Source organism: Cynocephalus volans, chromosome 7 (assembly GCF_027409185.1).
Source record: "Cynocephalus volans isolate mCynVol1 chromosome 7, mCynVol1.pri, whole genome shotgun sequence".
NCBI lineage: Eukaryota > Metazoa > Chordata > Mammalia > Dermoptera > Cynocephalidae > Cynocephalus > Cynocephalus volans.
The window spans coordinates 151961915-152032802 of NC_084466.1; the positions used below are offsets into that span (position 1 = coordinate 151961915).

The 70888-nt window shown below is 49.9% G+C and overlaps 1 protein-coding gene across 1 annotated transcript; it reads left to right on the forward strand.

The window, feature by feature from the left end:
• The first annotated feature begins 526 nt into the window (after positions 1-526).
• HTRA1 (HtrA serine peptidase 1) lies at positions 527-50518 on the forward strand. Its single transcript, XM_063102794.1, has 9 exons — positions 527-995; positions 25065-25164; positions 25569-25773; positions 43128-43322; positions 44214-44246; positions 45462-45576; positions 46861-46918; positions 48349-48444; positions 49732-50518. The coding sequence occupies exons 1-9, from the start codon at positions 527-529 to the stop codon at positions 49898-49900; spliced, it is 1440 nt and encodes a 479-aa protein (XP_062958864.1). The 3' UTR covers positions 49901-50518.
• The last annotated feature ends 20370 nt before the right edge of the window (positions 50519-70888 follow it).

Below are 70888 nucleotides of genomic sequence, written 5' to 3' on the forward strand. Positions count from 1 at the left end.
ACAGGGGTCAGTTCCAGAGCGTGACGGGGGCCAGCGGTGTCGCCGCCGCTGCCGCAGCCCGGAGTCTGGGCAGCGGCCCCTCCCGCCCGAGGCCGGCTCAGCCCGCGCTGCCGGGGCGGGTCCCCAGCTCGGCCATTTGCGGGAACTTTCCCGCAAGTTCCCCCTTTAGTTTTCAGGTCGCGACTGGTGGCGAGAGAACCCGCAGAAGTGGGGCGCGTGGGCGGGGAAACCGAGCCCCGCGAAAGGGCGGGCCCACGCGGCCCCGCGCCCCGCCCGCGCCCCACGAGGCCCGCCGTGCCCGGGCGCGCCCGCCCTGCCCCCGCTGCGGGCGGTCCCGGGTCCAGCCGCCCTCCCGCCCCCCTCCCGGGCGCCGTGCCCGTCCCCAAGGCGGCTCGTCACCGCGGCGAGGCCAATGGGCAGGGCCGCGCGGCCGCGCGCACTCGCAGCCGCTGTCCCCGAGGCCCTACCGCGCTCTCCCCGGCGCAGCTCTCCAGCCCTCGCCCAGCCCGCCGCCGTCGGAGCCGCCATGCAGTCCCCGCGCGCCGCGCTCCTGCCGCTGCTGCTGCTGCTGGCGGCGCCCGCCTCGGGGCAGCCGTCCCGGGCCGGCCGCTCGGCGCTTGCCCCCGCCGGGTGTCCCGAGCGCTGCGAGCCGGCGCGCTGCGCCCCGCCGCCGGCGCACTGCGAGGGCGGCCGGGTCCGCGACGCGTGCGGCTGCTGCGAGGTGTGCGGCGCTCCCGAGGGCGCCGCGTGCGGCCTGCAGGAGGGCCCGTGCGGCGAGGGGCTGCAGTGCGTGGTGCCCTTCGGGGTGCCGGTCTCAGCCACGGTGCGGCGGCGCGCGCAGGCCGGCCTCTGCGTGTGCGCCAGCAGCGAGCCGGTGTGCGGCAGCGACGCCAACACTTACGCCAACCTGTGCCAGCTGCGCGCCGCCAGCCGCCGCTCGGAGAGGCTGCACCAGCCGCCGGTCATCGTCCTGCAGCGCGGCGCCTGTGGCCAAGGTACTCCCTTCGCGTTGCGCTCCCGGCAGCTCTCTCCGCCCCAGCTCTGGCCTGCCTCCGTGGGACGGGCAAGCCGAAGGGCAGCGAAGCACTGTGGGGTGTTCAGGGCGCCCACTCTCTGGCAGAGGCGGGCAGGGCCCGGGGTGGCAGCGATTCGCCGTCTCCCTCGGAATTGAACTTTGCGCCCGGCCTGGGGTCGGGGTGACGGGACCTCCCACCCAGTGGCAGGCCTCTGGGTGCCCCGCGGGGAGCCACACGGCGCCGACGACCCCGGGCAGAAGTGAGACAGGGACGCTGGCACGAAGGGAGGAGAGGAGTTCCAGGCTGGGAACGGTGCCTGGTGCCCGGCGGCTTTGGGACCGCAGGAACTCGTTCCTGTTGCTTCTCCTTCCTTCTTCTCTGCCCTCCCCCGCCTCTTAAACTTAACCAGGCGTTAATTTTTATCGTGAATCCTGTCCGTGAAAACTTTGTTTAGCTTTTTTGGAATGGAACAGTGTTGCCGCCCCGCTCTGCAGTTTCCCCAGATGGTGTCTCCCTGCTGGCACCGGTTTCCTACAGCAGACGTTCCGCCGGCGTCGCTGCCGCTCTAGCTTCTCTAGTTTTGAGCCAACCCTGCAAAAATGAAAGTAGCTGTTTTTGAATAAGCTGAAGTGGGCTTTGGGTCACGAAATCTGCAGACGCAGAGGTGGGCCTGGGTTAGGGTGGGGTTAGTGTCCCCCTTCTCCCTCCTTCCCCCTCTACGCTTATTCTGTGTCAACAAGGCCCGTTCTGGTAGGGGAGGCAGTGGTGATGGGCAGAAGGAGTTGACTGGAGCAATGTCTAAGGCCCTTGCGGGACCTTCGGAGAGATGCTTCTGTCTCCAGGCAGAGAGGCCATGTGGAAAAACAACACAGAGTTCAGTGGCGGCCAGTCCAGCGGTGCAGGGACAGGCCCGCCGTGCTGGGCAGTGCTTGGCCACAGCCACAGCCCAGCCCCACCTGCTCAGCACAGTCAGTGCAGGGAGAGGGGGATAGGAGAGCCCGGTGCAGAGGGGCTGGTCTAGATTTTTCTCTGTAGGAATATGGTCCAGCATGACCAACTAGGGCCTGGCACAGTTTGGCTCACATGGAGAGGAAGGTGCCAGAGTGTTATAGGGAGAGATTGGTACAGAGCCCCGCCTCACTAGTCGGGCAGCGGAGAGTTACCCCAGAGAGAAGTGATCGTGCAGAGTCTCAGGAATGGGCAGGATGATAACGCACAGCTGCTGAGTGCCCAGTCCGTGTGTGTGCACCGTGTGACCTCATTCTGTCTTCACAGCCTCACGAGGAGGGGACTTCTGTTCTCATTCCTGTTTTACAGACTGGGGAACTGAAGCTGAACAGCTTGCCCAAGGTCACTCAGCTGGACTTGAACCCGAGAGTCTTATTCAGAGCCAGCCTGGGGCTTACCCCCAAGCTGTGAGAGAAGGGTCAGGCTCGGTGGAGGAAGTTTCCTGGAGGGCTGGGAAGTGCATCACAGGCCGGGAACAGTATAAGCAAAGCCCGACTGTTTGGGGTTAGTGACTAGATTGGTGTGGCTGGGGGACTTCTGGGGGTGGGGGCAGCAGGAGTGACCCAGGCTGGTGGCACGGAGCCCCAGGGCTGAAGTGGCTGGGCTGTGCCTGTGTATGCAGATGTTCTTGACTGGGGACAAGAAAGCCTGGTGCAGAACCAGCCCAGCGGTGGGGCGCAGAAAGCAACGGGGTGGGGAGTTTAGGCTACTGTCATTATCGGATATGAGGTGATGATGTTAAAAAAAGCTTATTTTTTTGTCATGAACAAGCCAGCTGTTACTGTTTGCAGAATTACTGGCACCATGTGAGCTGCCTCGAGACGAGTCACTTAACGAGCTTTGGAGTTGGCAGAGTGCTTAATAATTGGCTGGCTGAGTCGCTGTGTGTAGAGAAACAGGTCTCTTATTGGCCATCAGGCCCACAGCGGGCCTCTGGGTGCACCAGTGAGGGGACAGCTACACAAGACTGAGCGTGGCAGCCTCGAAAGGAGGGAGAGACAGACAGGGTGCAGCACTGTTTTTACCCTGCCCTTCTTTTTTTGCAAATATTTATTGAGCTCTGCAGTGTGTCTGACACTGTTTGTTTGTTAGTCTGTCTGCCTGGCACATAGGAGGCACCCGATGGATATACGGGTGGATGAGTGACGGAATAAATGAATGAATGAGGAAACGGGAGGTGCCATCCTGTCCTCCCTCAGTAGAGGGCCTTGCTTCATTGCACCCTTCTTGCCCCATCTCACACTCCACCCTTGGCTTCCCGGAGGCATCTCTGAGGAGGGGTGTCCAGGAGCCAGCAGACTTAATTCAGCCCAAGCCTACTCCAGTTCTCAGCAGCTGGGTGCCGGCAGGCAGGACACTTGACATCATTGTTAAATAAGGTGCGTTGGCTGCCTGCTCTGGCTCCAAGGGTTGGTGGGAGAACTCTATTAGCTGGTCTGGACATGGGAGGCCTTTTCGAGGAGGTGCCATTTGACCAGAGGCCTGAAGTTGGAGCAGGCCACGAGACGATGTGGGGAAAGAGCTCCTGAGCTTTGGGATTCAAAGGTTATAAGGAGGGTTTGTCTGCAGCACAGCGTGCCAGGGGAAGAGAAGTAGGAAATGCCATCAGACAAGAGGTCCCCAGGCAGACAACCAGCATTTTGGGGTCATGGTGGATCTTTGGGTGGAGGAACGTGTCATTGTTCAGAAGAAAGCACTTTTATCTGTAAGCTGTTTAATGAAGACTTCAGAGAACATTTCTAATCATGGTTCTGGAAATGAAGGCAAATCATGTATTTTAGAGATCAGTGCTGCTGTCAGGGTTTGGATGGAAAGTATGCAGTTATACTAGAGAACAAAGATCTGTCATCTCCCATTCTACTTGGTCAGGAAGTTACAAAAAAAAAAAAAAAAGAATTGAAATTAATGATAGGGTGATAATAATAATAAGGGCTCACATATATTTTGTACTTATTCTGTGCTAGGCACATATAACTCATTTGCTGCTTCTAACAATCCTGTGGGGCGTGTGCTGCAGTCCTCCGCATGTTACAGCTGGGGACAGAGTCATGGAGCAGAGCCTTGCTCAGGACTCGACCCCATGCATCTGGTTCCAGAGCCTCATCCATAATCACCATGCTGTGCTGTTGATAGAGCAACAGAGATTATAAGCCAACCCCAACTAAGTTGCAGCAGCTAATAGCTGAAATAAACAGTGCTGCAGATGGTCATGGCCTTGAGATGAAACGTAGGACAGATCACAGCTATCACTCAGCAGGCTCAGGCTTCTGAGGACAAGGTTGCTTCTGGCAGCTGTCAGTGCAACCCTTGCTGAAGAAAAGCAAAGGAGCAGAAAGGGCTGTCATAAAGATGTTTCCAAGCTAGAGTCACAGCCCGCAAACTGCTCTCAAGGAGGGAAGGCCCTTCCAGATCCCCAGACTTTCTGAAAGACCAGCCAGGATTGTGCAGTGCTGCAGACCTCTGCTAAAAAATGGACAGGAAGCCAGGAAAGAGACCTGAAACAGATGCCCTAAATAGCAGAAGCCCAGTCCAATTTCTCCTCCTAGTAATACTCCAGGAATTACCCTAATACTCCATCCTACCCTAAACAGCAGCCCAGGCAAGCTTGGAGGTCTCCAAACCACATTGGCAACTCAGGAAGTTCCCACTGGGGATTTTCGGGATCACCTGGTCCTGGTGCCACCCCAGAGCTTCTGGAGATGGGGCAGTGTGTGCATTCCTGATGAGGAACCATGGGCTTACATGGTTGTTTTACTTCTTGGAGGCCTGGACTGTTCGTAAAATCTATTGTACTTAACCATTGTTGGCTAAGTAATAGATACTGTGCTGAGCGCTAGGAAGACAGTGTGGAACAAAACCAAGTTCCTGCCCACAGTGAGCTTATATTTAACACAGTGGAGGAAAATACAATCGCTCTGTACCTGTGGCTGCATTTTCCATTGTTACATTGCAGCGTTTGCTAGAGAGTCATCCCACTATTGGCAATTCACATCACCTTTTGTCCCTTAAAAAATAAGCATGCAAGGTACCTGGACTTCACCTTAGGTAGGGTTGGTGGAAACTGTCATGAGGCTCCAGTTTTTAGTCATTTGAAACTTGGAAACTCTAAGGTCTTTTGAGCATTTTACAAGGCGTTGCTCACTCTGGTTAGAATGGCTCCCTCTCACGTTTATTGCTCTGTTGGTTCTGCTAAAGAGTTAAAATATTCAGGTTTCATAAAATTACTAACAGGATCAAAAGCCAAGCATTTGAATTACTTCATTCCATCCAGGAGAGCTGTAAATAGGTTGCATTAGAGCTTAAAATAACTACATTCAGCAAGTGATTATGGCAGGGACATGAGCTAACTGTGGTTAGACATCTTACAGCCTCGGCTCTGTGCGGCTGGGTTCCGAGTACATTTGGAGCTGTGTGATCCTGCACAAGTTTTGTGCCTTGGATTCAGAAACCAGAATTTCCATGAGCTTATTATCCAAGCGAATAAATAGTTCTAGTCAGGCTTAATTTGATGGAATCACACTTGGCAGTGGCTGACGGTTCCTGGGAAGGCCAGTGGGCTGGAGGGGCCAGAGGGCTGACAACTGGCTCTGGCCCCTCCTGGGCTGTTACCTGACCAGGTGACCGGTCCTCCTAACCTCTCAGAGTCTCAGCAAGGAGGGACTAGACGAGATAATCTGTGGGGTCTCTTCTAGCTAGAATGATTTGTGATTCTTGTAAGAAAACCAGTCCCTGAGGAGTTTGTGGTCATCTCATCCCTATTTTAATGGCTGGGCCGGATTCTTTTAAAAGTTACTTCCTTTTCTTAAATTACTGGTGGTTAAAGCCAAGGTTGGCATTGAATGGATGTGACCTGTCTGGAGCACGGTTGCCTTGTATTTCAGCTTTGTGCTGGCTGCTGAAAGTCCCTGGGAGACACGGGGGGTAACATGCCCACACCTAGGAGGTGAGCTTCAGCCAACCTGGTGTCCTTTGCTGCTTCCCAGAGGCCCTGAGACTGGCTGCCTCTGGGTCTTCTGGAGTGAGATACCCTCTGCCATTTCATCTTTTCCTTTTCTACCTTCTCTGCCATTAAAAAAGAAAGGAAGAAAATAAAAATGCTACTAACAGAGAAATTGAGAAGTATAGCCATTCAGAATGCTTTTCCAAAAGGCTCCCAGAAGTGTCAGGGAAGTAGGTATGATTCAGCACTGCTGGGTGATGTGTGCTTAGAGCCATGGGGGGACATCAGCCAGGACAACGGGACAGAAATAAGTGGCATGCCGATCACTGCTGAAAGGGTGCAGAGTTCAGCTTTTGGAATCAGCGACGTGAGTTCCATTTCTAAATTCATTCAGAGCATTTATTGAACACCTACTATGTACTTGGAAGTGTAGCAGGTATAGGAACTCAGAGGTAAGTAAGACGTGGTGGCCCTTGATCTCAAGGTGCCTGTAATAGGTCTTACGATGTCAGGCTGAAGGGCAGGGCTCTGCAGTCAGATCTCCACTTTCTGGATGTGTGACTTAATCTCTAAATCTCACTTTCCTCATCAGTGAGGTAATCGTATAGATAATAGTACACACCTGCTACCTTTCAGGGTTGTTGCAGGATAGAAGGACCTCATTATATGAAGTGCTCAGCACTGTGCCTGATGCTTTATTAGAACTGTCAGTATTAGCCATAATAACAATTATCATCACCATCAAGGCACTAACAAGGGAGTCAACTCAGTGGGAGGAGTGCTGGAATGATCTTCTTTCCCTAGGGACGAGGTGAGTGGGCAGGTTGGGAAGGCTTCACAGAGAAAGACAGTGATGTGGTACTTGTGTTTTGGAGGCTGACTTGGAATCTGCCAACTAATATGTTGGAAAAGTTGCTCTGGGCAGAGGGGATCAGAAACTGCCTTGCCTGTCTCCCCGTGGTGGTCCAGCTGTTGCTTTTGTCACATGAGAAGTGTGTGACTTCCTTGAATTAAGAGCTGTGTGTCTGGGACACCTGGGACTTTGCAGATGTCATCTTGTTAACCCTGTCTGGAGTTTGACACCCAGGAGATGGCAGTTTACAGAAGCCCTGGGGCCTTCTTGAATGAAGCTTGGTTTCTATGCTCTGGGAATTCCTCACAAGGAAAGATTTGTCATATCTTAAGGGGGGAAAAATGGTTTGGGAGTCCACAGGTACCCTATTATTTTAGATTCCTAGGACAGATTGTTGAGTAAGCATATTTCATAAAAACAGTCCTCCACAGCATCTTGTGACAACAGCTGGTCCTTCCCCGCAGGGTAATTATGTCTCCTTATGCACACAAAGGTCTCTGGAGGCTTATTGTTGTGGCTGGAATTTCTGATAAACTCCAAATTTGAATAGCCCCTGTCATAATGAGTCAGAGCCTTGTGCAATATTTTCAAGTCTCAGGAACATCTTTTTCATTAGTTGTGCAATAAAATCTCAGGATGAAGATGGTAGGCCTGCCTGTGTGATGAGCTGTTTTTTTCTCCAAAGTTGGAGAGATTTGCAGAATTCTCCTTTTGCATAGTCTTGGGCCAGATTTTACCCAATCATCCAACACTTTAGTCGTCTCACACCCTATGACTAAGAAGAGCTCTCTCTCTTTGGTGCCAGTATTCTAAGTGGCAGTCACCACTTGGTGGGGATGGGTGGACACAGAATTCTGCCAGTTGAGGTTGCCCAGGCGGGTGGCTGCCAACTGGATACAGGGGAGAAAGGCTCAGCATTCAGTGGTCACATCTGCTCTTCTCTGGCACACAGAGGTACCCGGGGGCAGAAGACCACATCCTTCAGGACAGGTAGGGTGGTGGGAAACGTCATCAAACAGAACAGTGACCCAAAGAGCTCTCACCGCTGGGTGATTTTTGGGAGCTGGGCAGTGTGCTAATTGTGTATGGGCCTTCCTTGTCCTTCCTTAGAGCTCCCCAGGGAGGCAGGGTCAATATCCCTGCTGCCTCGACAAGGGAGTAGGTGAGGCTCAAGAGGTTAATTATAACTTGTCCAAGGCCAACCAGTAGGAGGAGGCAGAGCCAGGATTTGAACCAAGTCTGTCTCACTCCCAAACTATTGTTGAGACTACTTTGACTTGTGTCATTTAGAAGCATGTTGTTTAATCTCTAAATATTTGGGGTGTTTTCCAGCTATCTTTCTGTTATTAATTTCTAGTTCCCTGTTTCCTTGGAATACTCATCCTCTGAAATATATCATTCTGCTTTCACTTCCCACAACCCATCTTTAGCCACATCAACTCCCCGTTTCCATGTTTTCTTGGATCCTGGGGATGAGGACCCTACCTTCCCCGCAGAGACTGCTGGCTGCCCAGAGCCACCAACGGACTTGTAGAGAGGACAGAATCTCAGAGTGTGAAACCAGAGGGCAGAAGGTCCTCCAGGTTCTACAGCCCAACACTTCACTTTACAGATGGGGAAACTGAGACTCCCAAAGGGAACATGACTGTCACAGCTGCACAGCTCATGGCTGAGGGCTCATGTGGAGTCTGCTGTCCTGAGGTCTGGGGCGGAGCCCATGAGCACTCCCGTCTCAGCTGTTGTCTTCCTGCTGGAGCAGTGAGGTGCGGGGGAGGCAGGTCCACGCACGTGCTTGTCCTGTGCGACCTGGGAAGCAGTGGGTGCTTTTACTTAGTCTCCTGCTTCAAAATGAAGTGGAAGAAAACTCTTCCCCCAGTCCCCACCGAAATAATCTCCTTGGGTTAGAAGACGGCTGAAAGGTTATCTATATGATGAATGATCTCCTCCCTCAAGAGTTATACGTACATGTACATGGCCTAGAACGGTAATTACAGTGCTCTTGATGAAGGGGAAAAAAATCAGGACAAACATTATGGTCTATTATGCTGATGAATCGGGACTGAGACGCTTCAATGTCTTTTAAGCCATGGTTAGATTTTCTTTAGGATGAATACACTAAGTTTTTACTCTCTTAGCATAAAGGCTCTTTTTACTTTCTTTTTCCCATACTGTTTAAACATCATGGAAAATGCATTTATACATTTGATGACACACACTGTATCAGTTTTTTAAAGTTATAAATGTAATTTAATCACCTCAAAAATAAAGAAAAAAGAGTCATCATCACCATCATTTTTATGTCACCATCAGCTTTATCCTTTCTGTCCTAAAAATTACCATCATTTGGTTAACTCTTGCCCTATTCATGTCCATTTGGGCCCTGGTTGCTGTGCAAACAGTACTGAGATGAACATTTTCATGTTCGTGGTTATTTCTGTATCTAGGGTTATTCTCTTAGGATAGATATTAAGAAGTACAGTAGCTGGATAGAAGGATATGGAGCTTTTATGGTCCTTGGTTATATTACCAAATTATTTTCCAGAAGGGTTGTAGCAGTATTTGTTGCCATCTGCTATAGAATTTCTCTCTCAAGTCACTGAAGGTCAAAAAGAAATTTCCCCCAAAGAAATCCTTTGGATAGAGGATGGGTAGCAAGCCAGTCATTCTACTCAGTTGGTAGATTATCTTGCTGGTCTTAAAAGTTACTCTTATTCTCAGGTTGACTGCTGTTAAGAGCTGAGGAGTGGTAGGGATAGAATGTGATTTGGTTTTACCTGGAGATAGGGTGAACTGTGATCGTGAAGGGCTTGTGTGGTTGTCAGGTCATCTGGTCCAAAATTTGCATTTTAGGTGAGGAGTCTGGACCAGTGAGGGGACATGAGGACCTGAGGTCACGAGCCAGGACATGATGGAAAATAGGTCCCTGGATGCCCAGCCTGGGGCTCGCTGCACTGAGCCTCCCAGATGCCAGCTCTGTCCAGGATGTAGGAGGAGGCCAGACTGGTTTTATTTGTTTTGAAAAGTGAAGAACATGTTTATTCCAATGTTCTGTACACATAGACAGAAGTATAGCATGAGCTACATATATAAAATGCAGTTTCCTAGTAGTCACATTAAAAAAGTTAAAAGAAACAAATGACAATATTATTTTTCTTTTTTAAATAGCATTATTGAGATATAATATACATACTATAAAATTTACCCTTTTATTGTGTGTAATTCAGTGTTTTTTTTATATATTCACAGGGTTGTGCACCTGTCACCATTAATTCTAGAACATTTTTGTCACCTCCTCAAAGAAACCTGATACCCATTGGCAGTCACCCAGTCAGTCATTCCAATAATTCCCTCTACTCAACCCTAGGCAACCACAAGTCTACCTTCTGTTTCTATGAATTGGCTTATTTTGGACATTTCCTATAAATGGAATTAAACAATATGTGTCTAGGTTCTGTCACTTAGCAAAATGTTTTCGAGGTTCATCCACATTGTAGCATATGTCAGTACTTCATTCCATTTTATGACGAAAAGCATTTTCATTGTATGGATTAGAAACCCAGACTTTTATTATATCCTCTCTCCCCGATGGGGAGTCCTAATCCCAGCCCCGAAAGCCACGTTGGAAGTCTGAACTGCTGAGGCGCTGCTGATGGGATCTGTCAGAAGAAACTGGAGCACGTGACGTAGGAAGCCAGCATTAAAAATAAGAATATTCTATACGGATGGGAAATACACACTGAAAAGAAAGCATCAGGAAATGCACTTTTGAGATTTATTAGATCATGTAACTTTTTCTGGAGCTGGAAAGGCTGTCGGAAATGGTCTAGCCTACCCCTCATCTTACCAGTGAGGTAACTGAGGCCCAGAAAGGGGAAGTGGCCTGTCATGAGTCCCACAGCCCACTTTTCACTTCTGCCTTGAGCCAGAGTTTCCTTCTGGCGTCTCTTCTTGGCATACTAAGTCCTCCTCCTCCTCTGATGTGGGGGACGCCAGTTTGTCCATCAGGGGGTCCTGGGGAGCCCAGAAAGAACTGGCCTCTTCCTAGGCCCTTGTTCTCTGTCCCTTCTTCCCCTGTCCCCTCCCCTGCCCCGGGCACTGCCTCCCAGCTGCGGCAGGCCGGAGGGTGCAGGAGCCTGAGCTGGCCCGGCAGGTCCAGACATAACAAGCAGAGGAGGCTGAGCAGGGAGAGAACCCCACTGAGGAATCTGCGAAGGTCAGGCCTGGAGCCAGATGCTTATAAAGAGGAAAGTTAATAGTGTTTCTGTGAACTGAGCGGTCAGCTGTTTGCCTGAAGATAATAATAGACATATCATGCTGGGCATTCAGGAGACTTCTGAAAAAACATACTGTGCAGTGGAATTGATTGGAAACTTTTTTCTAATACATAAAATAGGCCAGAAAAAACTATTAAATGCAGCCATCTGATCAAACTCAAGCATTTACCATGGCTGTGTGAAAGCAGGCATTTTTATTTATTTATTTTAATTTTTGCCAGTGAGACTGAAAAGTGATTTTCAATGACAGGCCCCTTTCAACCTAGACACATTGTTCTGGAAAAGGCACTTTTCCCCAGTAAAGCCGAAGCTACAGAACTGGGCTGTGCTTGTGACGAAAGCACAGTTAGGGGTTTGCAGCCAGCTGGCCAGGTGCCCCCTGAAAGCTCCTTCCTCATCCGGTCTGTTGGAGAGAGACTGTCTTAGACTTGTTTGCGTGAGTTTCCCTCCTCCTCCTCACTTGCCCTGAGTCTTTTCCAGGCAGCATCTGCCGCGGCCTTGGCCCAGGCCTTGCAAATAGTCACTGCTCAGAGCACCACGGTCACGGGGGACGGATTTGCAGCCTGAGGTCTGGCGTCGGGTGAGCTTTTCCCACTTGGAGCTGTCTGGGAGACTACCGGAAAGAGAGGGGCTGCCAGCGCTTGGAAGTGCCAGTGTGGCCTGGAAACCAAGACCAGGCTCCCAGCCTGCAGCGCCTCTTCCTCCTTGATTCACTAAAGGGAAAGACAGAGGTCACACGAAACCCTCCTGAACTTCATTTCTTTATCTCTATGCAAAAGACACGAGAGAGTGTTGTCCATCATTCAATTTTTAACCTTAACCCCCCCCCCAAAAAAACAACAAAAAAATTGGTAATTGTGAATTTAGTGTATTTTATCAAGAGTGGGTCAGAGAGCCATGGCAGTGGGGAGGCTGTACCTACTCTATTTTGTTTTTCCTTGGATTTGCAGACAGTGCCCCTGGTGATGCATAGGATTTTCAGGTTTGTTGTAGACCTCAGCTGGCTGCCTTGGACACAGCTAAGCAATGCCTCTGCCCTCCCTGGGCATTTTCTCTGCAGGGTTCAATGAAACCTAGTTGCACGGGCCCCTCTGTGCCCCTGCCCTGGTGCCCTGGAATTTGCAGCAGCAGCACTGATTAGGATGGGGTCTGATTTCCTGGACTGTGCCAGGTCTCGCTTCTGTTTCTGCTGCCCCCATGCCCCAGATCTGTGCTGGGCCAGACTCTAGGTTACAGCCACCACTGATAAATTTCCTCGGAATTTAATGGAGTGGGGCAGACAGAGTGCAGCCACTCACACTGCAGACACAGAGGACATGAATCTTGTGGGCCATTTGTACTGCATTCACTGGGGTTTACTTCTTTTTCTCTCTCCCCCAACTACCCCTCTTGCCAATAGGCAGCCCCACCCCCTTGCGCTTTATGCCTCATTAACCCTTAGGAGCCTGTTGCGATTGGTTTCTCAGGGAGAAAATAGCCAGAGTTCCCTGGAAGGGGAGGAGCGCTCCATGTTTCTGTGCAGTTCATGGCTCCTTTCATGCAGCCCACCTGCCTCTCTTTCTTCCCACCAGGCTAATCTGGGCTTCTCCCCTGTGCTTCTCACGGTCATTCTCAAGTTCAGCGAGAAACCTCACAAAGGGAGCTTTTCTTAGGGGAAAATCATCCCCCTTTCCCCCCTGAATGTGGACCAGCACCTCTCCCTAGCTGCTCGGTGTCAGGTTAGTTAACTGCCTGCCTCCTGGTCCAGTCTCGATGCATCTGCCCACGCCTGGGGCAGGTGTCCTACTTGGGTCTCAGGTGCCTGTGCTCAGCCAGAGTGGTGGAGCCCAAATTCCATGACATCGAAAATCCTGAGGTGGGGACCCAGTGTTCAGTGTAAAGATCAGTATTCCAGAATATCCCATGCCCTCTCTCCCCTCTCCACTAGCAACTGGCCACTTGCAGGCACCTGGTGTCAGCTGACCTGGGCCTGCAGCCCTCGCATTCTCTCTGCTCTGTTTTGTCTCTCTGCTGTCGTTCCCACTCCCCACCCCATCAGAAGCACGGGCAGGGGACCTTTGGCTCAGGGCAGTGGGGATACAGTGCTGGGGACGTAGAGGGAGTGCTAGAGGGACCGGTGAGCTTTGGATCTAGCACTGGACTCTCAATAAAGGTGCTGGGCTGTGAGTGGAACAGGCACCTGCATATGAGATACTTGGAGTGCCATTTCCTCCTGGGAGGCCCCTCTGGATTTGGGCCTGGATTTATTTTTCTAGCAAGCAGCCCTTTGTAGTTATTTTAAATCTAGCCATGCTGGGGACTGAAGGGGATACCAAAGATGTAGGACGTGGCCCTCGGACTGCCTAATGATGAAGAAGAGGATGACCTTCAGCATATACCCCGTGGCAGCAAATTCTGGGGTGTCTCTGGACTTTAGCCCTGCAGAAGGCTGCCGGCACTTGGAGGATGGGGCGCTAGAGCTGGACATCACACGGGGGACTTCAGCTTGGGGTGTCGGGCTGTGGGTAGGTGGCTGATGACAGCTGAGGAGTGTGCCCCAGACTCCTTAATAAAATGAATCGTTTTCAGATATTATCCTACGTTTTCATGGCACCGCACTGGAGGCCTACCATGTGTGCCTGCTTTATTTACAGTTTCTGACTAGCACCCTTGCCAGCAAGAGAGTGACTGTGCACCTGCAGATGGCCAGGGGACATTTCCCCAGGCTTCCGGGCGAGACTGTGAGCCCAGAGCAGCAGGGGCGGGGGCAGGGAGTCTGCTAGTCATTAGGTGATCAGGAGGTGGCTTCCTGGCCCTTAAAGGGAGAACAGGGACATGCTTTCCGTAGGCCTTCATTTCCAGCCTCTGCACAGTGTATTCTGCGTACTTGCCTTTGAAAGACCTTGTGTTGTTTCTGTCACTGATGCCCAGGCCCACGGGGTGGAAAGAAGGGAAGCATGACCTGGGAGCGTTAGGAAGGCTGGAGCAGTGGAGGAGGATGAGCTGTTCCTGATGGACCTGCCTTGTCCCTTAGCTAGTCCCTGCTGAGCAGACCCTGGCCAAATCCAGCCATATTTTTGGCTGAGTTTCTTTTTGCATCTTGGCCTTTCCCCTGAATCCTGGCAACTGTTCTAACTGAGCTGTGCTGTTACTTGTTGTCTTTAAAGTATGAATACCTTTGCCGGTATTTAAAGTTGAAGAAATTAGGTGAAAATTCACAAGTGGTTTGAGAGCCGGAGGGACCTTAAGAGCCACCTGGTTGAGCCCCCTTATTTTGAAATCAAAGTGTCCTCAGCCTGAGGGCTTGCCCGGGGTCACGCAGCCTGCCTCTGTGCACTGTGCTGCAGGCACTGCAGATCCCAAGGCCGGGCGTCTTGCCTCCCGGCAGGTGGGGGACTATGCTTCTCCTGCAGGCTGCCCATAGACTCCTGGGTTTGATCAGATCAAGGCAGAACTGCAGGCAGCACCTGAGCAGCTCTTGAGATGCTTATCATTACTTAATCTGGATTTTGGGTTTTAAATCAAATGAATTTGAAATGCAAGCAGGGCAGGCTCCCTGGGCACGGACCTGTGCAGTCCTCTGGGGCCTTGTGTTCAGAAGGGTCCTGCACCTGTTCTAATGTTCTGTGGTGCTGTCTTGAGATTTTAATAATCGTTGAACAAGGGGGCCCGCATTTTTATTTTGCACTGGGCTCTGTAGATTATGTAGCTGGTCCCGAATGTAGGACAGTGCATTGAAATGCCAGTGATTTGATCAATCTGCTTTTGCAACTGATTTGAATTTTGGGAACATGCTGTTCCTTGTGAATAAAGGAGGATTCATTTCTTTTCCTTCGAATACACTGTGCTCTGTTTTCCGAATTAGCTCTACTGATCAACTCTGCTGAGAAATTGGGAGGCGAGATTGTTCTTGCTGGCAGAGAAGTTTGGGTTGTTAATCCTGCATCCTGGCCCTGAACTCTGAGGCCTGGAAGTGTGAAGCGTGTCCCTACATGTTTTGAGCTGCAGGGGGCTGGAGGCTGGCTGGCTAGAAGGGTGGGGACCAAGAAGGGAGGTCACAGACACAGAGCGAAGAGCTCCAGCTTGGGCCCTCGACAGATGGGGTCGGCCTCCTGCCTCTGCCACTTGCCACATCTGAGGCTTTGAGCAACGTGCTTTCTTTCTCTGGTCCTCTGCTTTTCCATCTTCCTATAGACTACAGATAAGAGCCACCCTGCAGGCTTGCAGGGATAGCTGGAAAAAACACATGTGCCTCGCATTGTGCTTGATACCTAGTAGATGCTCAATAAATAAGCACTATTATTATTCTTATTGGTGTTATTATTTTATGGCCAGTATCGAAGGTTGGGTGGGATTTGACTAGCTATAGGGAAAGAGAATAAAGTATTCTAGCAAGAAGGAAAATAGATATGAATGCAAGGGGATGGGGTGGCGTGTTGTATTTTGGAGGCTGGGGGGAGGTGTTTGCAGGAGTAGAAGTGTGCGCTGAGGAGTTCTGAGAGACAGAGTTGGGGAATCAGAGCCACGTGATGGAGGGCACCACGCACGGGGGTGGCCAGGAGATGGAGATGGTCATGGGAACCCTGCAGTAAGTTCACACACCCCAAGTGGCATTGTGACTCCAGGGAAGACACTGAAAACAGAGGCCTGACCTGCCTGAATTAGAATGAGAAGTGGAATTCTTTGAAGCTTTAGAAGTGTGAAAGGAGCTGCGTGGAGGTGCTGAAATGCACCTGGGGGGGGACATGGAGCCCCGTCCCTGGGCTGAGAGCTGGGAGATGGTTACCCAGGAGACGGCCTCCAGGGTGGGCGTGAGATTTAGTGCTTTATGGGCACCATCTCACTGAGGGCTCCCAACCGCTGTGAAGGAGGTAGCATCATCTCCATGGTACAGAAAGGGAGACTGAGGCTCAAACAGGCATAGCCACTAACTGGGTCACACAGTGGTAAGAGGCAGAATCAGGAATTGAGGCCAGTTCTGGCTCTGAAGCCACTGTGGTGTAAACTGGGAGCTCGTGACCTTTCTTGGCCTGGCTGCCCTCACTGGGACTGTGCAGACACTGGAGTTCAGCTCAGCATTGCTGTCCATCCCCGATGCTCTGAGTTTGTGAACTGCAGTTGCCATGCCAGAGTGAGAGAGGGAAGTTGCCGCTGCAGGGACCAGGGACAGAGCCCAGAACAGGGCAGACCATCCGGGATCTGGTGCTGGGACGACTGGGGGCCAGGTCAGGGATAACTGCTGGCTGGTGTGGGAAGGAGGCTGGCCCAGGGTCTCCTAGGACAGCTGGGGGGAGGGGGCTTTAAGCCCTCCCACACTGGCCATGGAGTGGTGGTGACTAGGGTCCCACTGGCTGGCTAAGACACCTCACACTTCAGTCTCACACTTTGAACCAGCCACGTGCTCTGGAGAGAGTGGGACCTGCCACCTGGGCAGGAATTGGCACCTTCCACCTGGCAGCAGGTCCAGGTTTTACGGGTTCTGAAACTTGTAGAATTCTGGAGACTGTCTTTAAGAAAGAGAACTCAAAATTATGAATGCAGCCTTAGGTAGGAAACGATTATTTGTTTAGGGTGAAAAAAGAAACTTAAAATCACAAGCTTCAAAAAGCAGACCAATGCCACAGACATTGCAAAATCCAGAAAAATATGATTTTAAAAACATTAATGGCCAGATACACCTTCACATGTAAAATAGTTTTTACCCCTATATTTTTTGACTGTGGACTCTTTGGTCACCTTTTCACGTGGCAATGATTTTGTAATATTTCCTGTGGAGAAAATAGAATTTTTCATCGTTATTTTTATTATTACTATCATCATTTTTATTATTAATTCAGTCTTTTCTCTGGCATATTTCTCCACTGCCCCCATGCTCACTGCCCTGCGTACAGCCTCTGGCCTGCCCCTGGGGAGCCGGCAGGATGGGGAGCAGGAGCGTCCCTGGAAACCAGGAGAGACGCAGTAACTTACTAGGCGCAGATGAAAGTCTGTCTTTTGGTTCCTCCTGTCTTCACTGGGATTTTCATTTTCAGTGTACACCTTCAATCGGTTGTCTGTGTATTAGCACAAACAGCTAGAACTGGCTGCCAGCAACAAATTTTCTTAAATGTGATAATGAATGAGGGGTCTTCAGAAGTTTGTGGGAAGATCTGTGTTGTCCTCTAATTCTGCTTTCCGTGAACTTTTTGAATTACCCTTGTGTGTCAAGTAGTTAATGCCTTGCGCTTTTGAGGAAACAGCCTGTAATGAATATTAATTATCAAAACTTATCAGTACGGTGTGCGTCTTCTCCCTCCTCCTAGAAGGAAGTTTTTGAGAGTAGTTAAGACGTGTTGTCTGTAGAACTCCAGGGATGATGAGTTCCAAGGAAGCAACACTTATGAAGTGGTGTCCTTGGCTAATAGTTTATAAAGAGGAAAGATGAGTCATTTATCATCTTGGGATTAAATCCTGGCAATTTTTAAACTCTTGAAGTTATAGGAAATGTTGGCTACTCTTAATAGCCCGTGTGTTGTGTTAAAAATCAGTAATGACAAATACCCTTGGGGTAAGCGGAGCGATCCAGCTCTAAGTTGCTGTATTTTCCTAATCCTCGTTCTGCAGCAATTTTCTGTTTAAAAATGAAATCACATACTATAAGTCATTCAGTTTTTTGTTTTTAGAATTAATTTGGACATTCTAGGTTTTTTGCTTTCCACATAACCTTTAGAACTAGGTTATCAATTTTGACAAAAACTCCTGCTAAGATTTTTCATTGGGAGTATGTTTAATCTATAGATCGATTTGGGGAGAATTGATACTTCCCAGTAGTGAGTCTTCTATCCACAGGTATAGTAATCTCTCCATTTATTTAGGTCTTTTAAAATTTATTTTGGCAATGTTTTGTAGCTTTCGGTGTATAGGTCTTTCACATATTTTGTTACATATTTCCCTAAGTATTTACTATTTTTGATGTTATAATTGATATTTTAAAATTTCTGTTCTAATTGTTTGTTGCTGGTACATAGGAATACAGTTGGTTGTGTATATTGACCTATTATCCTGTGACACTGATAAATTCACTTATTCTAGTAATATATTTGTTGATTCCTAAGAATTTTCTGTATAGACCATGGTATCATCTGCAAATAAAGACAGTTTTATGTCTTCCTTTCTAATCTCTATGCCTTTTATTTCTTTTGCTTGCCTCATTGTGTGGCCCACTGTGGTGGCCAAGTCCAGCTTTCTGGACAGTTAGATGCCATCAGAAAGGCCAGGCCTTGACCTGGCAGGGGCTTCCCATCCTCATTATCTGCTGCTGCATCAGGCCAGCCTCACGGAACAGTGCAGGGAGGATGCAAGGTCCTCATGTCCTAGGGCACGTACTATTTGCCTTGTGGTTAGTTGTTTCATCAGGTTTGAGAGCTCAGCTGGGCTGCAGGTGAGATTATCTGCTGATGCCATCCCCCAATTCTGCAGTGGCTATGGGGTCCCATTGGAAGCTGGGGAACAGAGGTACACGTTAAGGCCAGTGGTGGCCATGACGACACTGTTCAGAGGAGCCTCCAGGACCTACGCACGTTTTCCAGGATGGGGTGAGCGGGTCTCGGGCACCCCCACCTCTCTCCCTCCTCTGCTGTAGCACTGATGTACGAAGTGCTCCCATCTGTCTAGAGCTGCCTACTGAGGGGCACCTTTGCCAGTCCTTCTGTTTTTTTTTCCTTTTATTTAATTTTTTAATTATTATTTTTTTCCTTTTTAAATTGCATGCCATGGCTTGATCAAGCATTTCGTATACATTAGCTCATAAAATCAGCATAGAAAATACATTGAAATAGGTGCTGTTATCAAATTTTATGGGCAAGGGGCTGGGACTTGGAGGAGTTAGGTGACATATCTAAGGCCATGCAGCCAATGAGTCCGTGCTGAGTGTCACACTGATCTGAGGCCAGAATGTGTGTTCAGCGTTCTCTCCAGGCTGAGCAGCCTGGACCCCCCAGCCCTCCATCCCTCTGTCCCCTTCGGATAGTGGGTGGTGGCATCGCCATCCTGGGCTCATCGAGGGGGATTCTCTACCTGGCTCAACTCCTTGGGAAGGGTGACAGTTGACTGGCAGTTGAGATAAGAGCCAATGGGACTTCTGTAGACCGTAGGGCGGCAGCAGCTCCCTCTAGTGTGATGGACAAGCCTTTGAAATGCACCAGGAATTGGCCACTGAGCCAAGTTGCTTTTAGAGACACTTTTATTCCTCATTCTGAAATTGCATTTGGAGAAGCCAAACATTTCTTCTTTGGGTTGACATTTTGTCCGTTTTGAACAGTGAGTTGAGGTTCCTTATGTTCGATTGTTTCTGCTCTATTTAATGTTCCTGTTGACATGGTCCACTGAGTGATGGTAATGGGGGTCAGGGGTTGCTTTTGCATCTGAGCTGCACAATTAAGGCTTGTCAGTTGGGCTTTTCATTGTGGTCTGTCCTCGCACTGCTCCTCCGTTTCGTTTACTCATCTGCTCTTTATCTTGCTGTAGCACGTCAGGGTGAGAGGGAGTGTAGTGGACTTAATTATGTTCCCCCCAAACTCCCTGAAGCTTGAATTGTGTCCTCAGGTTTTATGTATTAGAAACTTAGCTGCCACTGTGACTATTAAAAGGGTGGGAAATCCTATTGTGGTAACTGTAAGGTGGGGCCTTGAAGAGGTGATTGGGTTGTAGGACCGTGCAGCAGTGAATGGATTAAACATGGTGGTCAGGGCTGTGGTTCTGAGGGCTTTAAAAGAAGAGGAGAGTCTGTCTTACTCTCTCTCTCTCTCTCTCTGCTCTCTCTTCTTCCACCATCTTGCAATGTGAGACCTCTGGGTCACTGTCACCACCACCAGATGGACTTTGGACTTCCCAGCCTCAGAAACTGTAAGCGATAAATGTCGTTTTTCTTTATAAATCACCCAGTTCCATGTAATCTCTTATAAGCAAAACAAACGGACTAATACAGGAAATTGGTACCAGAGAAGTGGGGTATTGCTTATAAAATACTTGAAAATGTGAAAGTGTCTTTGGAACTGGGTGTTAGAGGCTAGAGGAATTTGGAGGAACAGGCTAGAAAACACCTAGATGCTAGTGAAAGTTTAGAAGACAAGAAAACCAGAGAAAGCTTTAGAGATTGGTTACCTGGCGGTGAGCAGAATGCTGATAGAAATATGGACCGTAAAGACCATTCTAAGGAGGTCTCAGATAGAAATAAGAAGTTTTTCAGAAACTGGGGCAAAGATCACCCTTGCTGGGACCTGGCAAAGAACTTGGCTGCACTGTGTCCGTGCCCTAGGACTTTGTGGAAGTTGGAACTTAAGAGCTGTGAACCAGGGTTTTTAGTGGAAGAAATTTCTAAGCAGCAAAGCGTTAAGGAAGCTGCATGGCTACTTGTAATAGCCTACGCTAAGTTACGGTGGCAAAGGCATGACATAAAGCCAGAATTTAAAAGGGAAGCAGAGCATAAAGATTTGGAAAATTTGCAGCATGGCTGTGTGGTAGAAAAGCAGAGAGCATGCAATGGTGCAGCCCAGCGACCATTAGCTAAGAAGATTAGTACAAAGAAAAGCGATTATCAAGAGAAGGAGAAAGAGGCCCTGAATACATTGCCGAAGCCTCTGGGGCCAACCCTTCCATTTCAGGCCCAAAGGCTTAGTGAGACAAAATAGTCTTGGAGAACAGGCCCGAGGCACCCTCCATAGACTCACTGCTCAGCGCCACCTCGAGAAGCTGCTTCCAGCACCAGCACCCTGGCTGATTTGGCTGCTCCAGCTGTGGGTAAATTGACCCCAGGTGTGGCTGGTCATGCAGCTTTGGAAAATATAAGCCTGAAGACTTGGTGGCATCCACGTGGTGTTAGGTCTGCAGGCTTGCAGAATGCTAGAGCTGTGGAGGCTTGGGAGCCTCCACCCTGATTTCAAAGGATGTATGGAAAAGTCTGGGGGCCCAGGAAGAGATCTGTCTCAGGGGCAGAGTCACCGCAGACAGCCTTCGCTAGAGCAATGCTAAGCAGAAATATGGGGTCAGAGTTGCAGCAGAGAAACCCCAACAGCACCGTGCCTAGTGGAGCCCTCAGAGCTGGACTGCCATGGAGACCCCAGACCTGTAGAGCTACCAGAGTGGAACACCAGCCTGGGAGAGCTGAAGTCTGTCCTGAGGAAAGCCATAGGAGCAGAGCTGTCCAAGGACTTGGGGACCCAACCCCCTCACCAGCGTGCAGAGGAGGTGGAACATGGAGTCAATGGACCTGATTCGCCAACTTTGAGATTTAATGCCTGCCCTTCTGGGTTTCAGACTTGTTTGGGACCTGTTACACCTTTCTTTTGGCCTATTTCTCCCTTTTAGAATGGGAATATGTACTCTATATTTGTCCAACCAATGCATCTTGGAAGTGGATAACTTGTATTGATTTCACAGATGGGACTTTGAACTTTGGACCCTTGAGTTGAAACAAGTTAAGACTTTGGGGATGAAGTGAATGCATTTGCATGTGAAAAGTATATGAGTTTTGGGGGGCCAGGGGTGGCATGTAGTGGATTGAATTATGTCCTTCCAAAACTCCCTGAAGCTTAAATTGTGTCTAGAAAGTTTTATGTATCAGAAACTTAGCCGCCACTGTGACTAGTAAGAAAGTGGGACATCCTATTATGGTAATTGAAAGATGGGGCCTTGAGGAGGTGATTGGGTTGTAGGACCGTGCAGTAGTGAATGGATTAGTAATGGTGGTCAGGGGTGTGGTTTTGAGGGCTTTAAAAGAGGAGAGTCTGTCTCTCTCTGCTTCCACCATCTTGCAATGTGAGACCCCTGGGTCACTGTCACCACCACCAGATGGACTTTGGACTTCCCAGCCTCAGAAACTGTAAGCAATAAGTGTCATTTTTCTTTATAAATCACCCAGTTCCATGTATTCTGTTATAAGCGACATAAATGGACTAATACAGGGAGAGACAAGGGTTAGACCATAGAATGTTGGGCCTGGAACAGACTTTGCAGCTCATTCTCGAGGCAGTTGGCCCCATGTTACAGGTGGGCAAATGGAGGCCACCCAGCAGACTGAGGATGGAACCCAGGCCTTCTGGTGCCTGGGCCAGATCCTCCCTCTCTTGGTGGACAGATCCTGGAGCCACTTTCTCTAGTCTGCAGGAGGATGCAGCTGCTTCTCATGTTAGCTGGAAAAACCTGCTCATTTTCACTCTGGATGTTGGCAAATTCTCCCACCCTGAATTTGGGAAGCCAGAAAGAGAAGTGAGTTAAGGATCCTTAGTGGCAAGATTCTTGTGAGAGTCTCGGAAGTGCCACGCTGTCTCTGGGGGAGCTGGCCTTGCTGGAGTTAAACCTTCTGTGGCCTTTCCCCGGGAAGTTGGTCTGAGGAAACCCAGATGCATTTGTTTGCAGCTGTCTCTGGGTGATGTTTGCTCTTCTGTGTTCAGAAGGAATGTTTCCATCTCCTTATTTACATCTCCTGTTGGAGTGCTCAGGGAGAAACACCAATTAATCACGAGTACCTGGAAACCTGGGAGGGTAGCAGACATGGATGGTTCCAGTATTGAAGTGGGAAAGTTGTGGATTTGGTGAAACTGAGGGGTTGGGAGGGCTTGCCCAGATTTTCCTCTTATTTATATACTCTCTATTAAAACAATTTAGTGTCCATGGAGAAGTCACTTAAAGTCTGTGAGCCTCAGTTTCCCCAAATATAATGTGGGAACAGTATTTGATTTCCCTGTCCCAAATAAGGTAGAAAAAATTAAAATAAGGTAGCATGTGAAAGGCTCTTGAAAGCAAAAATAATAAAATGATGCTGTCATGAATTTATTTTCCCTGTTAGTTGCAGAACTTTGTCTGCACCTAAGAAAATCATGCTTTGCCAGAAGAGGTGAGATTACCACCTTGAAAGAAAGCAGCTTAGAGCCTGGGAGTCAGGACAGAGAGGGGCCTTTGTTCCTAGATCCTCTCTCCCTTCCATGGAGGAAAGCATGGGAGAGGCAGCTGGTCCCCGAGATGCCCTGTGCCCAGCAGTGTCAGCTTGGGTTTCTGTGGTCCCTGGTGGCACAGGGGGCAGGGACTGAGGGAACAATCTGTAGATGCTCTGGTGCTGCCCGAGGAGCCTCTGGATGCGCAGCTGCTATGGTCACGAGAGGCTTGGAGCGCTCTGAGCTTTTACTACAGAGTAGAGCCAGGAGTGGCTGCTCCCCCACTGCAAGGTGGCATGTGTGCTTATATATGTATGTGGGCGTGTGAGCATGTACGTGTGTGCTTGTGCCCAATCCCAAATTCCACCTGTATGAGTGTATGGGTGTGTGATGAGTGTTAGTACACATGTGTATTTGTATGTCTGTAAGTATATGTATGTGTGATAATGTGTGTAGGTGAGTGTAAGTCTACGAGTTTGTGTGTGTCTGCATGCGTGCATGCTCATGAGTGTGACAGCATGTGTATGCATGGTTTGTGTGTGTGTCTTTGTATGTATGTGTGTGCACGCATGTGTGGGTATGTGTATGTGTGTTGGGAACGGGTGCACAGGCCCTTTGGTAAATGAGGGACAGGTTTGCAGGCTAGTGGTTTCCTTTTAATCTGCAGGCTCATGCTGTGAATCCTGCTGAGAGAACTGTAACTGGGTTTGGGGATCAAAAGGTTGGGAGTAGACTAGTGCTTTTTAGACCATCTATGGTGAAGGAACAGGCTTCTTTTCCTTTTTTCCGTCATGGATTAATACTTTTGTAAAATATGCTAAAAACGAATTACTACCAAATGCTATGAAAAGTATGCAAAATACAAACCCCAGTTTTTAATTTTTTGATGCAACAGGCATAAGATTCCTCTGTGAATTGCTCTTAAGGCTTCCAAACCCTTCCTTTCGCTTTGTAGGGAGCGGCTGGCAGAGCAGCCCAGTGTCTGGAACCTGCTGGTGCAATGCTGAGCTAGACTGAGGGCTGCAGGAAGGGGTGCGTGGGCTCCCAGCTGCAGACCAGTGGAACCCCTCTGTCCTGCTTCAGCAGAGAGACTTGGTAAGGGACAGCAGCAGGTGGCATGGATTTGGGTCTGGAGTAACAGGCTCAGGTTGCACTTCCAGGGCCTCACTGCCCCTGTCACCACCCATGCCAGCAAAATGGGTGTCCTGGGACCCCAAGTTTCAAGCATCTCCTTGCTGAATCACATGCCTTGGGGGTGGACATCTGGTTTGTGGAAACTAACTTTTTGCCTTGCTAGTGAGAACCCTAGGTCAGGATGTTTGGTAGTTTTGCGTGAAAGTAGCTTTGAAAATGCCTACCACGTGAGGGCAGGGGGGGCACTATAGTATATATGTTTATATAGGACATTATGGTGGTTTGATTTTTCTCTTTTTTCCCCCCAACAGTATCAAGGCACCTCTTGTGCCTTTTGGCTTGGGATCTCTGGGCAGGGCTGGAATGGGAGGCTAAGGCTTGGTGGAAAACTGGGGACAGATGGTGGCCTCTGCTCGCTGTGGGATATCTGTGGGAGGGACGGGAGTTGCTCTTTACCTTTGTGTTTTTTTCATAATAGTCCTAAATCTGCATGTCTGATGGGCCTCTCGTCCAAATCAGCGTCCACCCTCCCCTCAATTCTGGCATAGTGCTGAAGACGGTTGCTGCTCAGTGGTGCTGGGCAGCTGGGGGACAGTAACTCCAAGGCGAAATGACCCTTGGGCGGCCAACTTTTTGGAATAGCTGGTGGGAGTTGAACTATTTGCTGGTGACTCCAGATCAATGTTTTTGTAGTGAAACTATTGAGAGGAAAGAAAGCAAGCTAGGAGGTTACCTTCAGTGCATTCTGCTGCCTGATCTGAGCAGGCCTTTCCTTGACAGCTGGAGGGAGCTTTGCAACCGAGCCCAGTTTTGGAGTATGGTGCTGCCCTCTGCTCCAGATTTCCAAAGACGGGGCGTGCATCTCAGCTCCCTCTAACCCGTGCCTTTCTCAGGCGACCACAGCACAAAGCCGAGTATACTGAAGTGTCCTGTCTTTGCTTCTGTTCCCAGGGCAAGAAGATCCCAACAGTTTGCGCCATAAATATAACTTTATTGCTGACGTTGTGGAGAAGATCGCCCCTGCCGTGGTTCACATCGAATTGTTTCGCAAGTAAAGGTTTTCCTTTTTTCTATAACCTCAGAAGCTTTCATCAGAGCTGTTTTTGAGACACGCATTTAAAGTGTCAAAGTGTCACTGAATATATCCGTTCATTAAGATAAGTGTTTCTTCCTTAGGACATTTTCCTGTTTGGCTATACAGATCTACACTTTTCACCCTTCTAGATATCTTAAGAATCTCTGGCTCTCAAGAATATTTAAGGATATTTTCTAAGTGGAATTTTTTGATGCATGCAAAAATTGGCATAACATTTAGTTTTTTTTTTAAATGTTAAACCCATATGTAAAGTAACAATTGCTAGATGTGTGTTGCTGTTGCAGAACTGGTTGATCAATGTGTTGAAGTGTTCATTTTAAGGTGTTTCAAGCTTAACTGTGTACTTTTTTGGGTTCCAGGCTTCCTTTTTCTAAGAGGGAGGTGCCAGTGGCTAGCGGGTCTGGGTTTATCGTATCAGAAGACGGACTGATCGTGACAAATGCCCACGTGGTGACCAACAAGCACCGGGTCAAAGTCGAGCTGAAGAACGGTGCCACCTATGAAGCGAAGATCAAGGATGTGGATGAGAAGGCAGACATTGCCCTCATCAAAATTGATCACCAGGTGAGTCTTCCAGTGCCTCTAAGTGTTTTTCTACCTGCAGAGCTGAGTTCTCAGACACCCAGGCCAAAAAGTTGGCAACACCTGGAAATGGCAAAGCCACCAGAGCTCTCTGATGTCATGAGATTCCCAGGGAGAGAGCTGAAGCCGGTCTGAACCAGTCAAGTCTGCACCAAAGGAGGGCCTTGCAGAGCTGCTGAGCATGGCCTGGGGGAGGGGTCAGGGAAGCTAATGCAAGAAGCTGCTGTCACGTCAGAGGTGTTTACAATAGCGTTTTAAGTGTTTTTAAAAAGAAGCAATGGGTTTGTAAGAAATTAGGAGGTCAGTGGTGAGAATTCAGTCTCTCTCCCTTCTTGATCCTGAGGCAACTGTTGTTACAGATTTTTGTTCATCCTCCGGATAAGCTGTGTGTTCACAGTGTACATAGAATGTACTGGGTTTTAGATTGAGCCATTCTTAACATGTAAACAGCTGCTTTGAAAACAAATAGGTCTCCCAAATCAGGTGTTTTGCAGGAATACTAGATGTGTTTTACTCTTCAAGTTTTGGAAACCTTGAATTAAGACGAAACTAATGGATTTCTTCTTTACAGGACTTCTCAGAGCCTTTAATGTACTAATATGCACATGGCTCACCTAGAAAAGGGTGTAGACTGCAATATTTGCCCAAATTATAATTATCTGAGTATACAACTTTTTGGGGGTGGGAGTTGTGTGCAAAACTGAGACATAGTGAACTCAATTTGGGAAATACTGTGTTTGAGAATGCTTTTTTCTATTTATATTCTCCTTGTAACCATTTTTACTACGTTAATTTGTCTAGCAAAGTCTTCATGCTTGAAACTGAATGCAGTTCTTATTGGATCATCAAAGATTCCCACTTGTGGTCACATCATTGGTTGTGGAGGTTTAGTTTGCCGTGTGGCGTGTACAGTGAGATTGCATTCTCTGGGTTCTTCGCATTCTTATAATTTTGCAGACTTTAGATGGGAGGAAGAGCAGGGTAGGTGGGAATCCTGTTGCTGACCAAGGGAAAGACCAGAGACCGGGAGACTGGAGGGGTCTTTGTGTCCAAATGTTTGTCTGCGTCACATTCCCTGGAAGTCCGCTGCAAAGTCACACAAGGGTCGCATTATGCAGGCTGTGTTTCTGTGCTGTTTGACAGCATGCTAGATACACCTCCTCCTGGAAACAGCTGTGTGTGTTTGGGCAGTAGGATTCTGGATTTTTTTTTTTTTTTTAACATACAAGGTTGCTGCTCCAGCCCAGGCTCCTGCACAGCCAGTCTTTCAGAGAACCACCGGCTAACTCACTTATACCACCCCTCCTCCACATCCTTGACCCACTCCGTGGCTGTATAGCCAGGCACAGGCTGAAGAAGCTTGGAGTAGATACAGGCTTTGTGCCAGATGTGGGTGACTGCCTTTTAGTGAGGTTACAATTGTGTGTTATTTTTATTAGTTTACTGTGGAATTTCTAGCAACCATGAATCTTTTAAAAAGTGTTTATTGGTCACAAGATAATTGGGCCAGGCATTGCCTTTATCTCTAACTTTCACCTAATCTGCAAGACAGCTGTGTTATTCATCGTCTAGAGGAAGAAATGGGGGCTCAGAGAACTTAAGTAACCTGTCTGAAGCCACACAGCTACACCTGTTTACCCCAGCCTCCTAAGCCAGGCAGGCTGCTGTTCCCGAAGTGCCTAAGCCCATGGCCAGCCATTATTGGAGGGATGGAGCCTGGCCTTTTGGTGTGATGGGACAGCTTGACCTTAAATAACCTAGAGGAAAGCTGGTGCATCCTCGTTTAGGAACACACTGCTAGAAAGGTGTCCAGGATGTGGTAGTCTCTCCGGAAGGAGGCCTGCCAGAATAGCACAGCCTGTGGCCACATGCGGACTTTTCAGCTCCCCAGGCCCTTGGGAGGTAGCCAGCAGTGGGGGACGTGGGCTGGCTGCCGGAGAGCGCTGGCCTGGCGTGGTGTGATGTGCTGCCCCCGTCGAGGAGTGTCACAATCGGAATGCGTGGGCACATAGCGTGCAACTGCTTCTGGCTGGGGATATTCTTTTTGGCTTTTGAGCCAAGGCAGAGATGATCTTTGTGTCATTCCTGGCATGTCCAGGCAAGATGTGGATGTTCTTAGTAGACAAGCTCTGCAGAGAGTTTCTGACTCTCCTGGAGTCTGGCTATTCAGCCAGGAGTGTGCTATTTGACGTGTGCTTCAAGCCCCCAAACAAGGGTGCTTGAATGTTTAAAGCTGGACTGATGTGGCTTTTCAAAATGGAACCGGAAATGAAAGGATATTAAATTGCAGACGCCCACAGAAAAGAGTGGTTTCCACTGACTGACTAAACTTTTTTTTTTTTTTTTTTTTTTGCTGATAGTTGTTGAAAGTAGGGAGAGTAAAAACATCTCTTCCAGCTCTTTCTCCTTTGTTCCCTTGTTTTGATGATGAGTTATTTGGGAGGAGGGTCTGGAAGTTTGGAAGGAGCCTGCCACCCAGGCGAATACAAGCGCAAAACTCATGCCTCAGCATGTGATTTAATGAGCATGTGGTGGGCAGTGGAGGGGCCTTCTCAGGGGCAACAGAAAAAAAGGAGCATTAGGAAAACCCACAGAAGGCAGAACAGAACCAACAAAAATTGGGCTGGGGAATGAAAATCCCTCCAAAAGGCAGCTCGTCATGTGGGCCCAGCCTCCGCAGGGCCATTTAAGAACAACCTGATGAAGCTGCATGAATGCCTGCCACGTCCCTGGGCCCAGTGCCTAACTGGGTGGCTCAGAATCTGGGCCCAGTCCCGCCCCCAGCATCACAATTGTGCGTGGAGGGTTCTCCATTACTCAGACTGCCCCCGTCCTTCCTGAAGGTGGTATTCTTGACCTTTGTAATGAGGTGGAAGTTACTGTGGACATCTGCTGTCAGTATCCACTTGACATTCACCTACCCCCATTTTCTGGGAGCAACAGCTGGCATTTCCTTTGGGGATCTACATCTTCCCCTGTCGGACTGCCTAGGTAGGACTGATGGTCAAAGTGCCCCACCCATCGTGGCCGAGGAGTAGACCCCTGACCAGTTAGGGCAAGCAGATGCTGCCCTTAGGCCCACGGACTGCAGCTGGATGGTACCTACAGAAGGACTAGGGTGGGTGGAGCTGCTGTGGCCCCTGCTGCTGAGACCCTGCCTGAGTTCTGCTTTTCCTCCCATTCTTGGAGCTCCCCTAACATCTCCAGTGATGTTTCTGGGCTTGTGACCAAAGGACTGTTTCTCTGCTTCTTCCTGCTGAGCAGACACGTGTGCACTCACTTTGTCTGCTGGGTTTTAAGACCCAGGAGAACTTTTGAGAGGAGGCTTACTGAGTGGTTCCCTCTTGCCTGGTCTGCTGCCTCCCCTGAGCTGGAGGACAGTGGGTGTCCCCCTGCAGGCCTGTCCCCTGACCCGGCTAGACACCCTTTATGTTCTTCTGTCCTAGATTTGATACTCGGGGCCAGCACTGGTCTGGAGAGGGAATGCCAGCTGCAGGAAGTAGGGACAGCGCGCATATAAACATTTTAATAGAAAGCAGCTTTGAGGGCAAACTAGTTCAGCTTCAGATGCAGACTGTTTCCAAATGTGTTTAATGTGAGCCACTCACTGCCTGTGTGTGCAGAATATTTTTCACTTTCATCCAGTGGCAGCCTTTTGTCTGTGCAGTTTTTATTTCCTGAGCAGTTCAGAAGCAGAGAGGGGGTGGGGTGGGGGAAGGGAGAGAGAGATGTAAAAGAGAAAGAGCTATTTGTTTTTAGGCCAGAGTACAGGGCAGAAATACTGGGATGTCCTCAAGAAGGTAGGAGGGGAAAGTTACTTTTGTTACAGCTGTTTTTTCCAGCATTGCTGATTAAGGATCTTAGAGAAAAGCATCTTTCAGATCAGGTCCCATTCATCCTATATAAAAGCCTTTCCAGATATCCCACTGTTCGGACAAAGAGATGACTCCTTACCAGGGCCTCGAAGGCCCATCCTGGCTGGGTGCGCCCCTCCTTCCCCCGTCCCAACCTCCCCTCCTACCGCCACCCCTCACCCACCCTGCCCAGCCGCCCCCTACGAGCCAGGGCTGTTTCCCTGGGGCCTTGGCCAATCCCTTCCCCTGGGGTGTCTGCCTCCAGCCCCCCACTCAGCTGACCTTGTCCTTCAGGTCTCCATTAAATCCTGCCTTACGCGTCCCTCTCCTGACCCGCACACATAACCCAGAGATGATAATGTCCCACTGTCCATTTCCCCTCCTCGTGTCTTGGTCACAGTTTATGGCCGCCTCATCTGTTGGCTGGTTGAAGTTCAGCTGTGCTGCTAGGCCGTGAGGGACACACCTGCGCTTTTCACTGTCAGGTGCCAGGTGCACAGCGACAGTAGCCTGAGTGTGACGCTCAGAGCTGTGCACTCGGAAGGAAGCCAGGCCAGCTGCTTCGTGGAAAGCAGAGTGGGGAAGGCCCCGGGGGCTCCTGCCTGAGCTTCTCCCCCATTTTCAGATGAGAGGTGATCGTGCAGAGGGCTGGTGCCGACACCCGTCTCTTCCCCTGCCTGACTGCCTGGATGGAGTTTGGGGCTATGGTAGGTCTGTGGTCTTTGGAAACTCAAAGCACTGGTTAGGCAGTGAGGTTTCCTGTGGGTGCTTTTCCCTGACGCCGGCAACCAGGTAAATATTTGGAAACAGCCTCGTGGAGGCTTGTGAGGTGGTTTTCTCCCCGCTCTGTCCCCCTTTGGGCCAGCTGGCACCCACAGATGTGTGTGAAGTGGCGGAAGAGTGAAACTGCTGGGTTCTGGAGCTGCTCTGTTTGCAGAGGGTCTTTTTCCTGCTGAGCTTGCTGATGGCGCAGGAAGGCTGACATCCCTGATCTTTGTGAGGTTCAGAGCAGGGTCACTTGGGGGGTGGGGGGGCCGGCCTTCCATGCACAAGTCCCAGGAGCTGCTGAGCAGATGCTGGGCCTCCCCAGGGAGGAGGCGATGGCCAGGGAGGGGACGGGCGTGTGCTCAGCGTGACTCATGCGGGTCCTCCTCAGGCAACCTGACTGTCAGACGCGCTGACCACGGCACAGGAGTGTGTCCAAAAGTGGATCAGATAACACAGAGGCTGTCCTGGAATCACTTCTCATCTTCTGGAGTCTGTCAGTCACTCTCGTAAAGCCACTGGGAGCCTGGAATGCAGACTGCTCTGCCATAGTTACCCTCTTATTTTGGTTCTGTGTTTTTCCATGTTGGATTCTTTCCCCCCCACTCCCTCTGTACTGGTCTTTTTGTGGTCTCTCTTCTTTTTCTCCCAGAACTCAGAGGGCTACCACTGCATTTGCTAAAGACACCACAGACCCGATTGACGTCATGAGGCTTCTATTACCATATTGATTTTTACCACTTTTAGGGGGTGGGGATCAATATTTCATCAGGTAATGTAAATCCAGACAGTGCAGTGGAAGCTGGCTCTTACTCCTCTGCATCAGCCTTCTGATGGGGACGTGTCCCCTTACTGTCCCGGTTGCAGCTCCTTTTGGTATGTGAAAACGTTTCTATTCTCCAAACTCTCAAAACTGGAGCCCTTGTGTGTTCTCTGGCCCCATTTCAAGAACTTAGTTGATTGTTAAGGAAATTCTTTGGCTATATTTTTCTCTTAATATGGTAATGCCTTTTTTCACTTTGGCACTGTCTTTTCAGTGAATTGGAGTAAGCCTATTATTTATGGTTCTGACAAGGCAGTTCCCAGGTTGTTGGGACTGAATTTGTAGGTGCCCCATTGGGAAAGTTTCCTGTCCTCTTCACTGAGGGGGGATGTAAACTGGTTCCACTTAACAGTTTAATTAGTATGTGACACTGTGTTAGAGTCCAAGGTTGGCCAATTATATATAGCCCATAGTCCACATCTGGCCCTCCATCTGTTTTTGTAAATAAAGTTTTATTGGAGCACAGCTATGTTCATTTATTTCCGTAGAGTCTATGGCTGCTTTTGCCCTGCAACAGCAGAGTCAAATGGTTGGGATAGAGGCCATATGGCTCGTGAAGCCAAAAATATTTACTTTTTGGCCCTTCACAGAAAAAATTTGCCGACCCCAGTGGTAGATGGTTAATGCTTGTCCTAGATGAGGTGACAGTGGCTTGGAGGTAGACATGCTCATGAGAACCAAGTGAGTGAAACATGAAGTGACCAGGGAGAACAGGAACAGGGAAGCTGATTTCCTTCGCACTTTCTTGTGGGGAAGATTTTGCTTCTTTGCTGAAGATGAAGCTTTGGTTTTGCCAGATTGTCTTAGTCTTTTGTGTTGTTATCACAGAATACCACAGACTGGGTAAGATATAAAGAAAAGAACTTTATTTCTCACAGTTCTGGAGGCTGATAAGTTCAGTATCAAGGTGCCCGCCTCTGGCGAGAGCCTTCCTGCTGCCTCATCCCATGGTGGGAGGTGGAAGGTCAAGGGAGCTTGAGAGGGGATGGGGAAGGGGCTGGAATCACCTTTCGTCAGGAACCCACTCCCCCAGGAACTCACCCATTCCCTCTGCAACAGCATGAATCCACTCATGAAGGCAGAGCCCTCAGGGCCTAATCACCTCTTGAAGGTCCCACCTCTCAACACTGTCACATCGAGCATTAAAGTTTCCAACACATGGACTTTGGGGGACGCATTCAAGCCACAGCACAGACTAAGCAGAGAGAGGCCTTGCTTTTGCCCATTTCTGTGTGATCTCAGTAGAAAGAAGTTTATCAGAATTCCAAGAAATTTTGCAAATCATTATCCAATGTTAATATGCTAAGGGATCTTTTAAGGTCAGGTTTGTTCATTCTTTCAGTTATTCCGTGTTCATTTACTGGTTTCATGAATGTTTACTGAGCATCTGTCTTGACTAAACCCTCCATTAGGTACCGAGGATGCAAAACCGGTGGGGAAGATCCGTGGAGCTCCAGATCAAGCGTGGGAAACAGATGAAGTGTAATCATATGGCGATAAGTACAGTAAAGGAAGCAAACAGAAGAAGGGGTAGCAGGCATCAGGGGCTGGGAGACCTCCCTAGAGAGTGTAGGCAGGGGAGCCTAGCTGGGGAGGTGACATCCTGGCTCAGATGAGGACAGAGAGAGGGGGACAACTGGGGGACAAGAGTTGTGAGTGGAATTGTTTCGTTTTCCTTTTCTGCCCAGCCTGGAGAATCTGGATCTCAGATCAAGTGCAAACTGTTATTTCCCAGTGAATTTATTAGAACCCTACAGATCACAAGCCAGTATTTCTAATTAGCTAGCTGGTCTCTCTGCAGATTACCTCTACATTTCTTACTGGCCTTGGTTCTCTGGGGTTCATATTCTGGAAAGCTCCAGTGTCTTGTTGTAGTCAATCTCCCAAGAGTCTGAAAATACAAAGGCTCATAATGATCTGGCCACATCTGGCAGGAGATATGCAGTTTTCCATAACTGGTTTCCTAAAACCATCCAGGCCACTTTCTGTGGCAAGGGAGAAATAAGACCTTCTGGTGAATCTAGGACAGATTATTCTAATAAACCTGCTAATTAACAAGTCACTTTTGTTAAAAAAGGCACTAGGATCTGATGACAGGGACACGTGACTCATGGGATTTTCATCTTTGCTTTTTCTGCCAGGCAGCTCACAGAATCCATTGGCCCTGTGGTTAGAATTTTTTCTGTGCTCTCATCTTATGCCATGAATATATATTTAGTTAATCTGTTATAATGTGCCCTATGCCGTTGACCGTCTCAAATTATTTTTATGCAGAGGAGGTTATCCATATCTAAAACATTTGCAAATAAATTTGGAAAGAATGATATACATCTTGGGCAGCTTCCCTGCAGAGAGGGCCTACACAGGCTCTAGGTGGTCACGGGTTATAAGGAGGCAGGGCGCCTTCGGTTCAGTTCCACAGACACTGAGGGGCTGCTGTGCTGGACGCTGAACCTACCATACAGAGTCGCACCATAGCGCTTTATTACCACGTAGAGCTGGTGGATATTAGCTGTTCCCTCTGCCTCCCTGAGCCCTTGCAGCTTTAGACGGCTGAAAGCCAGGCCACGTCCAGAGTCAGTTACCCAGGCTGAAATGCCAAGCCTTGGCTAACCCCAGTCATTACCCAACTTTAAGATCCCGATGGGTCTTTTAAGATCTTGTTTGTTCTTTCTTTCATTGATTCACTTAGTCATTCATTGATTTTTGTAAATATTTATTGAGCATCTGCCATGGCCAAACGCTGTTGTAGCAGCATCGGCCACGCTGAGGTCAGTGGATAGAAGTGGATGGATCAGAGGGGACGACGTAGGAGGAAGACAAGAGTGAGACTTGACCAGGACAATGCTTCTCCTCCTCTGAATGCATTGTCGACATTTTGTGGTTAAAACAACAAGAGTAAGGGAGTGTTTGAGATGGCAGACATTTCTTGACACAGCTTTTAGGAGACTAAACATTATGGTGGTGTCCATAAACAGAGAGGGGGAAGGTGGTTTCACTTACTCGCGCTCTCTCTCTGTTTTTGCACAGCACCCTCTGTTCCCTTTCTTCTTCTCTCTCTTTCCCTCTGTCTCCCCCTGCTTCTCCTGTCTGTCCCGCTCTACCATCCTCCTGTCCGTCCTGCTCTTCTACTCCCATCCCTCAGCAGCAGTAACAACATGTTGGTTGTGGAAACAGTTGACGGTGACTTGATCACTGCGTTCTCCTGAGTCCGCACATGTTGGTGATCTCAGTGCCCATGTAGCAGATCCTTCCTGCCTTAGTCCATTTTCTGTTGCTTATAACAGAATACCTGAAACCGGGTCATCTATAAAGAAGTGGAATTTGTTTCTTACAGATCTGGAGGTTCGGAAACCTGAGGTCAAGGGGTTATGTCTAGTGAGGGCCTCCTTCCTCGTGGGGACTCTGCAGAATTCTGGGGAGGCCCAGAGTATCACGTGGCGAGAGGTCTGAATGTGCTCACGTGTTCTGTTCCCTTCCTCGTAAAGCCACCAGTCCACTCCCATGATTACCCATTCATGAGCGCGTAGACCTCATGATCCAGTCGCCCCTTAAAGGCCCTGCCTTTCAAGTAACATAGTCAGATTTCCCACTCTCTCAATACTGTTACAATGGAGATGAAGTTTCAACATGAACTTTGGAGGGGACAGACATTCAAACCATAGCACTGCTCCGGCCTCTTGACTCCTTGGTCTTGCCCCTCTGCTCACCGCAGCCACCCTTCCTGACCTTGTCATCACTGATAACCTCCACTGTCTCTAATCCGAATCCCAAGCATCTCACTCTTGGCCCACCACCTCCTTCTCTGGCAGGGCTGGCTTCATGGGCCTGTGTCCTGTGCCTACAGGCCTTGTGCTCAGAAGGGCCTGTGTGCACAGACGTTGCCATCCCAATTTTATCTCTGAATTTGTGCTTTGTACGTGAAGTTGGGTGAGACAATGGAGAGTGCTCAGAGGCTTGGAGCCTTGCTCAGGCATGATTCCTCCTACTGCCTTCCCACTCCCCCGTCCCCTGGGATCTCTGGCCCGGCCTGACCTTCCCCTCCCTGTCTCTGTGCAGTGATCATTGCTTCCCTTCATCCCTGAAAGGGGTGTGGGCATGGGTGGTTCGGAGTTAGACATGCACCCCACAGCATCTCAGGCAGCACGTGGTGCAGGACTCAGGCTGACAGTGCCAGCATGTGTTCTGTGGACCATTAGGCCAGGGCAAGCCTTGCCCACCCTGATCCAGGTACCTAGTGCGTTCTGGCACAGAAGTGGCAATGCCTTGGGGTCATGCATCCTCTGTAGGTTGGAGTGGTGGGCCCTTGGAAAGGGGAGATGCCATGCGCGGTCTGGTAGCTGGCGGATGGCGCACTGAGTCATGAGGCCCCTGGGTGTCCGCACTCCCTGCTTTGTGAATGTCTTTGCTCCCGAAGGACTAGGACAACTAGCAAATAAAAACTTCATGATAGACTGAGAGAGGGAATACGGAAGGAAGGAAAAAGTTATATATTAGTACCTTTAATGACACCTTTTAATCCACTTTACGAAAAAGGACCTGCATTTTTTAATTTAATTTTATTTATTTTTTTTATTTTTGGTACTGGGCCCTGAAAATTTTGTAGCTGGTCCTGCCCCTAAATAGCCCACCTCAGCCAATCTTCGGTTCATGTGCGTCCACAGTCCACTGACCCACTGCCTTTCCCTGCCCCTCACCTGCTCTTGGCTCACTTCCCTCTTTACCCAGATTGGCTCACTCGCTCTCAAGCAACTCTTTAGATACTAACATCCCCCTAAATGACACTTCTCCAGCCTAGTGTGTTTTTCCTCTTGGGGCATGCAAGTTCTAAGGCACTGCTTCTTGCTGGGTATGGGGGACATGCTATTTTCTCCATTGCATATTTTTTAAAGAAAATGAAAGGTTAGCATAACTGTTTCCAGAAGGCACGTTGAATCACTCAGTTGAGTTGCAGCCAGTTGCTGCAACATGAGCCTTTGAAGCAAACTTCAGCCAACACAGGGCCAGCTTGGAAGCTGCTGAGAATGACTGTGTTGGGCAGCTAGTGCATGCAGGGGATTCTGCAGATTCAGCAACAAAATGTTTTTATAACTCACAGGCACTTTGTACTTTTCAAAGGAGAGAAAGAAGTAACTGACTTGGCTCATTAGGTTAAAAAAAAAAGTAGTTAGTTTTCCCTTAGTTTGGTTTTATTGGTTAGTCTGATTGCTCTTCTTTCCAGGCTTCAGGGAATAAGGTTGTGATCAAGTGTGCATCTGAGGGCTGTGTCTTAGTCTGTTTTCTGTTGCTCATAACAGAATACCTAGGGCTAGGTCATTTAGAAAGAAATGAAATTTATTTCTTACAGTTTTGGAGGCTGGGAAGTCCAAGGTGCAGGGGAACATCTGGTGAGGGCCTTCTGGGTGAGATCTCTCTACAGAGCCCCATGGTGATGCAGGCATCACATGGGGGGGGTCTAGGCAGGAGCATTTTATATGCCCACTTAACTCTCCTTATAAAGCCCCCAGCCTACTCACTGATAGCCCACTAAACATTAACTTATTACTCCATGAATAGGTTAATCCATTCATGAGGGCATGGTCCTCACAGTCCAATCACCTCCTAAAGGCTCCACCTTTCAAATACCATATTGGGAAGTAAATTCCACTTGAGCTTTGGAAGGGAGAAACATTGAGACCATAGCACGCTGCTAGGCAAAGCCCCTGAACAGAAGCTGAAATATTATTGGGATATTGCTTTTCATGGTACTGTCTAGAGATTTGTCAGCCAAGCCAACATCTGGAGAATTCCAGGAATTCCCTCTCCTCTTGTGCCTGTAGAACATCTGGCCGCATGAGGGAGTTGTATGAAAAGAGATTTATTAACAGGCCCTGGTGCCTGTTTTGATCTTACCCATTTAAGTATTTCCTGCTTGTAAATTTGTTTGGAAATCAACCAGGCCTTCTGGAAAGAACCCTAATTGTCAGAGCTGAGATACTGGATATTATAAAGCTCAACTCCCCTATTTTAGAGTTGGTAAAACAGAGGCCAGAGATGTCAATCAAGAGGCCCAAGATCACAGAGAAAGTAAATACAGAACCAAGACCAAACCTAGATGTCCTGCTGCCTGGGACAGTGTCCTCCCAGCATATGTGGAGCCCGAGGTGGCAGTGTGTGTGCATGTGCACGTCTATGTTTGGTCTAAATCAGCACTTCTGCACCACATCGGTTGGTGGTGTGTGTGTGTGCATGCATGTGTGCATATGCACGTGTGTGCTTAGTCTAAATCAGCACTTCTGCACCACATCGGTTGGTGGTGTGTGTGTGTGCATGCATGTGTGCATACGCACGTGTGTGCTTAGTCTAAATCAGCACTTCTGCACCGTGTTGGCTGATGTGTGTGTGTGTGCATGTGTGCATACGCACGTCTGTGTTTGGTCTAAATCAGCACTTCTGCACCACCTCGGTTGATGCTGAAGAAGAGCCCAAGGCCAGCCATCAGCCTGGGGCATCACCCAGCACAGGCCCAGCTCTTCTGCTTTGGTGGGATTCTGGCCATTCGGGTTCATCTGTACTTCAGTTATGGACTCCTGGCACACACAGAGCCCTCAGGGCTGAGGCTGTGCAGACAGGCCGCCTTTACTCTTCAGCCCAGGCTTGCTGAGGATAAGACAGACTCCCACAAAGATACCATCGGATAAACAGCGTAGCCACACCTTTCCCTCGGGGATCCACTAACAGCTTTCTTTGGCTGGCCTCTGTTCCTATGTTTCTTAAACTCCCCCATTGCCCTGTTTTATGTTGTACCCGCTCCCATCGCTTGTCCCTTTGGAGTGATCTGGATCACAGAGCAGCTCTGTCCTTGCTGGCTGGCCATCTGAGGCTGTGGACGGTGGGCAGAATGGGCTGGTGAGAAGGACACCAGGAGGGAGGGTTCTAGTCCTACTGCCACCTGCACCTGCTGAGGGGCTATCAGTCCCTCATCTGTCCCACAGCACAGTTGGCTGTAAAGGCTGAGTGTGTTGACAGAGTGTGAGGAAGCACTGGGTCAACCTAGCGCTTGCCAGTAAGGAGTGGGTTTGTTGACACTGGCCTGGCTCTGCTCAGATCACTGTATGTTGCTGTCATTGCCAAGGAGATTTGGTGACCATGGCTTTCCTTGTAAGCAGACTTCTCCTCCTTGCCCCCACCCCTCAAAAAAACTGGCATGAAAGAGAGTACACGTATGAGAGATTTTTCTAAACATTATTAGGTACTGGTATTAGGATCATCACTTTACAACGATCCACTTTCCCCAGGCTTTGGGGATGCTGTTGCCCACCTGCTGGCCTCTTCCCTGCTGGCAGAACCCCTGGTTTGTCTTAGGTCCACCCTGATCCCACCCCGTTCCTGATTCAGGCAGGTCCTGAGGGGTCTCAGGCAGTCAGGGGGGGCCATACTCCCCCCACCAAAGGGGTCGAGGGTGACCTTGTGGCTGTGAGGAGGAACGTACCGAGACACCTGTGGGATTCCTTTGCCCTCCTGGAGAGACATGCGTCCACTGGGCATGTCCTGTCTTTACATGATGTCTAGAACAGTGTGGCTGTCTGGTGGCTGTGAGGACAGGCTGCAGTTGAGGGGACAGGGAGCATCCTTGTTCTTGTTGTTGTCTTTGAGCCTGTGAAGTTATCAGAACTGAGTAAAACATAGCCTGCTCTGAGTTGAGTTTTCTGTTGCTTGTTAGCTGAAAATGCCCTAACTGATGCATGCAAATCATTTTTAGTGTTGACATCTGTCTAGCCCTTACAGGAGATTCTGGGCCTATCTGCCACTGGAGAGGGTGATGGGCTTTGCCTCTTTTTACTGCTGTGTGTCCTGGTGGCTTGTGTGTCTCTCTGCCCGTCAGACAGAAAGCTTGGAGGCGAGGCTGGACTTCCTAGATCTTTAAGTTCCTGGCTCCAAGCACAGGGAGAACTCAGAGAACATCTGTGAGAAAGTTCTCTTCGTGTAGGTGGTGTTTTGTGAAAGCAACGCTGCCCGGCCTGCTTGTTGTCTATTGTTGTAGTTGAAATGAAAGGTAAGAGTCCTCTTTAATCATGCTATGGAACTAAACCTTCCAAGTTTTGGCATTAAATCTAATACGTTCCTTCTCTTCTGCTGGCCTCCCAGGCCCCTCCTGTGTGTGAGAACTGGCAGTGTGATGGACTCCCCTTGGAATATCCCTCATCCTAGAAGGACTTGGGCCAAACACGAGCTGCAGGCTCTCCTGGCAGGGCCCGAGGCCTCCTCCTTGGCACTGGGACAAGTTTGGTTCTGCCCCCTCGCCCCTTCTGTGCATGCCCCTGGCCCGCATCTTTATTTCTCCAGTGGTGTGAGGACCTGACGTGAGGAATGGGACCCGTGTGCCCCCTTCTTCCCCCTCGTCCCTTTGGTCTTTTCATTCGCCAAAGTGGGGTGGACGTCTGCCCTGGTTACTTCTAGGAGTGCTGAGAGGCTCCAGCGAGCTGCTGAGGTGGGTGGAATGGCTGCTGGAGAGGGGCTGGTGACTTCAGGATGGCCTGTGGCTAGTGCCGCTTCAAAGGGAGACTCAGACAGTGGGTCTGCAGTGGGGCCCAGAGATGGCTTTGATGTGGGCGTGGGAGCCAGCCTGCCACAGCACATCAGGGGCGTCAGACTAGAAATGCATGACCCCAGAGTGTCTCGTGGCACCTGCAGGTCAAGGCCATAGTGTGGCTGTGTGCTTCCAGCCAGATCTGCATTTCATCTCCCCCAAATCCCCAGGGAGTGTATGTCTAGACACTATGGAATAAAATGCTTAATTACCAAGTAGGAATTTGGCCAGCAGAGGTGTAGCTGCCTAGGAGACAGGCCCGAGGTGAGGAGGGCAAGTTAGGAGGTGAGGAGGAGCCCTGCATGGATGTGGAGCGAGGCTCAAGAGCCTGAGGCTTGTGCACCCAGCACCTGTGGGGAGCAGAGGCCACATGGCCCCCAAAGGGCAGGTTGTCCTCGTGGAGAACCCTAAGTCCGGCCTGGCTGACACATCTGCACCACATCACTCCCTTGCAGAAATTTCTGCGTATAGTTAAAATTCTGGTTAATGCATCCTGGGAGTATAGGGCTGAGAGCTGAGAAGCTTGTTCTCTAGTTTGGCCAGGCTGCTCACTGGCTGTGAGAAGTCCCTCCATCTCTGGGCCCCCATTTCCACATCTGTAAACTGAGGGGAAAATATGGCCTAACTCCTGAGGTTGCCATGAAAGAGCTTTGATATCTGGCAGCAAGAAGTTCGTTCCCTTCACATAAATGCAGAGTTTACATTATAGGACATCCCCCTACCCCCTCCATATGTGTCTGCCTGCTTAGTTCTGTCTTACAAATGAATACAAACTTAATCGAGATGCTAACTGGTGTGCAGGTTTGATTACATGTCACCTGTGTTTCCACGCCTTCTCCTCTGTGTTCAAGTGAGGACAAGTCCTTGGGGAGACCCTCTGGGCTCACTAGTATCCCGCTTGTCCAAGGCCGTGAGATCACCCAAGTGTGGACGGCTGTGCTGCACGTGAGCAGGCTTGTGCATGGGGTGCTCTGGGCCCTGCCAGTGAGCAAGCAGGAGCTGCATGCAGGTCCTCTCCTTGCCTCTCCTCGCCTCTCCTCCTGGTGTCTCGACCTTCTGTCCTCACAGTTTCCCCCAAAGCGTTTGCTGCCCCCCAGCATCCTCGGGGCCTGAGCTCAGACTTTGGACAAGAAGAGCTGGAGGCAGAGCCATCTTTGTGTCTCTGCTCCTCCAGGCCCTGGAGACGTATGGCCTGGTCTGGCTCCCTTCCTGGGAGGTGGAGGTGGGTGGGTGGGGGACGAGCTACATGCTGATTAAGATCTCCACAGTAAGTCCTGCCTCGTCACTTTCTCACGTGGTTCCCAAGTGCAGCTGAGCTGGTGTGGCTGGGCCCCCCTTCTGTGTTGGAGCCTGACCTCCTGCCCTGCAGCTGTTTCCTGGGGCAGCCAGGCTGACCCAGCCCCAGCAGCCTCTGCCACCCCGTCCTTTTGCCCACCCTTCATGCCCAGCTCCGAAGGCTTCAAAGACACGACTCCAGCCAGTCCTGGGCCCTGAAGGAATGGTGGAGTCCCCAGTGGGCCTCTCCCTGTGTGGCCGTGTGCCCATCGCCGGCCCTGACTCCTGTCCCACCCGGGTGCTGTGATGGCTGATGTCATTCCTGGCAGGGGCTGCTGGCACAGGCCCAGGGTAAACACTCTGTGGCTGAGCTTGCTGGAGAGCCATTGGGCACCGAGGAGCTTGAGTCGCAGGGGTTGCATGGGGAATGCTACCCCCAGCAGCACCCCATGCTTCAGCCTCAGGTGACCCCAAGGGGAAGGGATCACTGTCAGGCAGACCCATGCTAAGGCTGGTAATGCTGACCAGCTTGTGGGTCATTGGTGGGGTTTCCCCATTGGGTTTGTGCAGACCCCAATACTGGTAACAGTAGCCAGCACTTAGATGATGTTTACAGGAGCAGGCGGCATTCACAGAGCCGTCCAGGTCTTAAGTCACTTAATTCTCACAGCAGACCATTGAGGTAGGTGCACTATGTTGCTTCCATTTTCCAGATGAGAAAACTGAGGACCTGAGTGGTTGCTAGCTCAGGCCGGATCTAAATCAGGCAGCCCAGCTCCAGGTCTGTGCTCTTGACCACAGAGGGTGCTCTGCTCAGTGTCTGAGGCCTTCCTCCCCCTCACGTGGTCGGTTAGAGGCAGCCTTAGGTCCTGCACCTTTTCCTCAACATTCCTTTCTTCTTCTGTGAGTTTTCTTACCCAGCGTCTTCCTTATTTGGTGTGTGTTGGGTGATATAGGCGGCGTGGTGCTGTGTAGTGGATGAGAGAGTCTGGGTTCGGGGCCAGGGTTGCAGGTTTCAATTCCTTCTCTGTGTCAAGTCACTCAGTCTTTTGGAGCTTCAGTTTCCTCATCTGTTAAATGGGCATAGTGTTCACCCCACCTCCTCAGCTAGTGTCTGCTCCATCCCTGGCGGAGGAGATGCTGAAATAGAACATGAGCACTCCCGGTTGCAGTCACCACGAGGGCTGGCCTCGCTCTCTGCTTTCTGGACCCAGTCCGTGTTGTTTAGGGTGGCTACTCATTCTGACTCAATGAACTAAGGCCAAAGGAACCGGGGAGATTTGCTTGTCTCTGAAGAGTTGTTTGGGGCTCCTGACTCTGCCTGGCCTTTGCAGGGACTGGGGGTCAGGGCTTCTTGGGCTGCTGTCAGCCCACCCAGGCCAGGCAGCACAGGCATTTGATGGAGAGGAGAAACAGCCACCGCTTGGGACTTGGTGTCCCTGGTCCTGAATGCCTGCTGTCCCACCCTCCAACCCTGCACCTCACCAGCACTGCCGTGTACTTAGCACAGGTGGTGCCGAAGTGAGCCAGGGCAGTCCCCTGCCTGCAGAGCTCCCCCAGTGCTAGGGGACTTGGGAGGGTTACGTATGTGATAACTGGGGGCAAGTTCCATGGCTGGTCCCTGCGCTGGCTCGAGATCCTTCCCTGGGGCTTTGCTGTCTAAGACCATTCCAGATAGTCTTGCCCAAAATCCTATATCCATTTTGTGTCCCTGTGTCTCTTGGCCTTTGAGGTTTCAGAGCAAGTCTGTGCTGATAGCTTCAAGATGGGCTGAGCCCCCGAAATGGCCTTCAGCAGCCTCCCCACGTTTTCCGTGATGTGCAGCTCCCATGTTCACTCGCTTTCTAACAGCTTGCGACGTGTGGACTATAGTGGGTGGGAAAGGGTGTGCGGTCCGTGCCCCCGGGAGATGGACTGTGGTCTTTTGACCTTGGTTCCCTGTGAGGCCTGGTGTTCCCTAATGGCCTGTCACTGCATGGTACTCCACAGTATCTGTGCAATTGTCCCTTAAATTAAACACATTGAGCAATGCCAGCTTTTGTGGTTCCAGGGAAAGCTGCCTGTCCTGCTGCTTGGCCGCTCCTCGGAGCTGAGGCCAGGAGAGTTTGTGGTCGCCATTGGGAGCCCATTTTCCCTTCAAAACACGGTCACTACCGGGATCGTCAGCACCACCCAGCGAGGTGGCAAAGAGCTGGGGCTCCGGAACTCGGACATGGACTACATTCAGACAGATGCCATCATCAACGTGAGTCTCCATCCCTCTGCACTGGAGGGGAGTCGGGCAGGTTTTTTGCCAGTGGAAAGCCCGGCTTAGGAACCAGGGGTGGAGTTGGGATCCTCATGGTGTTGTCGAAGGGGTTCCCTCTGACCCCCTCATGCAGATGAGACCTAAGGTTGTCAGCTTTCAGCAGGAGGGCAGCTCACCTCATGCAGACTCATGGCCTGGAAGAGGTGAGAGCTCTGCCCTGTCCGCTTGCAAAACAAGCCGCCATCCGCCCTGCAGTCTGAGTATTATGCCTGCACCGTGAAACCTGTCTATGAGGCAGGGATTGCTCCACACCATTCCATAAAGGGAATCTCTTTAAAATCACATTGTTCCACTTCGGTGCTCTCCCTATAGGAAGGACGTTTCTGTAAAGCAATGTTTTTCTCCCCCACATCTAAGAAATAAGAAACACAGTGTGTTTTATGCACTTGCTATCTCTAATGGGTTTTATTCCCAAGTTTTCTTGCAATCTGCATGGAGTAATGGAACTAGAACGCATGTGCGGATTCCAGCCCTAGCAGCAAAGCAGCTGTGGCACAGAGGGGGCTGTGCAGATTCAAACCACTGTAATGCTGCAGCAGCACGTGGGTGGCCAGCCGTATCCCAAGAGGGAGAAGTTGTGTTCAGTGCTTTGGGATGGTCACAGGTGGCTCTTGGGCTCCCGAATTCCCATTTATGGCGCACGTAAAACTTTCTGGAAATTATCAAGTTCCTCTTTTATAGAAGAATATTAGATCTACAGGAACACATCTCAGGAAAGAACCACACCCCATACTCTAGGCGCTGTGCTCAGAAGACTGCCAGGCAGGGAGTAGATTAGCCTGTGCTGTGACGCAAACACGTAACCTTTCAACTTCTGCTTAATTTCAGTATGGAAACTCGGGAGGCCCGTTAGTAAACCTGGTAAGGCCTTTAATATCTATGTTGTGTTGTGTGTTTTTATCTATGTATATGCTGTCTTTTTTTTTTCTCTTTTTATTTTTGGCTTTCTTTTCAAACATGAGTTTGCCAAAGCACATTATCTAATCCTTTTAAAGTGAGCTCTGTGAATGCACCATATCCTGGCCAATTAACCTATTGATCTTTTCTGGAAAGAGTAAGGCATGCTGGAGTTGAGGACAGGAGATGTTACACCACAGGACACACTTGTGCTTCAGAGTTTCAGATGAACACTCCAGGTGCAATCCAGGAATAGGTGAAGGAGCAAGCCTTCATGTTGGAGGTGTCGGCAGGGCTGGCCTGTTGCAGAAATCACCTTCTCCACCTTAAGTCTCCTGGGCTGCTGAAGGAGCTGGCTTGGCTCATCTTCCCTCTTTGGGCCAAGGACCTTCCCTAAGAGCTGGCTGGAATGAGGAGGAGTTACCCGCTCACACAGACATCACTTACATCTATGCTTAAATACTTAAGCATACAAAGTGAAGCCTTAGAATCACAGACTGTCAGAGCTGGAGGGCAGCTCAGGGGTCATTTACAGAAATCCCTGCCGTCTTTAACAAGGCCAGGATAGCAAGAACTCCTGGATGGTGCCTGTCCTCAGTGACTGGAGTCTCAGCACTCATGGGATGCAGGAAGCATGCAAGGAGTGATTTACACTCTCTTGGCAGCGTTTCCTTCCCACCAGAGGAAAGGAGGTGGACTGCACCCCTGCTCCGACCTCCGCCTTCCCCAGCCCCTGCAGCACCCCGGGAGCTGCTGCCTGAGTTGAGATGTGCTTTCCTGCTAACAAAGCTTGTCAGCCCTAAACTCTAAGGTTATTTATCCCTGACATCAGCAGAGTCATTTTAAGGTCACTGGAAATGGGAGAAAGGACTCAGATTTTGGAAACGTATTCCTTGTGAAAGGAACAAATATTGTGTATTTTGAAACTCCCTGGGCTTACAGCAAGGTGCCCACTGAGTACCGACCTGGAGTGTGTGTCAGTTCTCCCGTAGCTGAGCACGGCTTATGCCACCCGAGTGTTCTGATGCCTCTCCCTCCTCCCCCAGAACCCCCTCCCTCCGAGGTCCCTCTCGTTCTCTGAAACAGCTCAGAGATGTCTTTCATACAAATTCTCCACTCTCTTTTTGTGTGTGCCTGCTGGTAAACCTTCATGGATTCTGTTTATATCTTGCTTTTCAGGACGGTGAAGTGATTGGAATTAACACTCTGAAAGTGACAGCTGGAATCTCCTTTGCAATTCCATCTGATAAGATTAAAAAGTTTCTAACCGAGTCCCATGACCGACAGGCCAAAGGTAAAGCAAGACCTAGACAGCCTCGGGGCTCTGGAGATCAGGCCTGAGGCTGAGCTGACCTTTGGGGACTTGGGGAAGGGACAAACTACAGTCCCAAAGACCAGCCAAGCCAGCTCCTACCAAGAAGCTGAAGGGAATATGCACTTTATTAAGCCCTGGTATTGCTCATCACTTTATTAAGCCCTGGTATTGCTCATCATTTTTGTCCTGTGATTGTGGAAATTTCACATGGTTCTATCTAACATGTACCAGGCATGATCCTGGGTGATTTCTATACATATTTCACTTAATTTATTCGTTGATGACACTTAATTACTGTGTCCTATCCGGAGGAAATTATTGATCCCATTTTGCTGATGAAAAAAGTGAGATTCAGGGAGCTCATTCATTTCACAAATGTTTATTGACCCATCTGCTCTGGGTCAGGCTGGGGCTTGCAGGGACAGGCCCTTGAGGTGTAATGTAGATGTTCTGCTGGGGGAGGGGGGCTGACAGTAAACAGTCAAACAAATACGGTAATATCAGATAGTGACAAGTGCTCCCAAGACAATAAAGTAGGGTGGCCAGCTGGGCAGTGACTGGAGGGGTGGCTGGTGGAGACAGAGTGGCCAGGAAATGCATCTTGAGCTGAGGCCTAAGTGAGGAGGAGCCAGCAGGCTGGGATGTGGGGACCCATGTCAGACAGGAACAGTGGATTCAGCATCGCTGGTGGCACATGGCCCCTTGAGTGGCCGGTGGGGCTGGAGTGCAGTGGCCGCATGGAGTTATACAGCGTGGGCGTGGAAAGCCGGCTGGCCAGGGCCAGTGAGTGAGGCCTGGGTTGCATTTTAACTGCAGGAAGTTCACGATCTGATTGATGTCTTTGAAAGGCCACTCAGAGGCTGGGAGGCGACCACTGAAGATGGTGGTGGAAGTTGGGAGATCAGTTAAAAGACCCTCCCAGACATCTAGATGAGACAAGAGGCAGTGGGGGCCCCGACTAGGGTGGTGGCAGTGGAGGTGGAGCACAGGGGTCAGCCTGGGGAAGGATCGGATGGCAGGATGAGGCAGTGAGGAATTAAGATCACTCCTACGTTTTGGGGCCATTAGCTGAAACAATAGGACTTTGCCAAGGTCCCATAGCAGGTAGGGGTCCTAACCAGGATTTGAGCCACAATCTCAGTGTATCACCCTCTGGTCCTGACCTCATACTGCAGACTTGGGGATTGGACCCCTGGCTGCTGGTGTCCCCGACACACCCACCAGCTGGGCTGACCTTCTGTTGTCCCTTTGTTGTCACACCAGGGAAAGCCATCACCAAGAAGAAGTATATCGGTATCCGAATGATGTCGCTCACCTCCAGGTGGGTAAACAGGATGTGTGTCTCTGTCTTGAATTTAAATAAACCTGAACTTCAGAAGGCTCTCACTGGCACCCCGGAAAGAGAAACCTTATGCTGCCTTAAGGCATCTCAGTGTCTGCTTAAAATTAAGTAACATTGGGAAAAATCAGCCTCGGCCCCTTTTTGTTTTGTTTTATTCTTCGTTTTTGTTTTCTTCCATCTAGAAGATTCTGCCCTCCTCCTTGAGGGCTGGCCTGAACAGCAGGGGGGGTGGTTCACTCCGGCTCATCCTTCCTCTGGCCACTTGTTCTGCTGAAACCCACATTCCAGGAGTGCACCCCCCACTCCCCCAGCGCAGAGCACCTGCCTTTCATTAGCTCTGCAGCACCTGGGCTGCGGCTCCAGGAATGCCAGGTCAGGCCCCGCAGGAGGGAGGGGAGTGACTGATGGGCTTGTTTTCCCCCCCGAGCTGGTGGGGGTTGCAGCCTGTGGTTGCCAGGCTCATGACATACTGGTGTTTTGATCTGGATGAAAAACTCGGGTGTGATCTCATGAGTCCTGGTAGTGGACTCGGCGGCATGGCTGAAACTGTTGTAGGGAAAGCAGGTGGAGAGCAGAGTGATGTAACAGATATATCTGTGTGTTGGTTCTTATGATCAATTAACTTTTTACCGATGGTGAAAATATTGATACATGTTATGAATGGTGGTACACTTCTTAGCAGTCCAGAAGATGAGATGATTCGCCAAGATTAAAACGTGCATCAGTTATTTGTCTTTGGAACTAGGAGAGACAGAGGTGTAGAGACAGAGCCTAGGCCTGGGGTCCAGCTGTCAGGGATCTCACCCCAGCTCTGATGCTTCCTGGCTTACGGCCTTGGGAACAAACTGACCTCTGAGTGCCTCAGTGTCCCTCCTCCAGGATGAGGATGACAGTGCAGGCATTTCTGGTATGTGAGTGGTGGCAGTGATCACCAGCCACGATGACGCTAGCAACCACTGATCACGTGTTTACTCTGTGCCGGGCACGGGGCTTACCTAGATGTCCTCTTCTGATCCTCACAACAACCCACACTGTAGAGTTCGGTTACTAACACCATTTTGCAGGTGAGGAAATGAAAGCACAGAGAGGTTAAGCAACTGCCCAGGGTAACACAGTTAGCAAGTGGCAGAGCTGGGGCTGCAAACCAGGTCAACTGTACTGACTCCATAAGTGGTAGCTACTATTAATTAATTAATTAATAATAGTAATAATAATGATTAAAGCACTTTCCTGGCTGTTACCGAAGGAATCTTTGACTCTAGGAGATAGGCAATTCTAAGTAGAATCAGAACTCCTGGAGGAATTTTACTGTAAACTCCGGGACAGGAGGGGAACTGGCTGAGAGCTGAGTCTCAGCGGAAGGCCTGTTGTTATTTCACATTAACATGGGTGCTATTTCTCCTGAGCAGCAAAGCCAAAGAGCTGAAGGATCGCCACCAAGACTTCCCAGACGTGCTTTCAGGAGCATATATCATTGAAGTAATTCCTGATACCCCGGCAGAAGCGTGAGTTAAAATCATTTTCCCTTTTCTTAATATCCTTGTGGTTCCTGGAGGCAGTGCAGGGAGGGAGTGGTGTTGCTTTTATATCAGCTCTGATGATTGTGCCGTCTTTGACAGATGTGGTTGGACATCCCTGGAATTCCTGCCAGCCAGGCCTTCCGACCTGGTTCGGCTCAGTACTCCTCAACAGAAGAGCGCTTCCTGTCTTCCAAAGCCCTCGCTCTGCTAGGGGTCATCCCGGTGGAAAGAGCAGCAGAGGACTCCTTATGAGTCCTCGTGATGGCCTAGCTAGGGAGCAAGGGCAGTGGTCCCATCCTAGGCTTCCGGACCCATCTCCTCCCAGAGCCTTCTCTGGTTATACCAGGTACCAGTAAGGCCATACCTGTCAACACCTCTAGAAAAATTACCCAAGTGACATCAAAGTGATACGAAAAGAAGTTGCTCAGCCAGCAGTCAGGAGTGTTACTTGTGCTGACATAACATCCAGAGAGCAGTGCTAGACCAGGGGCCTGCAAACTATGCCCTGGGCACTGGATCTTACCACCGACTGCTTTTGAATGACCTGTGGGCAAAGAATAGCTTTTGCATTTTTAAATGGTTGAAAAAATTCCAAAAGAAGAATAGTATTTTGTGACACATGAAAATTACATGGAATTCAAATTCCAGTGTCCGCAAATGTTTTACTGGAACACAGCTGTGCCCTTAGATTACATATTGTCTGTGGTGGCTTTTGTGCTATGGTGGCAGAGTTGAGTAGCCGACAGAGACCGCAGAGCCTGCAGAGCCTCACGTTTCCTACCTGGTGCTTTATAAAAAAGGGTTATAGACCCCTGTGCCAGACCACGGAGGACTGTAACAGCATAGTGAAGGTGTCATGTAAGTGCTCGAGTTGTAGTGGCAGTTACACAGGGGGGGTGTCTCCTAACAGAATCATCCCACCGTGCCCTGTAGGAACTGCTCTCTGGGCTGCGACACCTATTACAAGCAAGTTGACCGCAGTCACGACACGTGGCACCTGGTATCTGGTACATCCTTGCCCCCTCTGGGGTCATTCTGTCATAAGGCCACACGCAAGTGTTGGTAGGCATTTCCACAGTGGACACGATGGATGATTTGGCCTAGAAAAAGGAAATGCTGTCTCCTGACAGGCTGAACTATTCTCATCCAAGTTCACCCCCACCCAACCCTGTTTGCTGGGTGGGCTTTTAGGTTCTAAACTTTGTCTCTGTCAATGTAAAGTTAGACCGGGAGGAATGGAAACCTCACCTCTGTGTTTCCCTTGTGTTGCAGTGGTGGTCTCAAGGAAAATGACGTCATAATCAGCATCAATGGACAGTCGGTGGTCTCTGCCAATGATGTCAGTGACCTCATTAAAAAGGAAAACACCCTGAACATGGTTGTCCGCAGGGGCAATGAAGACATCATGATTACGGTGATTCCTGAAGAAATCGACCCGTAGGCAGAGGCATGAGCTGGACTTCATGTTTCCCTCAAAGACTGTCCGCTGGACTATGCACGAGGACTCTGGGCTAGTGGCACAAGACACCCAAGACTTTTGACTGTCATTTTGCTTGTTCAGCAGAAACACCCTGGCCAGCAGAATCCTTCCTGATAGTTTGCAGGCAGAACAAATGTAATGTCACAGATCCGCAGGCAGAGGCTCTGCCCTCCCGTATCCTATGTATGCAGTGTGCTTTTTCTTGCCAGCTTGGGCTGTTCCTGCTTAGACAGTCAACATTTGTCTCCTTCTTTAACTGGGTCATCATCTTAGTCCAACTAATGCAGCTGATACAGCGCATAGAGGGAGGAAGGTGGCGTGGGAGCCGGAAAGGTGCCGGGCGTGTTTGTGCTGTCCTCTGAGTCTGCACCCAGAAGAGGCTGATGCACGGAGGCCCCGGGTGGGTGAACGCTGGCTTCCGAAATGGCCTGAGTTGCCTGTTTTAGAAATCTGTTCAGAATTGGGAGCACAATGACTTTGAGTTTGAGCTATTAAAATACTTCTTCATACATTGCTTTCTGGCACGCTTCTTTTCCTTTCCTGCGAACAGCTGGTTGCAGTCTGTTTGAAATGATTATAATGTCAATGGGCTCCTCATTAAACCACATTGTCCATGCAGGGCTGAGCTCTCAGTCTTACAAGTTATTTCACAATCATCCTGTGGGATTTACCAGTGCGATGAACAACTCTGCTTGGCCACCCTGGCTTTATGACCCAGGATTTGAGGACAGTTACATTTGCATCTGGTGCTTTTCAAAGTAAAGAGTCTGTCGATGACATACATCATGCAATCAGTCAGTAAAGATTTTCTGAGCCTCTGCTCTGTGTCAGGCATTATGCCAAGTGTGGAGGGCCAATCAGAGCAGGGCACCAGGCCCTCCCTCCCCAGAGCTTCAGTTGAGAAGCCAGGTTTCTTTCTGAAAGGGAGACAGTTCAGCAGACCAGGAGAATAGGCCTGTTCTAAGTCCCCAGAATGCACAGGGCTGCAGCTGACCTCAATTGTCCTGGGTTCTGAACTAAGAACTAGTCCTTAAGCCTTGGAGAGTTTAGAGCAGGGCTCCCCTTGACATGTCCTTGAACAGGTACAGCCTTAAGCAACTGTAGGCACCTTTATCTCCATGAAAGCTTTCCAAGAGTTTGGGAAGCTGGACCCAAGAAGACAGTTGCAAAACTTTAGCTTGGAAGTTTGCACAGGCTTCGGTCCCTGTGGGGAGCACACAGCAGAAAGGAGGCTGTTTACACCAGGAGCAGAGGCTTTCTAATTGTCAGCAGTCAAAAGGAGGACAGGATGGAGGTTCACTTCTGTAGACTGAGAGCTGAATCCTTCCTCGACTGATAGATGGATAAGGTCCAAGTAAATTGGAGAGGCTGTGGAAGGCCTCAGGCCCAAGCTAAATGCAGGAGCACTCCAGTTAAGCACCACCCTCAGTAGTGTTGACACCAGGCAGCTGAGCAGCTTGTGGCACATTGCAACCTGGTGTCCCTTTGCCCTCCAGTTGGATGATCTTGTAGAGTCAGGAAGGAGCCAGTGAGTCCTTTTGCTCCTGGAGTGTGTTTTACGTTCCTCCCCTTCTCCAGAAAAAGGTGCTGACTCAGAATGGCCTGTGCTTTCAGGGGTTCATCCTCAGATGTTTGTCTGTGGGCCTGTTTCCATGGGTGGTCCCTGGGCTGAGGTGCTGCACAGGTGGGGAGGATGTGCTGGGTGGTGTTGAGGTCAGAGCCAGCCCTGGCCCAGGTCCATCTGTCCTCAGCCTGTCAGGCATCCTGGAGATCACAGGCGGTTCTGCTGGAAGGAACTGGAAGCCCCTGTAGACACTCAGCAACATCTCCCTAAAGGTCTGTGGGACTCTAGGTGAGGTTGAACTTTTGCCTGCATATGGGGTCATGTACGGGACCACAAGGATGGCAGCTTGGCACATTGTTGGCACTTACATGTTGGGTTACGTGGCTGCACTGACCCATGGGACCCTGTGTCCTGTGGGGGCTGCTAGTCGGGGAACCTCCATACTCACTTTTGACTGCTCTCATGGGACCCCTCAGGACAGTTGCTCCTGCTTGCTTTGGGCTGTGATGGAAGTTTTTATAACGTATATTAATCTTAATACCTGGAGGCAGAGCACTGAGTTAAGGAGCATGACTTTTGGAGCTAGATAGACTTGGCTTTAAATCCAGGGTCTACATCTTACTGGCTGTATGACCTTGAGCAAGTTACTTAACCGCTCTGCACCTGCTTTCCATCTGTAAAATGGGAATAATAACTGTATTCACTTCTTTCAGATTTTGTGGGGATTAAATAAATTAATGCAGGTGCACATGGTAAGCACTCAATAAATACTATCAACATAAATGTTAATTAATGTCTCTGAGCCTCAGTTTCCCCCATGTAAAGTGGGGAATAATAATAATGCCTCTCTGGCATGGGTGTGTCACGTGTGCTTGGGATGAATACAGCTACTCTTGCTGTATCGTCATTAGCCTCCTATCGTTCTGGTCTTTAATGACAATCACAATAGTTGACCTCTGTTGGGTGCTTTCTGCGTGTGAGATGCCATGCTGAGCATTTTACATTTATTAGCTTAATTCCCAGGTCAGTTCTGAGGTGGATGCTACATTTGCCCCTTTTAACAGGGGAAGAACTGACAGAAATAAAGCATCTTGCTCCAGTCACAAAGCTAGAAGGTGTGAGCCGCGACATGAGCCCAGGAGGTCTGAGCCACCAGGTGTGTGGTGCCCCTGGCCCGTCCTTACCTTCTTAGGACCAAGACTCCTGGTCCTAAGTGAACACTCGGGACCATCTCTGCCCTCACTGGGTCCACCTCCACTTCTATGGAGGTGATCACGGCACTGGCAGACTCATGGTCCCCTGCTTGGTTTTGGGTTCTTCCTGGCCCTCTCAGGCCCCTCCAAGGTCCCTTTAACAGCGCATTGGCTGGTGGACCAGTGGCTGCCCCTGCTCTGCCTCCTGGGCAGCCCCCTCCTGCTTGCAGAGTGTGCACTCCCTGAGGCCACCTCCCACCTCGGCTCCCCCAGCTCTAGTCCTCTTTGCAAAACCGCAAGCCACAAGCACTTCTAAAGTGGCCAGCTTCGCCACACACTTGTGTCACTCGGCCCATCCCCATCCAGACCCACCAGATCCTTCTCCAGATGTACTGGCCTGGAGAATGGCCCCGGCCTGCAGGGTCCCCTCGCTATGCCTTCCACACCAGCAGAGTGGGTCTGAGCTTTCTGACTCCATTTCCCCTTCTGAAAATTTGGAGGAATGCTCACGTCTGGTGGTGTGGTGAAGAGAAAATGTGTTCTTATGAGAACTTGCATGGTGTTTGTCTCCACCTGATTAACACGTTAGCCATGGACGGTGGTGTTTTGATTGGCCGGCAAGTGTGCTTGGTCCATTTCAGCAAATGCCACTGAAGTCAGGGCCAAGCCTTGCGGAGGTTGCGTGGACGTCTGTCTGGGTGAAGGGGCCAGCCCAGGTTGAAGGTTACTGTGAAAGCACCTTCTCCTCTGAAGGTGGTTATAGGTGAGGTCAGAGAAATGGCTTTGTGCCAGGAGGCAAACAAGTCTGTAGTGTCTGTCCCACGGATGCTGATCCACTGGTGGGGACTGCCTGGGGCACTGGGCAGAGAAGGATTGGAAGACTCAGTGCGAAGGAGCTTTAAAAACAGCTCATGTCTGGTCTCACTCTCTGCCATTCTGACGATGTCATTGTTCTGTCCTTGTGAACCCTGCTTGTTGCCAGGAACAGGTGGTGGCACTGAAGAGTGTTCTGGGAGCCCCCAGCAGGCAGGTGTCACAGGCTTCCTTGCCATGGGGAAGGGAGGGGCAGTGAGAGAGTGGACTTCATCCCTGTGAGCAGAATCCAGGGGAAGGCAAGTCATGTTAATAATTGGAGTGCGGTGTCATGGCAGTAAATTCTACTGTAAAATGAATACGGATGTAGCATCAAGCACTATTGCTAAGAATGTCTGTGCCATGCCCAGTCCAAACATTTACATTGAATCCCCTTAACAATTCCAGGGAATGGGAACTATCATTATCCCATTTTACAGATGAGGAAATTAAGGCTCAGAGAGAGTAAATAATTTGGCCAAGGCCACCCAGCTCGTCACCAATGGGGGTGGGATGCATCTTTGTGGGGAAGTGTGGAAGTGGGGAGAAGACTGGAGTCAGCAGGGCCCTAGGCCCCTGGCTCGGTGTCTCCAACTGGAGAAGAGACAAGCACTCCAGCGTTTGGGACAGGGTCAGGAGCACACAGGTGAGCCCTGCTGGCCCCCAGGCCCTTGGGAGCAAGTCTAAACACCTTCCTGGGACTTACAAGCCCCTTCCTGACCTGGTCCCTGCCTGCCCTTCCAGTCTTCGCCTCTCCATTCCCTTCCTGAGCTCGATGCTTCTGTCATGTGGAATTCACCTCCATTTCTTGCACGGGCTGTTCTTTCTCTTGTCTCCAGACCTAAAGTGTACTGCCCTCCCCCCACACGAAAGCTTGTCGCAGTCTTCATCCTGGGAGCCTCTGCTCCCTGCCCAGTCAGGCTGCCTGCAGGAGCTCCTAGCCCGCCCTGTGCTGCTGGGACTGTGCACACTCTCTCGCCGGGACTCACCCTGGGCCATAGCTCCAAGGGGCCAGTCCATTGGTGGAGACATCAGGGCTGAGCACAGGTGGACAAAGCCGTGTCAGTCAACATGGGTCAGCTAACTGGACGAGGGGGACTGTGCCCTGGCCCGTCAGGCCCCCTGTAAACCCAGGACCGTCATCTTGGCAGCATTTTTCACTGACTACATACTTTTGAGTAACTGGTGTACCCAGGACTGAGCTGGGTGCGTTGGAGGTGGGGGAGGGAGGGAGCAGGCCAGACCAGCCCGAGGTGAGTGGGGTATCTGGGGCCTCACTCTCGGGGGGGTGCATGTGGGTGGTTTGTGAGGAATAGATGGGAGAACGTGTGAAGGGCCTTGTTCATGGGCCTTGGATGAGTGGGGGACCATGGGGCAGGGTGGGGAATCTCAGGGTGAGGGTGGGAGAGGACCTCCCAGTCTACATGCAATGCCAGTGAGTCCCTCTTTTTTTTTAAATTTAAATTTTAATATATATTTTTTTCATTGAGCATGTTTATGGGGTACAGTTTGTTCTTTCAGTACAAGCATATATGATACAACGATCTAATCAGAATAGTTAGCATATCTGTCTCCTAAACATTTATCATTTCTTTGTGGTTATGACATTCAAGATCCTCTTTTCTGGCTATCTTGAGATATGCAATACAGTATTATTAGCTATTGTCACCCTAGGGCACCAGAACTTATGCTTCCTGTCTAACTGTGACTTTGTAACTTTGACTGTCTACCAACCTTTCCCTGGCCCCCGCCCACACCCCTTGCCCTGCCTCTGGTAACCACTGTTCTACTCTCTATTTCTCTTTCAAACTTATTTTTCTTAATTGACCATGATACTTGTACATATTGATGGAGTGCAATATGATATTTGGGCACAGTCATACTGTGTGCAGTGATCGTATCAGGGTGCTTAGTACACCGGTCAGCTCAAACATTTGTCATTTCTTTGTGTGGAATATTCAACATCATCTCGACTCGCCATTCAAAGGTACAAGGTACTTCGTTAGCTCTGGTCTCCTTACTCCACTGTGGAAACTTGGATCCCATTCTACTTGTCTCTCCACTGCTCTGGACCCCGTTCTACTAGTCTCTCCACTGCTCTGGACCCCGTTCTACTCGTCTTTCCACTGCTCTGGACCCCGTTCTACTCGTCTCTCCACTGCGCTGGACCCCACACTACTCGTCTCTCCACTGCTCTGGACCCCGTTCTACTCGTCTCTCCACTGCTCTGGACCACGTTCTACTCGTCTCTCCACTGCTCTGGACCCCGTTCTACTCGTCCCTCCACTGCTCTGGACCCCGTTCTACTCGTATCTCCACTGCTCTGGACCCCGTTCTACTCGACTCTCCACTGCTCTGGACCCCATTCTAATCGTCTCTCCACTGCTCTGGACCCCGTTCTACACGTCTCTCCACTGCTCTGGACCCCGCTCTAATCGTCTCTCCACTGCTCTGGACCCCGTTCTACTCGTCTCTCCACTGCTCTGGACCCCATTCTACTCGTCTCTCCACTGCTCGGGACCCCGTTCTACTCGTCTCTCCACTGCTCTGGACCCCATTCTACTCGTCTCTCCACTGCTCGGGACCCCGTTCTACTCATCTCTCCACAGCTCTGGAACCTATTCTACTTGTCTCTCCACTGCTCTATACCCCACTCTACCTGTCTCTCCACTGCTCTGGACCCCATTCTACTAGTCTCTCCACTGCTCTGGACCCCTGGACCCCATTCTACTTATCTGTCCACTGCTCTGGACCCCGTTCTACTTCTCTCTCCACTGCTCTGGACCCCTGGACCCCATTCTACTTATCTGTCCACTGCTCTTGACCCCATTGTACTTGTCTCTCCACTGCTCTGGACCCCGTTCTACTCGTCTCTCCACTGCTCTGGACCCCGTTCTACTCGTCTCTCCACTGCTCTGGACCCCGTTCTACTCGTCTCTCCACTGCTCTGGACCCCGTTCTACTCGTCTCTCCACTGCTCTGGACCCCGTTCTACTCGTCTCTCCACTGCTCGGGACCCCGTTCTACTCGTCTCTCCACTGCTCTGGACCCCATTCTACTCGTCTCTCCACTGCTCTGGATCCCATTCTACTCGTCTCTCCACAGCTGTGGACCCCATTCTACTTGTCTCTCCACAGCTCTGGACCCCACTCTACTTGTCTCTCCACTGCTCTGGATCCCATTCTACTTGTCTCTCCACAGCTGTGGACCCCATTCTACTTGTCTCTCCCCTGCTCTGGACCCCATTCTACTTGTCTCTCCACTGCTCTGGACCCCGTTCTACTCGTCTCTCCACTGCTCTGGACCCCGTTCTACGTGTCTCTCCACTGCTCTGGACCCCATTCTACTTGCCTCTCCATTGCCCTGGACCCCATTCTACGTGTCTCTCCACTGCTCTGGACCCCGTTCTACTCGTCTCTCCACTGCTCTGGACCCCATTCTACGTGTCTCTCCACTGCTCTGGACCCCGTTCTACTCGTCTCTCCACTGCTCGGGACCCCGTTCTACTCGTCTCTCCACTGCTCTGGATCCCATTCTACTCGTCTCTCCACAGCTGTGGACCCCATTCTACTTGTCTCTCCACAGCTCTGGACCCCACTCTACTTGTCTCTCCACTGCTCTGGATCCCATTCTACTTGTCTCTCCACAGCTCTGGACCCCGTTCTACTCGTCTCTCCACTGCTCTGGACCCCGTTCTACTCGTCTCTCCACTGCTCTGGACCCCGTTCTACTCGTCTCTCCACTGCTCGGGACCCCGTTCTACTCGTCTCTCCACTGCTCTGGACCCCATTCTACTCGTCTCTCCACTGCTCTGGATCCCATTCTACTCGTCTCTCCACAGCTGTGGACCCCATTCTACTTGTCTCTCCACAGCTCTGGACCCCACTCTACTTGTCTCTCCACTGCTCTGGATCCCATTCTACTTGTCTCTCCACAGCTGTGGACCCCATTCTACTTGTCTCTCCCCTGCTCTGGACCCCATTCTACTTGTCTCTCCACTGCTCTGGACCCCGTTCTACTCGTCTCTCCACTGCTCTGGACCCCGTTCTACGTGTCTCTCCACTGCTCTGGACCCCATTCTACTTGCCTCTCCATTGCCCTGGACCCCATTCTACGTGTCTCTCCACTGCTCTGGACCCCGTTCTACTCGTCTCTCCACTGCTCTGGACCCCATTCTACGTGTCTCTCCACTGCTCTGGACCCCGTTCTACTCGTCTCTCCACTGCTCGGGACCCCGTTCTACTCGTCTCTCCACTGCTCTGGACCCCATTCTACTCGTCTCTCCACTGCTCTGGATCCCATTCTACTCGTCTCTCCACAGCTGTGGACCCCATTCTACTTGTCTCTCCACAGCTCTGGACCCCACTCTACTTGTCTCTCCACTGCTCTGGATCCCATTCTACTTGTCTCTCCACAGCTGTGGACCCCATTCTACTTGTCTCTCCCCTGCTCTGGACCCCATTCTACTTGTCTCTCCACTGCTCTGGACCCCGTTCTACTCGTCTCTCCACTGCTCTGGACCCCGTTCTACGTGTCTCTCCACTGCTCTGGACCCCATTCTACTTGCCTCTCCATTGCCCTGGACCCCATTCTACGTGTCTCTCCACTGCTCTGGACCCCGTTCTACTCGTCTCTCCACTGCTCTGGACCCCATTCTACGTGTCTCTCCACTGCTCTGGACCCCGTTCTACTCGTCTCTCCACTGCTCGGGACCCCGTTCTACTCGTCTCTCCACTGCTCTGGATCCCATTCTACTCGTCTCTCCACAGCTGTGGACCCCATTCTACTTGTCTCTCCACAGCTCTGGACCCCACTCTACTTGTCTCTCCACTGCTCTGGATCCCATTCTACTCGTCTCTCCACTGCTCTGGACCCCGTTCTACTCGTCTCTCCACTGCTCGGGACCCCATTCTACTCGTCTCTCCACTGCTCTGGATCCCATTCTACTCGTCTCTCCACTGCTCTGGACCCCATTCTACTCGTCTCTCCACAGCTCTGGACCCCATTCTACTCGTCTCTCCACTGCTCTGGACCCCGTTCTATTTGTCTCTCCACTGCTCTGGATCTCATTCTACTTGTCTCTCCACTGCTCTGGACCCCAATCTACTTCTCTCTCCACAGCTCTGGACCCCGTTCTACTTGTCTCTCCACAGCTCTGGATCCCATTCTACTTGTCTCTCCACTGATCAGGACCCCATTCTACTTGTCTCCCCACAGCTCTGGGCCCCATTCCACTTGTCTCTACTGCTCTGGACCCCATTGTACTTGTCTCTCCACTCCTGTGGATCCACCAACCTCCCTCATGCCATCCCCCTTCCTGTGGCGATTTCCTCCCATACCCCGTGCTATCAGTATTGGCCCCTCCTGGAGCCTGAGGTGTCAGTGAGTCATGTGTGAGGCTGAGGACACACGCCCATGCTCTGTCATAGCCAGCCCATCCCGGTGCCTCGTGTCACTACTTCTAGGTGCCTTGTGAGTCAATACTGTTATATCCAGCGATTACTTTAGCACACGGGGAACCAGAAGGTCCCAGAGCTGGTAAGAGGCATGGCCTGATCCCATTTCATAATTGCTTCTGTCTACTTCACTGTCCCTGTCATTATTATCTAGTCCCCGAGCTCCATGAAACAATGAACATTACGGTCACTGGAGATTCATAATCTGCCAACTTGCAAGTGTCCACAAGACTCTCTTGAGTCCCGACAGCAGGTCGCTTCCTTCTCTCTTTCTCAGGTCTTCACCAGTGTTACCTGGTCCCATAGGGTGACCTTCCATCAGTGGTGTCCCTGAAAACCTTCCCCGACTCACTGTGGTGTGTCTGGGCATGTGTGGAATGTTCTCCCTGAGCCCCTCGCTCTCCCAGCTGTGCAGAGAGGTCCCGGGTAGGTAGGCTCCTCTCTTGCTTTGAGGCCCTGGGGGGTGCCTGAGGGCGTGATGTCACTTAGTCAGGGCTCACAGAATGGGATCTGGCTGCTGGGTTTGGAATCAAATCCCGTACGCATGCTGGAAACACACACCAGAAGGGCCCAGCCTTCTCAGGTGCTGGGCCTGGTTCTGGGAGAGCCGAGCTGTGCCACCCACGCCCCATCCTTCTGAGGCTCAGCTGGGCTGACTCACCACTGGCCGTGCAGGCCCCACCCAGGAGGCCGCAGCTCTCTGCTGCTTCCATAAGAATGTGGGTAGGGGCACATCAGAGAGGCTTTCCTGCCATAGGCAGTTTTTATTTAAAAATGGTTGCCTCATTATAGGACCCCTCCAAGAATCAGCAAAGACCAAATTAAATAAACACTAAGAAATGCATTTTTAGTTAAAAAAAAAACAACAACTGTGACTCAGAGTCTTTATGGACACAGCTTTCTGTTACCGGTCAGGTAAGCCTTTGTACTACACCAACTGATCCTGTTTCACCCCTCCTCCCCCGTGTCCCCCACCATTGTCATCACCACCAACCACTATGAAGTGCTGTATGTTACTTCACAGCCACCAGATGGGGCCGATATTGTTAGAATCCCCATTTTACGGATGAGGGCATTGAGACACAGAGCAGTTAAGTAACCAGCCTGAAGTCATGCAGCAAGGAGGAGGGGTTGCTGACACAGTGGAACCCAGGCCCCAGAGTCCTCCCTCTTAGCCCTGAGGCCATTATCCCTTTGTCTGCTGCCCAGTGACATTTGTAACCCAAGGCCCACTTTCCACTGTGGTATGATTTTTTTATCGACCCATCTCTGAAGCAGTAAAGTTGGCCCCACACAGGCTCAGTCAGTGGGTGGTTTGTGAGAATGATTTTGTAAGACTGAAAAGTCCACATTGTATTTGATGGGCTTCACCTCTCGTGAAAGGTCATAAATGCTGTGGGCAGAGAGAGCCTGAGGGGACACCTCTCTCCCCGTTACAGATTGTCCAGCCTCCATTAACTCGCCGGTGTCCTGTCTTTGTGCCTTTTCCATGTGTTCTCATCTGAAGAGTCATGAGATCTGGAACGCAGCATCTGAATGGTACCCAGGGTGAGATACAGGCTGTATTGTTGAAGGCCTTGCACCGGTTCTGAGTGCAGAGAAGGTGCACCGTGAACCTCAGGGAAGAGACGGCCAAGAAACCAGGTGTGCAGGACTCCAACTTCTTCAGGAATTCCGACAATCACGACTTCTCAACATTCAAGCTACTTTCTGGCTTATTATTCTTGTCCTTTCTCTCATAAATTAATTGCACTGGCTTTGGTTTAATGACTGCATTTGATGGAGGTGGAGTCAATGTGGAAGAATATGAGCTGCTCTCTTGCACTAATGAAAGTAGCTCAAAGTGAATGCAGGTTTCAAGAGAATGTTCTCTTAAGATACGGGAACTAAGTTAGAGGCTTGTCGGGTCAGTTTCTACTCCTAGCCTTGGTCACGTACCCATTCCTGTGAACTTTGATCAAGCACTGGCTTTGTGCCTGGCACTGTGCTAAGTCTATATCGTCACCAACCCACTGAATTCTGACAGCACCTCAGTCAACATTGCTACCCTCTTCTTAGGGGAGGAAATGGAAACTTGGAGAGGTGGCTTTCTCTGTTCAGCGACGTATGGTGACTAGAGTCAGAGCAGGCTGTCTGCCTCCAGGACCACAGTGTCCACTGTGCATCCCGTTGGGTTGCCTAAGCAGAGTCTTGTCCTGGCTGACTTAGTGGTCTGGAGCTGCAGAGCCTGGTTCCCATACTGGATTTGGGTGGGAGAAGGGGCAAACATTTGTAAGACATAGTTTTCTCATCAGTAAAAATTTCTTAAGTGTGTTAGGTTGAAAATCCACAAAGAATAAAAATGCTTAAAAGCATCTGGACAGAAGAATTATGTTCACCCCAAAACCTGCACACGGATGTTTATAGCAGCTTTATTCGGAATTGCCAAAAATTGGAAGCAACAAAGATGTCCTTTGGGAGGTCATGAATAAACAGTACATCTATGCAATGAAATAGTATCCACAGTGAAAGGAAACAAGTTATCCAGCCATAAAAAGACCTGGAGGAAACTTAAATGCATACTGCCGAGTGAAAGAAGCTAACCTGAAAAGACTGCACACTGTACGATTCCAACTACATGACTTTCTAGAAAAGGCAAAACTACAGAGACTGTGAAAAGATCTGTGGTTGTCAGGGGTAGCGGGCAGGGAGGGATGAACAGCGGAGCACAGAGGATTTGTGGGGCACTGCACCTGTTTCGTATGATACTGTACTGATAGGCATATACATTTGTCAAAATGCAGAATGCAAACCAAAAGTGAACCCCAATGTAAACTGTGGACTTTGGGTGATAATGACGAGTCAGTGTCGATTCATCAGATGTAGCTAATGTACCACTGTGGTGGGGGATGTTGATAGTGTGGAAGGCTGTGGGGGAGGGTCAGGGGGACTCTGGGCGGTCTGTGCACTTTCTGTTCAATTTAGCTGTGAACCTAAAATTGCTGTAAAAAAAGAAAGTGTATTAGTTAAAAATTAAAAAAACAAAAACAAAAAACTGAACAATATGAGGCTCACAATCAAGCCCCAGAGCCAGAGGAAGTGCCTGCCTGACCCAAGAAAAAGACCCCGTAATGGCCCCCCAGTAGCAGCCTACACTGGCCTAGGCTGCAGGTCTAAGAGCTGTCCTGGGCAAAGGTGAGCAGAGAATGCTCTGCAGAGAAGCACTTCCCAAATAAAGAGACTCTCCAGCAGGTTCAAGCCTGCAGAGTTAAGCGTGAAATAAAAAATGAAAAATCTCATTGCAATTGCTGGAAGTGTGGCAGACGGCTCCTTCGTGGGCCCCACGTGGCTCCAAGCTGCCCACCTCCCAACCCGCCCTTCTAGTGTGTCCCCACCCATCCTTCTCCTGTGACAGAAATGTATTCCCATGAAAGAAAATCTGTTCTTGACTAATGAGGCCAGGGGGATGTGATGAGATGGACACACGTGCTGTGCCTTGGCTAGTGTGGCCCTGTGAGGAGCTCCAGGTAGGCACCTTTGCTATGTATTTCTATACCCTGGGTGCACAGACCCCCTCCTTTGGAAGGGTAGGGGCGGTGAGCTGTCCTTGTGACAAAGACCAGAGCTGCCTGTCCTCCATGCAGCCTCCATCTCCTCCCTCCTGGACTCTTGCGTGGTGTCACTTGCCCCCTTGCACCGTCTGACTAACGCACTCTCCTCCCTTCCTCCATTCATCCGCCAAGCCCTGTTAGTGCTGCTGGGGCTGCCGAATCTGGTACAATCTGGTCCCTCCTCCCACTGATTCATTTTACAACCCCACTACCTCCTCTTTGTCTATGGATGGTGAGACGGTTAATTTTATGTGTCCACTTGACTGGGATAAGATGCCCAGATAGCTGGTAAAACATTGCTTCTGGGTGTGTGTGTGTCAGGGTGTCTCTGGAAGAGATTAGTGTTTGAAATCAGTAGACTGAGTAAAGAAGATCCACACTCAGCACCATGGGTGGGCATCGTCCAGTCTGTTGAGGGCCCGAATAGAACAAAAAGGTGGATGATGCGCAAATTCTCTCTGCCTGAGCTGCGACATCACTTTCTGCCCTTAGACGTCAGCACTCTTGGTTCCTGAGCCTTCAGGTTTGAACTGGAATTATACACCTGCTTTCCTAGGTCTCCAGCCTGCAGACAGCAGATAATGGGACTTCTCAGCCTCCATAATCCCATGAGCCAATTCCTTATAACAAATCTCTGTGTATCTGAATGTATCCTGTTGGTTCTGTTTCTCTGGAGAACTCTGACTGATACAGTGAACCCTGACCAATATACTTAAAATGTTTATTATTGGGCTGGGAGGGAAGGAAAGGTCCCATTAAAAATTGTGGCTGTGATGACGGTGGAGGTGCATCCACTAGGGGGTGAACTGACCTCGTGAAACTCCAGGGAGATGTCAGGTGACCTGGGTGTAAAGGGAAGGACACCTAGGGAAGCGGTTGAGAGAGGATGTACGAGCCTGCTAGCAGGAGTGCGCATCCCCCTGCAGCCTGGACTGTGGACAACACAGGGGGTCCTGAGCCCACCTAGTACCACTCTCTGTTCCCTTCCATGCTCCAGCCACACCTGCCCCTTTTGTACATACCACCCCCATTGACTGGTTTGCTTGTTTATTGCGTTTCTTTTGCTAAAATATAAGCCCCGTGACAGCAGGGATGGTGTGCACAGACGCGCAATGCGGAGCACGTAGTAGGGATGACCGCTGAGGAGTGTGTGAAGGGCGAGGGGTGAGTGGCTGTGGAGAAGCGTCTGCAGAGAGCAGGCATCTGCAGAGAGCAGGCATCTGCAGAGAGCAGGCATCTGCAGGTTCCTGCTTGTTCTGTGGGCAGCACCTGCAGCCCCAGCTTCATGCAATTTGAAATGAACTATTTTAGGACCTATGGGGCAGGGGAGCATCACTTAGGACTAGGAGCACCTCTTTGATCTTTATTTGAGTGGCTTTTGTCCTCTCCCACTGTATTTATCTTCCCTAGTCATGGTTTTTTTTTTTTTTTTTTTTTTTTTTTTTGCTGAGAATTTCTTCTGTTTTTGAAGATTAGCAGGGCTTAATCTCCCCCTGTGGCATGGGGTGACGACCTGGTTTAAGCCGCTGTTTATTTGTTCATAGCGACACACCTGGTCTGAGGATCCTCTCCACGGAGATTTCTGACCCACCCAGACCCACCCTAGGGCACAGCCTGGGAACCTGCCTGCGAGCAGGCACCCCCTTGACTCTGAGGCGCTCAGGCATGAGAACCCCTGCCTGGGGAGGTCACATCTCTTTCCTCTCATGTGGGTCCTCTTCCTCCCGGGGAGAAAGGCTGAGAGCTAGAGGTGGTAAGTCAGTCTTCTCCAGGGTGGTGAGAGCATTTTCTCACAGCCACCTCTGCCGTCCTCTGTTCCCAGCCCCACTCAGCCCCCACGACCCTCTCATCACCAGCTGCTTTCTTGGGCTCTGATGTGAGTCCCTTACTCCTTACAGGGACACTGAGCAAGCAGTTCACCTTCTCTGGACACCTAAACCCTTCCTGTTATTAAAGGTTGAAACTACAAAGAACAAGCGGGACAGATGGGAGCTGGAGAGGAGGAGAGGCCAGCACGCTGGATGGTTCAAGTCCAGCGGGAGGCAGAATCCACGGCTGCCTGGTGCACAGCAGCGAGAGTGCAGTTCACAAACTGCCCAGGCCATGTTGGAAAAGTTATTTAATGCCTTGGGGGTCTCAGTTTGTTTCTGTCTCTCAATATAGCAAACACCAGTGACCCACCTAATCAGGTTTAACAATTCACACTCTGTTATTTTTGCTTTTTTCATACCTTTTCTTTTTCTTTTTCTTTTTTCATAATGGACCCATGAGAATTGTATGTATTTATGGAGTATGATAAATAGAAAAGAAACGTCATTTTGGTCACCTCCACCCTGTCCCATTCTTCCTGCCTCCTCACCCAGGGCAACTATTGTTATTAATTTTACGTGCCATTTTGCTGTACATGTATATATTTATATATTATGTATCCATGGTCAATATGTATTGTTTTATGTGGGCTTTAAGAATGTCACCAGGGACACTGTAGTGTGCATTATTCTACAATTTTGGTTTTTCACTTAGCTTTGGTTTTTGAGATCTGCCCTGTTGAGACATGTATCTATGTATGTGTGCGTGTGTGTATGCACACACACGTATTCATATTTTACTTCACACTACCTCTGCACGGTATTCCAACTACTAATACGCCACAGTTTGTGTTTCTGTTTCCTGAATGATGGACCTCCGTGGCGGGGTTCAGTGTGTGGGTCTGTAGGGTTGAAATCCTTATGCCTTTCTCACGTGGTGTTGCGGAGCCTGTGTGAGCGGCAGAGGTGAAGGCCCTCACGTGGTGGCTGGTCTCAGAACCTTCTCGGGGCCTACACAGGGAGTGCTTTTCCAGCCCCTGGGATGAGGGCTATTGTGAGACAATGTCTTCCCCATTGTCTAGTTTCAGACTGGCTCCCAGAGAAGGGTCAGCACTGGGAGCTCCATTCTAAGATTGGAAGGAATTTGGGGACTCATCTAGCCCAGTTTCCTCCACAAATTATCACCGTGGGCTGTCCACCGTGAGTGACGTCTCTAGGAACGAGCACCCACCATCTCCCAGTGTACACCATGGGCTCTCTACCTCTGAGTGTGCACCTCCGAGAATGCGGACCCACCATATTCCAGGGTACCTCGTAGGCTGTCTACCCCTCAGTGTGTGCCTCTAGGATTGGCTCTGCCCTCTCTTGATAAACCACCCTGGTCTGTGCACTCTGAGTGACACCTCTAGGCACAAGGACCCACCATCTCCCAGTGTTCTACCCTGGTGTGTGCACTTCTAGGAAGGGGGACTCCTTATCCCCAAAGTCAACTCAATCATATACTGGATCAAAAATCTGTTTTCTCATAAGTTGTATTCTTTTAGCTTAGTTCTGCCTGCTGTGCCCACGTAGGACGCATCTCAGCCTTGGCTGGCACTACAGCATGTTGCAAATTTATACACCACAGTCATGCCCATCCCTACTCCTGTCTGTCATTTGCTAGGCCGAACACCTACCATTTATTAAAGAATTGCAGCCTTCCTAGAGCATGGGCTCCTATCCCCTCACCATTCTGTTCATCCTATGAAAGTGTTCCTGGTTCCAACATTGGATGATAAATTCTGCTTTGGTTGAGCTCTGGCTGAAATGGTCGGGACTGCAGTATCATGCCAGAAATGTGTATGAGGTACTCTCTGTGGAAGCTTTTTGCCCTGAGGACAAACAGCTCTGCTCTGAGCACCTATCAGTTTTTATTCCCAGCTCTCTTTCTCATGCTGACAGCTGTTCTTGGCACTGTCCCTTCATCCAATTCATATAGAGACTGGGGTAGGCACCCAGACAGCCCTTTCCTATAGCATGGTTCTGCGTCCTGGCACAATTACTGGGACCAGGACAATGGCAGCTCTGAGAAGTGGTCAAAACCTCCACACTCCTCCTCAGTCCCCCAATCTCCCTCCTAAGCCCCCATTCTTTGACTTAGAGGACTGACGCTCTCTCAATCTTATGTAAATTGCCATTTGAAAGCAGTATCAAACACTGTCTTCCTCTTGGTTGGCCTTCGAGGTTGGAAGAAAGAGATTCTAGGCTTGAGGTTGCTGGTCTCTCAAAAGGAGCAGATACAAATTTGAGAGTTGCTGGCAGCCTGAGGTTTTCTTGAGAAGCTGGGGAAACCTAGCGAGAGAGAGGGGGAAAGAGGGATGTGAGCAAGGGCAGTGCTCCAGAGCACTGGGGGAGGGGAGAGTCCAGAGGAGTCCAAGCCCCTAGTTCCCATCCACTCCTGAGGACTGGCTGCATCCTAGCCCTTGGGGACCATGGGACACCCAGGATGCACATGATGAATATCCTTTTTTGCTTGAGTGGCTCCAGACAAGAGTCTTGACTCATGCCAACATGGAACTGTGCCAACCCTATCACTAATGCTGGCTGTCTGACCCACACAGAGCCACATCGCCTCCCTCGCACCTTCTCCACCCCCATGGCCTCTATTCTGGTGTCCTCAAATGTCCATTTTTTATGATGTGTTTTTATCCTAAGCCACCTCTTTTGACCTGGAAGGCAGCAGGAAATAGCATTGGAATCAATAAAATGCAGGAGCCAAAGGGGAAACTGAACCAGATGTCCAAGTAGGGCCAAGTCATCACCCTGTTCAAAAGGTCAGTCTGGACTTTGTTAGGGACCCCATTCCACCTCTTCATCTGGTCCAGAGAGAAGGAAATCAGCTCCCAGAAGGGAAACACCTGTGCCTGTAACTGATCTCGCAGTTACGCAACCAGGAGAACTGTCCAGCCCAAAGCATCCGGAAACACACTGATGTCTGGGACTGCTTCCATCAATTACTTCCAATTGCTGGAAAAACTGTGTCACCTGAGAAGAAAGTCTACTCCCCTCCCAGCCTCCCAGTGTGGCCAAGACCAAGGAACTGGTAGATTTTGGGCCTGGTGAGGGATCTCTTCCTGGTTCATCTACGGCCGTCTTCTCAGTGTGTCTGCACATGGGTAGGGTCCCTTTTATAATCCCACTCATGAGGGCTCTGCCCTTATGACCTAATCACCTCCCCAAAGGCCCACATCCAAAAACCATCACACTGGCGATCAGGTTTCAACCTATGAACTCCTGGGCTCAGTCTACAGCAGTGCCAAGCCCCACACCCTCATCAGCTTGGCACATTTAGGAGGCCACCAAGCAGCCTGGCCCAGTCAACCATCCACTACCAGGATCACAGCCAACCTGTCAGACTTATTTTTCTTACAAACCCAACCCGATGATTTGGAAAAACACAAAAAACAAAAAAAGAAACAGCCCTTGTCTGAGGAAAGCCAGAAGGGGGCACTTCCCCTGCGGTGGGTCAGGACAATGGCCAGCACTGCCCAAGATGGCGGCTGCCCAGCTGTGGCTCGGGGCTGCCTTGCTGTGGAAACGGTTTCCTGCTGGAGCCCTGGGCATTTCCTTTGGCCCGACTACACCCCCAACTTCTTTTTATTCTGAACGAAAATAGCCAAGTAATTTGGCAGACCTTGACCCCTGGATGTGGAACTTGTAATTTCTGGGATTGAGAATGGCATGGAATTTGTTTTCATGGTCATTCTTAGGACGCTACATTTTTCACTGACAATTTGCCTTTTTTCTGTGTCCTTTCAGCCTTGAGGGGAATAGTCTGAAATGAGCAGTTAAGCTGGACGTCATTTCTGATGTGTCTGAAGTCCTCTGTCATTCTATGCCCTACGTATTAGTCTAATGGCATGCTCACCACATGCTGGGTACTTTATATACATTATTTTATTTAATCCCCATAATAACCCAGTGAAATAGATATTATATTATTCTACGTATAAGGAAACTAAGGCTTCAGGTTTTCCTGATTTTCAAACTTGTGCTCTTACCTGCCATGCTTGACCTGTCCTCCATGAGTCAGCTCGGAAGCTTTTTCTTCCAGAAAGCCAAGACCTGCCACTCCCACCTAAGGGGCTTGAAAGAAAGTGAGCTGAGATGCCGGGGGCCATTCAAGCTTTATTAAAGAAGGAAACCTGCCAGGCTATACTCAAAATGGAGGACTTCCTGGAGCTGCCCTGAAAATGGGGGACAGCCCTGGTGTGGGGGTGTTAGAGCTTATATACTGCGCCGAGGGCTGGCTGATACCATCAAGGAGGGGCATTGTGCTAATGTGGATCGGGGTGGAGAACTGTGTCCTTGCAGAAGCAAAAGGGGTTTCTGTTTAAGTCAGGAGGCTTCTCCTAAGGGGAAGCGGGGAGGGGCTGGGTGCTGGAGTGAAAGACGAGGCCGGCAGCTATTCTGTGCTGGTGCTTATTGTGTGCACAATGGTGCCGGTCACATTCAAGATCCATCAGGGCTCCCCTCCCCAACCACATTTTCTGGATTCCTGGATCCATGTTTGCCTGTGAGGTGAGCTGAATAATGTCCCCTCCACATGGCCTCATCCTCACTCCTGGAACCTGTGAATATGTTACCTTATGTGGCAAACGGGACTTTGCAAATGTGGTTAAATTAAGGGTCTTGAGATTTGGGATTATTCTGGATTCTGGTGGGTATAATCACAAGGGTCCTCATAAGAAGAAAGTGGGAGGGTCAGAAGGAAAGAGATGTGAGGGCAGAAGCAGAGGTCAGAGGCATGGGCTTTGGAGATGGAGCAAGGGGCCATGAGCTGAAGAATGTGGTGACCTCTAGAAGCTGGAAAAGGCAAGGAAATGAATTCTCCCCTAGAGCCTCGGAACGCAGCCCTGCAACACTTTGACTTTAGCTCATAAAGCCCATTTTGTACTTCTGACCTCCAGGACTGTAAAATAAATAAATTTGTGTTGTTTTAAGCTACTCAGTTTGTGAAAATTTGTTATAGGAGCCACAGGAAACTCATACAGTCTGTGCTGTGATTTCCTTCTCTGCACCTGCGTTCATCTCCCCAGCCAGGAGGTGAGCTCTGGCAGTCTGGAAGTGCCTTATCCAGATCAATAGATAGATTTCAAGCACTTCCTATATTATTGAGCACACTGTCTCTGTGGGAGACCATGCAGACGTGAGTAAAAGATACCTCTGCCCTCAAGAAAACCAGTTGTAAGTCTTTGTTTTTCTAGAGGCCCTGACTCTAAACCTTTCACAAAAGAGATGAGTAGTAGTAATTAGTTAGTGACTGAGGGTCCCCAGCATACAAACAAAAAGATATGGTAATGCAAAACAAAACACAAATAGAGAAAGCTTGTTTGTTTTAATAAATGGAATTAGAAATAGGGGCCCCGTGATTTTTAGACAAGCAGCAGTGAGGATAAAAATTTATTTAAACTTAATTTCCCTCTAAATGATGAGCAAGAAGAAGGCAAGGCAGCCAGAGCCCAGGGGACGCCAGTGAGGGAGAGAGCTGGTGGGAGGCTGGAGGAAGGAGTAAGATTTGGACTGTAGAGATCAAGGGGCTGCAGGTTCTGGGATGAGGAGGGGCTTAGTGAGCTGCACTAATCGTACCAGCCTCTATGAGTTATAATGTCTTATAAGTCTTTCAGCAACCTTCGAACTGCTAAGTAAACAAACCAGCCATGTTCCCCAAGGTTGAAATGGACTTTATCATTATATCTTAGCCCTCATCTCTGCCAAGAAGAGTGGAGAGCAAGGGCTGGAACTGTTAGAATTACCGCTCCCTAACCAGGGTATGGATGAGCCCCAGACATTGCTGATGGGTGCCTTGCCAGGGGAGGGATTGCCCTGTTTGGAGATAAGTTAACTACTGTACATCCTTTTCATGTGAAATTCCGAGAGGTCACCTGTATCCAAATTGCTTGAGCACGTATTAGGATTCCTAACCCATCCCAGACCCCTTGATTCTGATGTCACCTAAGATTTGAGAACAGTGTGACTTTTCTTTTTATTGGACAAAAGTTTTTCAAAATATTAATAATCTTAGCAATTCTTTGAATGAAATTAACGAGAAGATTGGGGGTTTAGGCTGGACCAATTGATTCTTGTGATTAATTTTTCTTTTAAATTTCTATAGAGTACAGAACAGTCAGGATAAAAGGTATCACGTAATTGCCTTCTACTAACAATTATTAGGAGTAATAATGGTAGGCGTTTTATGGTATCTCCAGCATATATTAATTTCAGTAAAGCTTATTATTCCACCTGTTCAGTATATCATGTCAGATATTAGGCAATAGTCGGTGTACTACTTGATAGTGTGTGGCTCTTAGGAGCCTAATGTTTGAAAAATAAAGGATAGTGGACTTTGCATAGGAAACTTTTGGGAATCAGAGTTATCCATAACAATAAAGCAACTCTTAGAACAAGGCGTTTTCCCTACAATCCAAGAGCTTGATAGCCTAAATG

Coding starts and splice junctions, on each gene's coding strand:
- HTRA1 (XM_063102794.1), top strand. CDS start 527: ATGCAGTCCCCGCGCGCCGCGCTCCTGCCGCTGCTGCTGCTGCTGGCG. Junction 25,165..25,568: donor CACATCGAATTGTTTCGCAA/GTAAAGGTTTTC, acceptor TTTGGGTTCCAG/GCTTCCTTTTTCTAAGAGGG. Junction 44,247..45,461: donor GAGGCCCGTTAGTAAACCTG/GTAAGGCCTTTA, acceptor CTTGCTTTTCAG/GACGGTGAAGTGATTGGAAT.